Source organism: Dryas octopetala, chromosome 4, assembly GCF_963921425.1.
Source record: "Dryas octopetala chromosome 4, drDryOcto1.1, whole genome shotgun sequence".
Lineage (NCBI taxonomy): Eukaryota > Viridiplantae > Streptophyta > Magnoliopsida > Rosales > Rosaceae > Dryas > Dryas octopetala.
In genome coordinates this window covers 13,127,358-13,180,360 of record NC_141369.1, presented here as the reverse complement: position 1 = coordinate 13,180,360, position 53,003 = coordinate 13,127,358, and the positions used below count along the sequence as shown (strand labels likewise).

General features: G+C 35.5%; 4 protein-coding genes and 1 pseudogene across 11 annotated transcripts; 4 read left to right on the top strand and 1 right to left on the bottom strand.

The window, feature by feature from the left end:
* The first annotated feature begins 823 nt into the window (after positions 1-823).
* LOC147286985 (Leucine-rich repeat family protein) lies at positions 824-12,069 on the top strand. 3 transcript variants are annotated; one of them, XM_086240581.1, is made up of 17 exons: positions 852-972; positions 2,280-2,349; positions 2,658-2,950; positions 3,032-3,160; positions 3,274-3,481; positions 4,113-4,259; positions 4,976-5,050; positions 5,709-5,780; positions 6,110-6,181; positions 6,784-6,855; positions 7,005-7,076; positions 7,359-7,430; positions 8,272-8,343; positions 9,497-9,640; positions 9,848-9,919; positions 10,665-10,811; positions 11,516-12,069. In XM_086240581.1, exons 3-17 carry the CDS (start codon positions 2,756-2,758, stop codon positions 11,698-11,700), a joined length of 1,734 nt encoding a protein of 577 aa, XP_086096707.1. In that variant the 5' UTR covers positions 852-972; positions 2,280-2,349; positions 2,658-2,755; the 3' UTR covers positions 11,701-12,069. The 3 variants fall into 3 exon arrangements, with proteins under 3 accessions (XP_086096706.1, XP_086096708.1, XP_086096707.1); XM_086240580.1 differs by lacking the exon at positions 2,280-2,349 and having other exon boundaries at positions 824-972; XM_086240582.1 differs by lacking the exons at positions 2,280-2,349; positions 10,665-10,811 and having other exon boundaries at positions 824-972.
* A 2,533-nt stretch (positions 12,070-14,602) lies between these two features.
* On the top strand, positions 14,603-17,479 carry LOC147286984 (putative disease resistance protein RGA1). Its single transcript, XM_086240558.1, has one exon. It carries the CDS (start codon positions 14,618-14,620, stop codon positions 17,477-17,479), a length of 2,862 nt encoding a protein of 953 aa, XP_086096684.1. The 5' UTR covers positions 14,603-14,617.
* An 8,890-nt stretch (positions 17,480-26,369) lies between these two features.
* On the top strand, positions 26,370-29,406 carry LOC147286983 (thymidylate kinase-like). 5 transcript variants are annotated; one of them, XM_086240485.1, is made up of 6 exons: positions 26,370-26,923; positions 27,366-27,617; positions 27,815-27,926; positions 28,009-28,071; positions 28,509-28,613; positions 29,089-29,406. In XM_086240485.1, the coding sequence occupies exons 1-6, from the start codon at positions 26,886-26,888 to the stop codon at positions 29,203-29,205; spliced, it is 687 nt and encodes a 228-aa protein (XP_086096611.1). In that variant the 5' UTR covers positions 26,370-26,885; the 3' UTR covers positions 29,206-29,406. The 5 variants fall into 5 exon arrangements, with proteins under 5 accessions (XP_086096611.1, XP_086096610.1, XP_086096609.1 ...); XM_086240484.1 differs by having other exon boundaries at positions 27,330-27,617; XM_086240483.1 differs by having other exon boundaries at positions 27,258-27,617; positions 27,815-27,879; positions 27,995-28,071.
* A 42-nt stretch (positions 29,407-29,448) lies between these two features.
* On the top strand, positions 29,449-30,522 carry LOC147286982 (putative disease resistance protein RGA3; annotated as a pseudogene).
* Positions 30,523-34,857: 4,335 nt separating this feature from the next.
* LOC147286981 (protein TOPLESS) lies at positions 34,858-43,841 on the bottom strand. Of its 2 annotated transcripts, none has more exons than XM_086240478.1 (27): positions 43,667-43,841; positions 43,079-43,216; positions 42,797-42,976; positions 42,550-42,663; positions 42,307-42,465; positions 41,622-41,799; positions 41,405-41,531; positions 41,198-41,307; positions 40,924-41,089; positions 40,673-40,782; positions 40,493-40,562; positions 40,309-40,382; positions 40,109-40,204; positions 39,932-40,027; positions 39,695-39,822; positions 39,353-39,587; positions 39,111-39,272; positions 38,926-39,030; positions 38,586-38,732; positions 37,492-37,602; positions 37,210-37,389; positions 36,999-37,127; positions 36,816-36,911; positions 36,176-36,361; positions 35,914-36,080; positions 35,229-35,503; positions 34,858-35,076 (listed from the first exon to the last, which is right to left on the bottom strand). In XM_086240478.1, exons 2-26 carry the CDS (start codon positions 43,156-43,158, stop codon positions 35,293-35,295), a joined length of 3,417 nt encoding a protein of 1,138 aa, XP_086096604.1. In that variant the 5' UTR covers positions 43,159-43,216; positions 43,667-43,841; the 3' UTR covers positions 34,858-35,076; positions 35,229-35,292. The 2 variants fall into 2 exon arrangements, with proteins under 2 accessions (XP_086096604.1, XP_086096605.1); XM_086240479.1 differs by having other exon boundaries at positions 35,229-35,500.
* Positions 43,842-53,003: the final 9,162 nt, after the last annotated feature.

Here is a 53,003-nt window from a genome sequence, read left to right as displayed (position 1 = left end):
CATGCCCTGTTGCCATCCCATCATAATCCGAATTCCATAATGAAATTCTGAAAACACCTAAAATGTTCCTTTTCTTCCGGTTCCGGCTGAATTGCAATGGTCATTTTCTGCAATATGTTATAATTTTTAGGAAAACTTAGAGTCCAGTTTATTTTATGAGTATTTCTTAGACTAAGACCGGTAGTGATTTAGAGTTTTTAATTAAGTCTTTTTATTTTTCTTCTTTGACAGCTTTATGTTAGGTTTTAACTCTAAGATTTTGGGCGAAGCCCAAAATCTCAGAGTTAAAACCTAATATGCAGCCTCTATAAAGCCCTCTCTACACCTTAAAAGGGGAAATACCCTTCAAATCATAAAAAGATTTTATTATGAATTAAAAAAATTTTCTTATAAATTAAAATGACTTTATTATGAATTAAAATGATTTTTTTATAAATTATTATAAATTAAAAAAATTTTCTTATAAATTTTAAAATACTTCCAATTTTCATCTAAAAATTATTTTTATAAAAAATTTAAGTCTAATTATCTCTAATTTTTATAATTACTAATTAACTGCAACTTAAACAATTAGTAACCAAAAGAACGTAAAGAACACATAGCGTGCACATTCTTCCAAAAGGTTCTATGATGATACCGAGTGGGTCCCTGATCACTCCAATGGATAATGCTCAACTGTTGGGCCCCACTCCTTCCCTCGTATAGTTATATCCCGCGCTTCACCAACGACACCTAACTCTGTGCGCCATTTCCGCTGACGAAACCCCCACGTGTCAATCATCCGTTGGTTCGGGTTTTGGTTCCGCCACAAGCCACCTCGCACTTTCTTCTAGTCTCCCTCACTCTCCTATCAGCTCTCTGACTCTCTCTCTCTCTCTACAAATCACTGACGACAGACTTTTGAGTTTTGATCCTCTCTCTCTCTCTCTGCCTTTCTGGAAAATCAAAGTACAAAGCTTTGATCATGTTAAGGTATATAATTCGAGAAACACCTTTTTATTTATTTATATTTCATATTTTGGTTTTGGTTATGGATTGTTTGTTTCTCTGGAAAATATCTATCTGCTTGGAATAATTTCCCTGGAAAAGCGATGAGTTCTCTGCTTTAAGCCTTTTTTTGTTCGATATATCAACACACAAAGCGAGTTTGTCGAGGAAAATTTTGTTTCAAAACGTGATTTTTTTTCTGTTTGGCAATTTTCGTGGAAATGTTTTCTCGGGAAAGTGGCCGTATATCGGTTATACCCTATCGGTATTACTATAACAAGATTATGGCTTTCTCGTCTATGTTATTCTTTTTCGTTGTTAGTTTTCTTTCATTATCCATGATGAGTTTCTGTTTGGTTGGTCAGAAAATGTAGAAAATGAAATAACTAAAAACTAAAAGTTTTGCAGTTGGTATTGTTGTTGATTTTTCCATGTGTTCATAATTGAAACTAATCTAAAAGAGGTGAAGAAGGAAAGGAAAATCTTTATGCCAATCACAAATGTAATCCAAAATTTTTTTCCTTAATTTGACGGTTAAGAAACATAAACCTGTTACAAATTTTTATTACAGTAATTAATTATTTGTGCCACGTATAACTCACTATCCACTCGTTGTATCTGGTGCACATAGCACGCCCAGTGTAGTAAAACGTGTCGTACAAATAATACTGCTCTGCTTCTATTGTTTGGTTTGTTAGTGTTTGTAAATTGGGTGCTACCTAGTAGCAACCCAGCAATCAGTCTTGCCAATTATGTGCCCGAGTGTGTTTGCGTAGGCATTTATTGCTAAACTGATGCCTATAGTTAATGATTACCTTATTTACTTCTTTATAACTTGAATAATACACATCTTTTGGCGTGAGAAATTCATTCATTGTCTATTTTAGCTACAAGTTTGTATATTTGCGGTTGCTTATTTTAATTGGTCTGTGTTGATTTTATGAATGGTGGAAATATATTTGGCATGGAATTGCTGAAATGGAAATTGGATCCTGAGGATTTCCACTGGCTGTCAATATTCAATTCATATTGTCAATGAGTAGTAGTGAGGAAGAATACATTTGTAAATTTATAATAGAGTTTGGGGAGGATATGGCTTTGGATATATAGAAGTGAGTAGTGGAAAAATTTCATGCTTTAGGAGCCCAAATAGTTTGGAAAAAGGAGTCATGTGACCAATTTTTATTTTTTTTTTTTTATAGATCTGGTTAATGCCATTTGTGGACATTGTATTATGGATCACAAATGTTTTCTTGTAGATAATAATTTTTTAATTTTTTTTTTTCATTTAGTTAAGTTGGTCAGGAAAGATCAGGGATATGGACCAACATACCTGGACTGTGTGAAAGCCCCCAAAAGATTGTAAGTGCACCTAAACTTGGGATTTGTTCTTTTCCCGAGTTTGAACTTCTTGCTTGTTGAGAGTTTGGTGCCTTTTTTAAGAGGTTTGAATCTGGTTCAGAAAACTAGCACAAGCTGGATGGACACCAGTTTGAGTATGCTTACTTTCAGCAAAAACTGTGGTGCTTAAAAGCCTTATTTCACACTCTTATGTCACAAGAATTTTGGCTTCTGTTTTATATGTTCTAAAACTTGTTTGAAGGCATTTTATTTGAAGTTAATCAATCATGTGTACTGAATACTTATTCTTCTGTACTCTACTTTTACAGGGTGAAGTAGGGTGCGTTTTGAAGTTTGGTAATTGAATGGATAGAGTAGTGTTCTGCTGCAGTTCTTAGACATATATTGATTACAACATTGTTTCTCGATGGGGGGAGCTTGTTCTAGGAAGAGAGACCAACAAGATGAAGATGATTTTCATGGAGGCATTTTCAGAAGATATTCCAAAAATGGGAGTTCAAAGTGGTTGGCAACCTCCTTCACTCGACCTGTTATAGATTTTCAACCAGGTTCAGGGAATTGTCCATCCCTCATGGACTTGTGCATCCGTAAAATATGTGAGGTAATCATTTTTCTGAAACTTTATTGGGCTGGGGACAGTTCAGTATGTCTTGGCTTATACCAATTGCTCTTTGATTAACAGGACATTGATAAATATAGCACGTTCTCTATTCTCCCAAGGGATATTAGTCAACAGATCTTCAATGAGTTGGTGTACTCTGGATGCCTAACTGGTGTTTCTTTTGAAGGTTTTCGGGATTGTGCTTTGCAGGTAGCTCATAGTTTTAATTTGGAGACTTGCCTTTCTAGTTTTTGTCAAAAAAATTCTTTTTCAGTGTCATCTGTCCTGTTCCTCATTTGAGGCTTCTGTCATTTGATTGGCAGGATCTTTACTTGGGAGAATACCCTGATGTAAATGATACTTGGATGGATGTCATTTCCTCACAAGGGTCATCTTTACTCTCTCTAGATCTCTCTGGTTCTGATGTTACTGACAATGGGTTAATTTATCTCAAAGATTGCACAAATCTTCAAGCGTTAAATTTAAATTATTGTGACCAGATATCGGACCATGGGCTGGAACGCATCAGTGGTAGTCATTCCTAATCTTTATCTTTCTTTTTTTCTTTAATATGTTTCCTTTCTAGTATTAAATCTATGTACAATATAGTTAGTTTATATAATATGTTTTTGGGGAACTGCAATTCCCACAGCCATTTTGGCTGACATGATGAATATCCATTAATTTTGTTAGTCATGTGTGGCCGGCCAAGATAGCTGTTAACTTAGCATATCCTTTTTAAATACCAGCTAAAATTATTTAATAAGCTCTCTATTAAAGAAGAAAATTGAGAAGAAAGAAATAAAAAAAGGAGGGGACAATTGGAGAGGGATGATTTGTTCTCATCTTATATTCTCTTTTGGGTCCTAAATTATAAAATTTTGTGTAGCATACGCAACTGGAGTTTGTATTATGCATGCAATTATTCTCTGCAAGACTGAATTTTTTTCCCAACCTTCAAAACATTCATTATTGGCCCAACACTGTTTCTATATTCTTCCTTTTTCTTTGTTACCTTTTCTTTGTTTATCCTATCCACTTTATGCTCAATTTTTTGTAATTTTTTCCTGGGCCTAAATATGGAACTACGGAAGAATATTCATGTGAATTGACCATGGCAATCCTTCTGATTCTGCATATGACTTTTGTCAAATTCTTTCAGGTCTGTCTAACTTGACAAATTTGAGTTTTAGAAGAAACAGTGCAATTACTGCTCAAGGAATGAGTGCCTTGGATAGTTTAATGAACTTGATCAAGTTGGACTTGGAGAGATGTCCTGGGATCCATGGTGGACTTGTTCATCTCCAAGGTATGTTTGCCTCTAAATGCACTAATGTTTGTTCATCAACTTCTATTTTCCTCCCTAATACGTTTTAATTCACCAATTGGACTTGTGGAACAGTTTGAACATGTTTTGTTTCGCATTTTCTATGTATACCCGATTCTTGCATTAAAAATATCATCCTTTATTGAAGATGCTGTTCAGAGAGTATAATCATTTTCAATGGGTTCTACTGTGTAAAGTGGACAGTGGTTTTCTGATGTTCTTGAACATGATGAGAAAACATTACTGAAGAAGCTAAATTGCAGTGCATTGTTTATTCTGCAACACAGACGCATCTGGTGCTATTGTCTATACCATTTAGCACCCACATATCGTATACATGGGTTATTATGATTTATGAATTGGGCACTCATTCAGAGTGATAATATCATTAGATTAGACCTGGTTCATACGCATTAGAAAATCATGTGTGACCCGATAATTAAATATTTGGTCCTGTATGAACAGTAATATAGCTGAGTTGGTGGAAAAGATCCTAATCTGAGTTTAACAATATTTATGTGGACCATAGGTCCTCTTTAACTTTTTGTTTAGGGCGTCTGATTATTCACTATAGAATCTTGCATGATGTGTCTCCTTTGATGCAGGTTTGATGTGAACCATGGTAACTTGAACCTTGCATGATGCTTTCACCTTGGCATGCTACCATTCTCACTCATGTCATTTAAATCTTTTTGCAGGTTTAACAAAATTAGAGTCTCTTAATATCAAATGGTGTAATTGCATAGCAGATGCTGACATGAAGCCTCTCTCAGGTAATTTACATATTGGTTTGTATTTTTTTCATAATAATAATAATAATAAATTGTATGCCATAGACTTACAGTTCTAGGGTCTGGCTTTTATCGAAAGCTTTTCTCTTATGTCTTTTGATCTTCCCACTTTGACACAGATCCTTTTGAGATCCATCCCTTTCCTCTCCCTGCCTCTCTCTGTCTGTCTGTCTGTCTGTCTGTCTGTCTCTCTCTCTCTCTCTCTCTCTCTCTCTCTCTCTCTCTCTCTCTCTCTCTCTCTCTCTCAGATATGTTACTTATGTCTAATAAATGCATATTGAATTCAGAATTTGTGTCAATTTTCATCTGTTTTGGGTGATAGATTAACCCACAAGCCGTTCAGTTCAGTTGCACATATTTATTCTCAAATTTGCAAAATGTATAAATAGATGTAATTGGACTACCAATGTGGAGCAACTTCCATTGAAAGTCATTTCATTATAATTACATTTAGCACATCAGGTGCCTCTGCCGAATTTACATGCTGATCTCTCTCTCTCTCTCTCGCTCATGGAAAGTATTTGATATCAATCTTCGAGAATAGTTCATATTTTAAATTATGTATGTGCTTTGATTTTCAATGTAAATTTAATCGCTATTATAGCGCATTGTGCGAATTACTTATTCATTTATATTTCAGGGCTTACAAATTTGAAATGCTTACAAATTTCCTGCAGTAAGGTTACTGATTTTGGCATTACTTACTTGAAAGGTAGTTTCTTATGTTCATTTATCTTCATAATTTACACCATTGCACTGTAAGTATAAATCATGTGTAATAGTTGTGTATGATGGACCTTTTTCTAGTTTGGTACTCTGTGATTGTACATCGTACCAGTTTAAAATGGTTTAGTGTGTTAGCAGTATGGGATTCATGTAGAAATTTGAAGTTCCCTCAATTTTTCAATAACCACTGTCTCTGTTAATAAGAAGAGATTCTAGTCTACATAACTGGATATCATGTAAATGGTTACGTAAAAAGTCATAATTTTGTGGCTGTTCCTTCCATGTAACTATCTATATCTTCTCTATGAGTTGCAGGTCTGTACAATCTTTCTCTTTTGAACTTGGAGGGATGCCCAGTTACTGCTGCATGCTTGGACTCTCTTTCAGGTTTACATACTAAAGTACTTGGACTTTTTCTTAGTCATTATTAATTTGTTTTGATCTTTATCTGCGATGTATCCCTAACTCATTCATGAGGTTGGTAAATTACTATCAATGATTGTCCACATATGTGTTTGTATTATGTATATAATTATGTGCCATTCGTGTTTGTCTCTAGACCGTATCTAAGTATTTCTGTTATGTATGTAATCATTTCTATTATTTCTAGTGATGGTTTACTTTTGGAAATGCTAATGGCACAAAAAAATAGCTTGGATGTGATATGTATCTGAACTTGAATAGGCAAGCTTTATTATTAAACTCCTTGAAAAAAATTTTGATGGGCCATCAAAGGGATTCTTGTTCTGTTCTGTAAAGATATTGTGCATTGAAAATCCCCCATAATATGCATAATAGAGTGGGTTTGGGATTAAAGTTTAATGATAACTGATGACATATGAATTAACATTTCTCAAAGTTCCATATGTTACCTGCCAAAACTTAATAAAGACTTTCGCCTTTTTTTTTTTCCTACCTAAAAACGTACTTGATATTTTGTTCTAGCTCTGGTTTGGCCTGAAATTTTACTTTGGTTGCTTACATGCCAGCTCTTGATGCCCTACTATATCTGAACCTGAGCAGATGTCATCTGACTGATGAAGGATGTGAGAAGTTTTCTCGTAAGTAGTTTTTAAATGATCTAAGGACATGGTTTTTTTACTGTTCAAGTCGTCGAATATAGTTCTTCCTTGATGCTTCTTTGGTTTTATTTTATTATTTGTTAGCAGAGCCCTGAGCTTGAACTTGTAGCACACTTTATGCTCTGCAGGATTTGGGAACTTAAAAGTTTTAAACTTGGGGTTCAACAACATCACTGATGCTTGTCTGGTGCACTTAAAAGGTGGTTTTTATTTATTTATTTTAGTTTTTATATATGTTTGAGTTCAAAACTCTGATCTGCCATTTACATTTTCATCAATAGTAGAAAGGCTTAGGAATAAAGACAGCCCTTCTAAATTTAAAAGCATTCTGTGCTGGTCAGACATACCATACAATTTCCAAAATTCGTTCAGGGAGTTGGAGTTTGGTTTTTTCACATGCTATTGAGTACAATTTAAAGCCGTCATTTCCCTACTATATAATACACAATATTTGCATTGTAATTGGGCCTTGTTTCAAGTAGGTTTGACAAATTTGGAAAGCTTGAACCTGGATTCATGTAGGATTGGTGATGAAGGGCTGGTTAACTTGAAAGGTCAGTGTTTAGCAGATGCATGATAGCTTATTGTTCTTATGTTTATGATCATAAAATTATGTATGGAAGCATGCTTTTGTACATTGCCTTTAATATCAGAACTGTAAGGACTCTGGTATATTTGTCCACATATTAAATAAGAAAGCACTGCAAAGATGAGAGTTTCTGTACGTCTTTGTTGTGTTATTCTGTAATTTGAACTTCCACTTCTGTTTTGTATTGAGTCTGATGGCATATCATAGGGGAATTGGAGTTAAAGCTAAAATTTTGTTAGTGACTTCATCATGTGAAATTTCAAAATTTGATCCCACACATGCAATGCACTTTCCTAACTAGAAATGCTTTGAAAAATTGATATATCTCATGTGGATTGCTTTAATAAAACAGCTTAGCATTTTTAAATTCTTTTTAATGTCTGCTCATTCTACTACCAATATGAACAATATGAACAATTTGGTTTTTATCTGATTAAAGGGCCATCTAGGTGAATGTGTAGTGGAACCAAATTATAAACTTACTTCTAGGACAAGGCAGATCAACTTTTTGATATGTTTGAAATATTGTAATTTTATGAATTTTTTTGCATTATGGTTTCTGTTTATATGTATCTTGGTAGCATGATGCAGACTTATGTAGACATGTGTGAATTTTGGGTTAAAATTCTGCTTATAATTTTATGTATGGCAACAAAGTGATGATTGCTAATGTTGAATAGCTTTGTCAATGCTTTAGCTAAGGTTATGAAGTTAAAGAGTAAAATCTGCAGAGGGTGCCTCCTCTTCTCTCCTATTTTCCCATCCTTGATTTTGATCAATGCTGGTTTTTGTGCATATGCTATTAGGCCTTCAGCATTTGAAATGTTTGGAGTTGTCAGATACTGAAGTTGGAAGCAATGGGCTCCGCCATCTGTCAGGTTATACTTTTACCTTTCATTTATAGCTGGTACCATACAGAATTTGATTTCAGTTCCCCCCACGTGCAGGATGAGGCTTGTACATGAGGGAGGGTGTTAACTTGATATTCATTGTTGGTTTATTCCCTAACAACTTAAGCTTTTGGGGTCTAGTGGTTGTTTAAATATAAAATGTATGGAAAAAAGTGAATAGTGTATATATCTCATGGGTGCACGTTATCATGACGCAACATAATTCATTTTTTCACATCATGATGATATATTTGCCACATAGTTACATTACCCTCACTTTTTTCATACATAATTTGATGTTCACCATGAGTCTTTTTTGGTTGGTCTTGGCGAATGCTTTACAACATTATTGGATACATAAATGAAAGTTTAGCTTGTTTAGGTACTTAAAATTTTGAGAAAATATGATGTGACACTGTGGAAGTATTATTTTGACAATCACAAGGGTATTACCAGTATTTATCAAAAATCTACGCTCATCGCAGAAAAATAGGTACACAAATCATCAAATGAGGAACCTAACCCAAAAAAGCCATTTTACTTTTCACTAAACAAAACTTTGACTAGAAGTAATTTACTAATTTTTATATTCCAACTTTGAAAATTAATTGGGAACTGAGTTTCTTGTGTTTCCCATTTTTGTGTGTTGGGAATAAGTTACTTGAGTAACGTCCTTTCTCTTTTGTTTTGAGTAATTAAATTTAGTTTAAACAAAAATATTATGATGTTGCTAATGTGGGTAGAGCAAACTTTACAGGTAGTTGGTTACCAGTTGACAGATGCAGTAAAAGTGTGCATAGTTAGTGCTTGTGGATTTATCGTTTTATTTCCCCAGATATTGAATTAAGAATTTGATTTTATTGGCACTATAATCAAATGGCCACCTCTGGATTTTTGGTGTTTTCTATTGATTTTTGAAGCCCCTAAGAGTAATAAAATTAAGAGTAATAAAATACAAATTAGGCTCTATTCTATGAAAAAATGGGTGGCCAGCTTCCCTCATGCCACCATGCAGGAAATGCTTAATATTGAAGGATCTACCTCTGTTCTCATTGTTCTTTAATGGAATATTTTGTCAGTATTAGTCTCTGGATTTTATTTTTATTTTTTAACCTAATTGTGGTTTGTTTCCTTCTTGTAGGTTTGATTAATCTAGAAAGTATAAATCTTTCATTCACTGTAGTTACTGACAGTGGTTTAAGAAAACTGTCCGGGCTCTCGTCTCTTAAATCACTTAATTTGGATGCTCGCCAAATTACAGATACTGGACTTGCAGCTCTAACAAGTAAGCAGTCTTAGATGAAAACTGCATTCTGATGCATACTATATTTACTCGATGTTGCCTCTATATGACTAAATTTTCAAAGGTCTTTTCCAAGTTATTAAGGTTCAATAATTGTATTCTCGGTTGTTATTAAGGTGTATGATTTCCCAGTAAGCTAGCTATTTGGTTGTTTATAAATATTGCACGTTTTTTCCTTTGTTGATGCAGGTTTGACTGGATTGACACACCTGGATCTCTTTGGAGCTCAAATCACAGATTCTGGAACAAACTATCTGCGAAGTATGTTATGCAATTACTTAAATTAGGCACATTTGAGCTATTGATAATGACACATACACTGCTTTGGACAATTCTGGACCCGCTGATTATAAAATTAACGTTCTGAAGTGATATCAGCAGTTTTTAAGGCAACTGGAAAGCCACTTGTGATGCAGGGTAGTTTAAGTTTAGATATATTTCGTATTTTAGGATTTTGGTGTTTAAAACAATTCCAATTGTAGTGGAGACTCTTAGGAAACGAGGTATCCTAGTTGGATACTTTAGTTTCTCAATGGGCCTGGTAATTGTTTCTGCCGAAGCAGGAGGCTTACCATTTGAACACTAGAGTTGAGTTTTTATACCATATTGAATTTATGGTATTGTGGTTTTGGAAAAATTTAGAATGCAGAATACCAGAGAATATGATTACAGAACACTAGTAAAATTTATCATTTTAGTGCCAATTTGATAAATTAGCTCGCTATTTGTTTATTGTATATGCTAGTATTTCTTTCTCTAAGTTGCATTGTTATGTCTGATATACATAACTAACTTAGTAAATACTATTGGCAAGTGTTACTAGGTAGTATTTTAGGACATGGAAACAATTTGGTCTATTAATAATTTAATACAAGCGGCTGTTGGTCATGGTGTAGCTGATTATAGGAGACTTTTTTTATTCAATGATATTACACAGTTTTGAGTTTGTTTTTTTATGAAGATTTAAACTAGTTCATTTTTTACCATTGTATTTGCGATCATTCAGGCTTTAAAAACCTGAGGTCCCTAGAAATATGTGGTGGAGGATTGACAGATGCTGGAGTAAAGAATATCAAAGATCTTTCATCCTTGACCCTATTGAATCTATCACAAAACTGCAACCTGACTGATAAAACCTTGGAGTTGATTTCTGGTATGCCCTTAAACTTTGGTTTATAAGAATGATATATACATGTATATAAAGTGCGTGTGCGTGTGCTAGCTATATCTGCTTATATTGGCTATCGGATGAAACTTTGCATCCTCTGTGGGATTGGACCGCTTAAGAGGGGAAAACATGGGAATTCAAGTGAAAAAAACATAAATGCATACTTACTGTAGCCAATGATGGCAGTATCAGTCCAGAGGATAGCATGCAGTCAACATTTTATATCCATTTGGTGATGGTTTTCTCAAGATATACATGGTCCTGTAATGAGTGTTGATTCTTCATAGAAACTAGGAATGGCTCTTTGTTTTGCAGTTGAGGTTGTAACAATAGATTTTCTGAAGTTTCGTGATGACCAGGAGAAAGGGAGAGGAGGGGGGGCGGGGTGGGGGCCTGGAGTGCCTTTCCAAGCATGCCTGTCCTTTGATGAAAAGAATTAAAGCACATAGTTATAGTTGTTCTGCCTAAGTTATAAAGTTGGAAGTTTCAGAAGGCCTATGAAAAAAATTCTCTGAGTGTAACTGTATTGATGAGAGGGAGTTAGAATTATCTTTCGCTACCGATGATTTTGTCCCGACTTTAAAACCTGGCTGGATCCTGATTCTGCAAGGCAACAGGAGGCCTCAAGTTTTAACATAGTCTACTGTAAGTATTGTTTTCAATTTCTCACATCTTTCATGTGAATGCAGGGCTGACAGGATTGGTCTCTTTAAACGTTTCAAATTCTCGTATCACCAATTCTGGGCTTAGGCATTTGAGAACGCTAAAGAATTTGAAATCTCTGACGTTGGAGGCCTGTAAGGTGACACCAGATGACATTAGAAAGCTTCAGTTGACTGACCTTCCAAATCTGGTAAGCTTCCGGCCTGAATAGTCCTGGAGGTAATTGAAGTCTGCAACTTTAAGCTTCTGGCAGCATGGACAGACAACTGTGTATTTAAAACATTATGGAAGTAAGAGATTGAATAAGTTGTGCATATGATTGAAGGTGGCTGTGGGTTTCCAAATGTCTCTAGATATAGTCTTAGAAATTCTCTCTATGCTTTCGTGTGAAGTTTTCTTCCAAAATTAATTTTGGCATGGAAGAAAATGTGGATAAGCTTCCAAGGCATGGTTCTTTCATCTCTTTTAGCAGATCTATGAAAATAGCTATTGTATATACCTGCTTGAAGATACTGCTTTCCGTTTGTTTTGCTTGTACAGAACCTAAACAAATGGGTATTTCAGATTTATTTAATATTCAGTCATGCTTTATTTTCACCAAAAAAATGCATGCCTTAGTGAAGTATTTAGATGTTTTGTGTCGGTAATTTTATTTTATGATCCTTGGACCCGTCACCTGTGTACTGAAAACTTCAATCTTGATGGCCCATTTCAGACTACAACGAGCCATGACAGTACTGAAAATCTTTTCTTCCCTGTTTAGTTCTTGTAAAAACCATTTGATCATAGTAACATTGTTAATGAAGAATTGTGAAAATCGTGAAGTATTGTTATTGTTTTTGTTCCTATTATAATTGTCAGGGGTGAGGGAGCTCCTGAACGAGTTTATCAGCAAAGGCTCAACTGTAATCTACTTTCCACAAGCCTCATCTTTCTGGCACATGAATTTGTAGGAAGGTGCTCATTGGTTGAACATAAAAGTTTCATTTTCACAATTCCTTGGATTGTGATGGACAAGGGCAACAGTATTCAGTCAACACCATGTGTTGGCAAGTTAATTGGGATGCGAGTCCGGCGGCTGGGTGGATTGAGAGGTCAACTCAAGCTCAACCCGATGTATACAATTTGGATTTTGGATTTAAGCTATTATGAATTCGATTTGAGGTCAGGTTGCCTGGATTAAGAGTTTAAAAAACGCTAGGTTTTATGAATGACAACCTTGATAATGAATCAAACCATTGAAAAATCCAATTAAAGTTGGATTAACTAATAGTATTGGTTTGCTACATAGGCCATACCAGTTATTCACTTTATGGTGACTATGAAGCTTGCATGCTCTTAGACAAGCATCTCACCCAGTAAGTGCTGCAAACACTGCATTATACATATCTCATTTATACGTACTGAAATTAGTAGTGTATCTGAATTGTAGGACTCCATGCCCATGCGGCAGTATTTTATTTGTTTAAATTTGAGCAGGTCAGAAGCTCATCTAGTTCTAATAGGTTAGATACTAACATGTGCACAGTCACATCGTGAGCAAATATGGTGAATTTGGCACTATTGACTTTTAAAATCAACTAAGCTAATGATGGAATTATGGAAGCACCCTATGAGGAACAAATTTACAGGTCCAACTTGAAATAGTGATATAAGAATTTATTGGTTTTAACTTTTCCTGATCAACCAATGAAAAGAACGTCATCAGAAACTACCTAGATGAATCTTGGAGGAAATTAAGTTACTAATTGACGAGTTATTATGAACAATAGAGTTCCTAATTGCTCAGAGGTCCTCCTCAACTGATAAAGATCTTCTTTGTTGGATTCATAGTGGTGCCTTTGCACTTGATCGTGAATCATGATAGGCGATAAAGCTTATGAGCAATGAGGATGACTTTGAGAGAGGTTTTAAGTTCGACTTCCCCCCTCAGGTCAAACCAAAGAAGTGACAAAAATGAATAAGTTAAAATGATGTGGAAGATGACATGGATTATCATAATCCAATTGTTGCTCCTTTAATTTGAAACTTAGACTGTATTTGCATAACTATGAAAGTAGCTTGGTTCAATGATATGTGTTAGGGGCGGTTGATTTTTAACTTATATATGTCTAAAACTACACCTTTTTTAAAACTAATTACTCTAACCAGTTAAAACATAGTTTATAAATACAAAATGAAGTAATGTTAGATGTAGTACAAAATTAACACAACAAAGATAAACAGAGGATCCAAGTTCTCATTGATGAAGCAGAAAGTCTATGATTGCCAGTTAGAGACCTACTCGCTGACTCTGACGTGCCGTTCTTTGTATCTTAATTCCATTTTCTCTACTGGTGTTAAAAAGGTCTTTTTCTTTGATTTATGCTTTTCTTTTTTCCATTTACAATAAATAAAAAACAAATAGAAATTCCATGGCTAAGAAAGACAGTTTGGCATGTATTTGTGCTCTAAAAATTCCTTCCTTGATCATGAGTCATGACTAAGGGTGATGCTTAGGTAATTCAAATTATCTTGATACAAGCAAAAAATGATGCTTTTCTTCTTTTCTATGAAAAGAGTGATGCTTGAATTGCCTTAGAAGAAGAAATATCCTTTGGCTTCGCGCGTCATTATAAATCTAGCCTTCTCCATACATTTTTAACTTAAAAAAAAAAACACTGGTTGTGGAGTAATGAAACACCAGTGGTTAGGAAATACCAATCCATTTAAGTTAAATGGTATTTTGAGTAAGGCGGGGGACATATAACAAAAGAAAATGAAGGAATAAAGTGAGACAAGAAAAAAAAAAAAAACAGAAGAAATTCCTTCCTTGGTAATGGTTGTTAAGGTGCCTGAATTGCCGTACAAGCATTATTGATCGTTGTTATTATAAAGCTGGCAGTGTGGAATAACTCTATTTCACGTTATTCATTACTTGTCCAGTTTATAATTCTATTTGCAGTTAAGTAAGCAAAGTCGGTTTGAAACTTTAATATGAAGTTTATCTAACAGTTAAATCATACATTAGCCTTGCCAGTTTAGTCTATATAAACTGAGTTGAAGAAAGGCAATAGCACAGCCATTTTATTCGATCTAGTTTTTCTCATTCTTCGTTTCCCATTCTCAACCAACTTCAAACGCAAACAATGGCTGATGCACTCATTTCCGTACTTCTAGAACAATTTACTTCAATCATCTGTCAACAAGTTGAACATGAGGTGAGACTTGTTGTGGGTGTTGACAAAGAGGTTGAAAAAATCAAGAGCAATCTCAAAGCTATTCAAGCTGTGCTTGAGGATGCAGAGAGAAGGCAAGTGAATGAGGCCACCGTGAGAGATTGGTTGGAGAAGCTGAAAGATGTATCGTTCGAGATGGACGATGTGCTGGATGAGTGGAACACCGAAATTCTGAAACAACAAGTTGTGAAACAAGAAAAAGAAGGTGATCAAAAAGCTCTTGTTACTAAGAAGAAGGTATGTTTCTCCATCCCCTCTCATTCCTTTTGCTTTCGCCAAATCAGTCGAGTAGTTATTCATCATGACATTGCTCATAAGATAAAAGATCTGAATGATAGAATAACTGAGATTGCTAATGAAAGACAAAGGTATAACTTTCAGTACCTAGGAAAAGTCATTGACCAACCTGAACGACTGAAAACTTCGTCTTTTGTTGATATATCTAAGATAATTGGTCGAGAAAACGAAAAGGATTTTTTGCTAAGTAAGTTGTTGAGTAAGAGTACTATCCAAGAAGAGAGTGGACCTCTTGTCATCCCTATTGTAGGGATGGGAGGAATAGGGAAAACAACTCTTGCTCAACTAGCCTATAATGATGAAAATGTGAAGGTCCATTTTGAGAAGAGAATATGGGTTTGTGTCTCAGACCCTTTTGAAGAGATTAAGATTGCCAAAGCCATCCTTGAAAGTCCCAATAGAAATGACACCCCAAATTCAAATGAGTTGCAAACTCTCTTGGAATGTGTACATAAGTCTGTTGAGGGTAAAAAGTTCCTCATCGTCCTAGATGATGTATGGACTGAAGACTATAGAAAGTGGGAACCATTAAAGCAATCGTTACAGTCTGGTGCCCAAGGCAGTAGAATACTAGTGACCACACGAAAAGAGGGAGTTGCTATTATGATGGAAGCAACCACTCATATGATCAAATTGAAGGAGTTGAGTGAACAAATCTGTTTGAAAATATTTAATCACATTGCATTTTTCGATGGAATAAGAGATGGTGTGCTTGAAGCTATTGGTAAGGAAATTGTGAAAAAGTGTAAGGGCTTGCCACTTGCGGCAAAGACCTTAGGTAGCTTGATGCGCTATAAGAAAACAAGGAAAGAATGGTTGGATGTTTTGGATAGTAAGATTTGGGATCTAGAAGAGGTTGAACAACAAGTTTTTCAGGCGTTATTACTAAGTTATTATGATTTGTCTTCCCCGGTCAAACGTTGTCTCTTATATTGTGCTATTTTTCCAAAAGATTATGAGTTTGATAAAGATAATTTGATTGATATGTGGATGTCACAAGATTATCTTAATTCAAACAAAAACAAAGAAAAGGAAATAATAGGTCAACAATATTATGAGAACTTAGTAATGCGGTCTTTCTTTCAAGAATTTGAAGTTGTCGAGAGCAATCGTAGATTCTTCAAAATGCATGATATTGTACATGATTTTGTGCAGTTTCTCACAAAAAATGAATTTTTTATCATGGAGGCTAACGATGTTAATGAGAGGAAGAAAGTAATGGATAATGAAGTTCGTCATATGAGCTTAATGTCAAAATCTGATGATGGTTCATTTCCTGTTTCAATTTACAATTGCAAAAAACTACGTACTCTCGTAGCTCCTTCTTTGGGAATTACTACAGTTAGCTTAAATTTAATTTTACAATTGAAATGTCTTAGGACATTAGATTTTAGCCGTAACTCCATCAAAGAACTTCCCAAAGAGATCGGTGGACTAATACATCTACGATTTCTCAATTTATCTGAGAATGATGATTTGAAAGAATTACCCGATACTGTGGGTAATTTATACAATCTGCAAACTTTGCGACTCACATGGTGTCGGTCCCTTGAAACTCTACCTGAGACGATGGGAAAATTGAGTAACTTAAGACATCTTTATATGGAATATTGTCTTTGTCTAAAGCTACCAAAAGCGATTGGAAGATTAACAGGTTTACGAAGATTAGATGAGTTTTATTTGTACGATGGTAATGATGAAACATTGTTGAAGTTAAGAGATTTGAGAAACTTGGGCAAACTTGAGGGGCGTCTTGGCATACTAAGATTGGGGACAGTGAAAGATGTGAGTGAGGCCAAAAATGCACTATTGGTGAATAAGAAACACCTCACTGGGTTGTATCTCGATTTTCTAAATCCTTATGAAATTCCATTTGAAGGTGAGCAGAGACAAATGGATGAAGAAATACTGGATGCCTTTGAACCACCTACAAATTTGGAAAAGTTAGAAATCTGGAATTACGATGGCACCACCCTTCATCTCAATTGGATCATGTCGTTGAACAATTTGAAAAACCTTTATCTTGAATATTGTGGTTACTGTGAGTTTTTACCTCCTTTGGGGAAATTGCCATCCCTTGAATATTTGGCTATAGGTTATTTTCCAAAATTGAAAAAGGTGGCAGTCGATTTTTTGGGAATTGATCAAACGCAAACATCACCATCGTCATCATCATATTCATTCCCAAAATTGCGACATCTCCGGTTTTGTAATCAGAGGGAGTGGGAAGAGTGGGAAGGAGTGGAAGGGTGGAGGAAAGAGGATTCTCAAACTACAATAATAATAATGCCATGTCTTTCTCACTTAGAATTTTTGTACTGCCCTAAGCTGAAAACACTGCCGGACTTCCTGTGGAAGACACCAGTGCAGGAATTGAAAATCACTGCTTGTCCGGTTCTGAAGAAAGATTACGAGAGAGAAAGAGGCAGAGAGTGGGCCAAGATTTCTCACATCCCAAAAATCAATGTTAGCTGAGGGGCCAGCTGGATGATTAATTTCAGATTTGAAGATGAAGAAAACCAACTTCCAACAACAGACAAGTACAGAGCACTACTGATGTTAATCTCATCCGCCTCTTCTGGAAAATTGGTAATTAATGAACCCCTTCTCAATCTTTAACTTGTTTCAACATGTTTTGTTTTACTACTAACACTTAACAGTGGAACACCTTTCTCATTTGATTTCAGTTTGTCGTGCATGTCATCTCGATCCTCAGTCCTCACAAGGGTCATCTTACTCTCTGGATCTTTCTCATCAATTCTGATGTTAAATGACGGTGAGTTAATTTGATACATTGCAATGTTTATTCTTTCCTTTGCTGCTAATCCTATGTTTGATGCACCACCCAAGCACATTTATCAATTTGTTTCATTGAAGTTAGATGTTAGTACTGTTTCTAGAGTTTGTTTAAAGATATTTTTAATTGTAACTCTCTACAGAAATGTATTTAAGGGAGTTATTCATTTCTGTCTCAATACTATTCTCTCAGTCACCTCTATTTTCTTTCGTATGATAGAACTAATTATGTCTCTATAGTTGCATTCTTATGTCTATAAGATACATTTCTAATAGAAATTGGGAAATACAGTTGGCCAGTAAATACATTTCTAGTAGTTATAGAACTTGGAAACAAATTGTTCTTTTAATAATTTAATATGAGAGGCTGTTGTTGATAGCGTAGCTGGTTAATTATAAGAAGCCTTCTTCATTAAATGACATTCATGAAACAGTTTGGAGTTTGGTTTTACAAAGATTTAAACTATATAGTTCATTTTTTTACTCTTTGCAATGGTATTTACATTCAGGCTTTAAAAACCTGTGGAGCCTGGATGGAGGATTGAAGGATACTGGGATAAAAAATAATTCGATGCCTTTCTCACATACAAATTCGACCTGGCCATAAGCTGAAAACACTGCCAGACTTCATCTGGAAGACACCACTGAAGAAGAAGAAGACGAACATCCGATTTAAAGAAGAAGACGAAAATTCCGATTCATCCAGAAGACGAAAAACCGACTTGCAAGAACAGAGAAGTACTGATGATGATGTACTCTGTCAATCTCATCCACCTCTTCTGGTAACTTTTCAACTTGTTTCAACATGTTTTGTTTTATAGATACCTTCTATGTATGTATTGTACACTTGGTTCTTGAGATTAGGTTTAATTACCAGCCATTATTTAATTAAGGTGCTGTTTAGAGAAAGTGTAATCGTTTTTAAATGGATTCTATACTATGTTTGTAAAGCGGAAAGTGATACTTTTTAGACGTTCTTGGACATGATGAGGACATACTTGATCCTGTTCAAAGAAAGTCTAATCATTTTAAGATGTTATGATTATTCACTGTATATTGTTGCATGATTCATGGCTGATTATCTTAATCATGCGTCTCATATAAATCTTTCTTGCGGGTTGAACAACATTAATATCAAATGATGTATGCAATGCATAACAGTTGTAGACAAGAAGCCTAGTTCAGCTAATTAATTATGTTTTGGTTTCCCTTTGTTCCTGTATCCCTCCTCTGCATTTACAGTTTACATTCCCTATAGAATTTGAGAATCTTGAACAAGATTGCGAAGATGTCTGCCAATGTCATCCACCTATCCTGGTAATTAGCCCCCTTCCCCCTTGTGTATTTGAATATATTATATAATTACAAACATTTGGTACCCCATCATCAGTCCTCTTTGCTTATGTTTTCCTTTGGAATGCTCTCCAATCATCCTACGCTGATTTTGTAATAAAGGAAGCAATGTCCACTGGATGCATCCATCTGTTGTAATCTTCCATCACCACATAATTTTCTACAAGAAGGTAATTTTCCTTCTATATTAATTTCCTTCTCAAAGTTACTTCTTTTGGATTTGTAATTTTTAGTTATGAGTTCATTCCTTTCGGGTTCTCTAATTTTATGGCTTGTGTTCATTAATTAATACTTTGATAGGGAGCAGCAGATGTTTAAAGAGTTGATGTACTCATTAACCAACCCAATAGACTCCGGATGCCTAACCGATGTTGGCTTTTGAAAGTTACCGGGATTGTGCTTTGCAGGTTGGTCATTGTAATTAAGTTGGCAACTCACCTTTCTGATTGAATCTCAGTGTCATCTCTGTTGTTCCTCATTTGATTTCAGTTTGTCATGTTGAGTCCTAGGTTTATGTCATTTGTATGGGACAATATCGGGGCTTAAATGACACTTGTTGCATTGCAATGTTTATTCTTTCCTTTGCTGCTAATCCTTGTCCAATGTGTTGACTGAGCTTAAGCATTTGGCAGCTTAATTTAGCTAATTAATATTGCAATTTTGATAGTTAATTAGTTAGATATTTTTGTGTAAATTGAACACGTGTCTGTGTCTCATAGGACACCAAATGAGAGGTGGTGCTGAGCTCATAGGCTCACGCATTTGGAATGACTCAGCTATATTGAAGCTGACCTTTATGTAACAGAATTTAATGAATGAAGAAAAGATGAGAGCACTGCGTGTGACTCACAGTGAATGATTATTCTTCTTCTTCTTCCATCTTCAATGCTGCTTCCATTCTCTGCCTCAATTTAATTAATTAATTAATCAAACACTCTTCAATTCAACATGGTATCTAGAGCCTAGGTTGGATCAAGGGGTACTGGGGCGTGATTTCTGCGAAGAAAAAAAAACAGAGTGAAACGAGCAAGGATTCGTGTTTGCAATGGCAAGCTCTGGAGGTGGTGAGCTACGAGCTCCTATCTTTGATGGTAATGAATTTGATTATTGGGAAGTCAGAATGATTACTATCTTCAAGTCACAAGGATTGTGGAAGCTAGTAGAAAAAGGGATTACAGTCCCTGAATCAAAGAAAAAGAAAATTTCAAAGAAAGAAGAACATGCTGAAGGTGTAGATGTTGATGAAGAGATGGAAGCATATCTTGAAGAACAGCACATGAAAGATGCAAAGGCATTAGGCATCATTCAAGGAGCAGTCTCCAAAGAAATTTTTCCTCGAATTGTAAATCAAGAAACTGCAAAGGGAGCTTGGAATCTATTGCAGGAGGAGTATCATGGTGATGAACAGGCTAGATCTGTGAAATTGCAAGGTCTACGCAGAGAGTTTGAGTATATGAGAATGAGAGATAATGAATGTCTTGCTGATTATTTTTCCAGGTTCTTTGATTTAACAAACCAGATGGAGAAATACGGTGAAATCCTCTCTCATCAGAGAATGGTCCAAAAGGTACTTATCAGCTTATGCAAGATTTATGATCCAATGTGTGTAGTGTTAGAAAGAACTTGTGATCTGAATTCAGTTTCAGTGCATGAAGTTGTTGGATCCTTGAAGAGTTATGAGCTTCGATTGAATAGACATGAAGAAGATGATGGACATTCAGAGAAGGCATTTTCCAGCATGAGCATCAGTCCAAAAGGTCAAAACACACAGAATAGGCCATATGCTCATGATGGAGGAAGGAAGGGACAGAAGCAATGGAAAGGAAAATCAAGGAAGTGGGATGCCAAGTTTCAAGTTGCTGGAAAACAGGAAAGAGGTGCTGACTCTGGGAAGCAGAAATGCAAGATTTGTGACAAGATTCACTATGGTGACTGTTGGTTCAAAGGAAAGGTCAAGTGTTACAAATGTGACAAATTTGGCCACATGATGAAGGATTGCCATCAACCTAGCAGGAGGGGTGAGGTGGTCAATTATGCCAATCAGGTCCAGGACACTGCCACAATGTTCTATGCATGTCATATGGCATCTGTGCAAAAGGAACATGGGGTCTGGTATCTTGATAGTGGCTGCAGCAACCATATGACAAGCTGTGAGTCACTCCTTATCAACATAGATCGAAGTGTGAGGTGCAAGGTTAAAATGGGGACTGGTGACTTAGTGGAGTCTACTGGCAAAGGCACACTGGTGGTTGAAACAAAGAGAGGAGTCAGACACATACCTGAAGTGATGATTGTTCCTGGTCTGGATGAGAATCTGCTCAGTGTTGGACAGATGATTGAGCATGGATATTGGCTTGTTTTTGGTGATTTCATGGTTTGCATTTTTGGAGACAAGAATTTGCAAGAACCTATCACCACTGTCAAAATGAAAGGAAACAGATGCTTTCCTCTTTCATTTGACAGTGTTACTCCTTTTATGGCAAACTCAGTGACCACTATTGGGTCAACTTGGAAGTGGCACAAAAGGTTTGGACATTTGAACTTTGGAAGTCTGAAAAAGTTACAGGAAAATGAGATGGTATATGGTCTACCAAATTTGACAGATAGTGATCACATGTGTGAAAGCTGTGCGATGGGAAAAGCTCATAGGCAACCCTTTGACAAAGGCAAAGTCAGAAAAGCCTCTGATCTTTTGGAGTTAGTACACACAGATGTGTGTGGTCCCATGACAGAAACAATTGGTGGTAACAAGTACTTTCTCACCTTTATTGATGACAAGTCAAGAATGTGTTGGGTCTATTTTTTGAAGTACAAGTCTGATGCACTCAATGTGTTTAAGAAATTTAAAGCAATGGTTGAATTGCAATGTGGATTTAAACTCAAGAAATTGAGAAGTGATAGAGGGGGGGAGTATACCTCTCATGACTTTGAGAAATTTTGTGAGGAGGTGGGAATTGAGAAACAATTAACTGTTGCTTACTCACCTCAGCAAAATGGTATTGCTGAAAGGAAGAATAGGACCATAATGGAAATGGCCAGGACTATGCTACATGAAAAGAAGCTACCACAGAATTTTTGGGGAGAAGCAGTCAATACTGCTGTCTATCTATTGAACAGGTGTCCTACAAATGCCTTAGACAACAAAACTCCATTTGAGGAGTACAGTGGGAGGAAGCCAGGTGTTAAACATTTAAAAGTCTTTGGTTCTGTATGTTTCACTCATGTTTCTGCACAAAATAGGCAGAAACTTGATGAAACTGGTCAGAGAGGCATTTTTGTGGGGTATGGAACTCGAGAGAAGGGTTATAGAGTTTTTGATCTGAAAAATAACAAGGTTGTTGTCTCTAGAAGTGTGATTTTCGATGAAAACTCACTGTGGGATTGGAACTCTAAGGAAACTGTTTATATAACAGTACCTTTGGAAAGAGAGCAGACAAGCAATGTTGCAGAAGGTGAGTTTGAACCTGCAACACCTGTGCAATCTCCAAGAGTGTCTAATGAGGCTGCAAGTGTTGAGAACTCATGTCCAAGTCCACTCACAGAAGTTTCAAATGGTGAAACAAATATGAAAAGGTCTGATGTTGCAATTTCTACAACTGTAAGTGAAATTGTGATGTCTGATACCTATGATTATACTCCAAAGAAGTGGAAGAATCTTAATAAGGTGTTTGCTCAATGCAAGTTTAGTATAATTGAGCCTGAAAATTTCACTGAAGCTGTCAAAGACCAAGCATGGCAGAAAGCAATGTCAGAAGAGATTGCTATGATTGAGAAAAACCAAACTTGGAAGCTTGTAGATAGACCAAGTGACAAGCCTATTGTGGGAGTAAAGTGGATTTACAAGATCAAACTTAATCTGGATGGTACAATTCAGAAACATAAGGCAAGATTAGTTGCTAAAGGCTATACACAGAAGCCAGGAATCGATTTTAATGAAACTTTTGCTCCTGTGGCAAGGTTAGACACCATTAGGACATTGATTGCTCTAGCAGCTAAGAATGGCTGGAAACTTTTCCAACTTGATGTCAAATCAGCCTTTCTCAATGGAATTCTAGAGGAGGAAGTATATGTAGATCAGCCAGATGGCTATGTTGTCAAGAATCAGGAGCACAAAGTGTATAAACTGCATAAAGCCCTCTATGGTCTGAAACAGGCTCCACGAGCTTGGTATGGAAATATTGATAGTTACTTGTTGGAATGTGGTTTTGAGAAAAGTCCTAGTGAGGCAACTCTGTATGTTAAAAACAAGGAAGGCCAGGGCACACTTATTGTATCAATCTATGTAGATGACATTGTCTACACAGGGAGCAGTGACAGTATGCTTGTGGAATTCAAAAGGGATATGATGAACAGATATGAAATGTCTGATCTTGGTCTGCTACATCATTTTCTTGGAATGGGAGTGATCCAGCTAGAAGGGAGTATTTTTATTCATCAAAGAAAGTATGCTCACAATTTGCTAGAGAAATTTGGTCTAAAAGATTGCAAACCTGTGTCCATCCCATTGTCAACAACTGAAAAGTTAAGGAAAGAAGATGGAAGTGCGCCTGCAGATGAAGGCTTATACAGGAAACTGGTTGGAAGCTTGTTATATCTAACTGCTACAAGGCCTGACATTATGTTTGCAACAAGCTTGCTAGCTAGGTTCATGCATTGTCCCTCTGCTAAACACTTAGGAACAGCTAAAAGGGTGTTAAGATATGTGCAAGGAACCATTGACTATGGCATACAGTATAGGAAAGGAGATTCTGCCATCCTTATAGGCTATTGTGACAGTGATTGGAGTGGAGATGAGGATGATATGAGATCTACATCAGGATATGCATTCTCCTTTGGGAGTGGTGCATTTTCATGGGCATCAGTCAAACAACATAGTGTTGCACTCTCTACTGCAGAGGCAGAGTATATGAGTGCTTCAGTGGCCACATCTCAAGCTATTTGGCTCAGATTTGTTCTACAAGATTTTGGAGAAGAACAAGTTGAAGCAACTACCCTACTGTGTGATAACACATCTGCAATAGCAATGTCCAAGAACCCTGTCTTTCACCAGAGGTCAAAGCACATAAAAAGGAAATTTCATTTCATAAGATATGCTATTCATGATGGAGTGGTTGATTTGGTGTACTGCAAAGGAGAAGACCAACTCGCAAATATTTTCACTAAGGCATTAGCCAAAGATAGGTTCTGTTGCTTAAGGAGCAAGCTTGGTGTCAAGTCTGCCAAATCCTTAGAAGGGAGTGTTGACTGAGCTTAAGCATTTGGCAGCTTAATTTAGCTAATTAATATTGCAATTTTGATAGTTAATTAGTTAGATATTTTTGTGTAAATTGAACACGTGTCTGTGTCTCATAGGACACCAAATGAGAGGTGGTGCTGAGCTCATAGGCTCACGCATTTGGAATGACTCAGCTATATTGAAGCTGACCTTTATGTAACAGAATTTAATGAATGAAGAAAAGATGAGAGCACTGCGTGTGACTCACAGTGAATGATTATTCTTCTTCTTCTTCCATCTTCAATGCTGCTTCCATTCTCTGCCTCAATTTAATTAATTAATTAATCAAACACTCTTCAATTCAACACAATGCACCAACCAAGCACATTGAAATTGATTACCACTTTGTTAGAGAGAGGGGTACACACAAGGATTTTGATGAAGTCTTTCATCTCTTCGGTTTCTGCAGAAATGTATTTACAGAGCGCATGAGACCGATCTCTCTCTAGCAATGGTTTGCCTGTTTTTTAAAAGGTGGTTGGATCTTGATTGATTAGGTAATGCAATTGGAAGCTACAACTTAACCGTACTCGCTATTAGCCTACTACTGTCATTATTGTTTTTTAATTTTTCACACCCTTCTGTGAATGCAGTGGAGACAGGATTGGACTTCTCTTTAGAACTTTCAACTTCTCATATCATCAATCCAGGACTTTGAGCATTTAAAAACACCCAAGAATTTTTTGAAATCTCTGGAATAGGAGTGCTATAAGGTGACAACAAATAACATCAGGAAGCTTCAGTCAAATTAATGACCTTCCTAATTGTGTAGTAAGCTTCCGGCCTGAGTCGTTCTGGAGGTATTAGTAGTCTGTAAGCTTCTGGCAGTAAAGCATGGATGGACAACTTTTTGTATAAAACTGTTGTGGTGGGAAGATATTTGGTTAGTTGTGCATATGGTTGGACATGAATGTGGGTTTCCAAATGTAGAACTAGAAGGCTTAAACTGTGTGTCTAGCCAACAAGAGAGAGCTACTTTCCAATCACTTTTCATTTTCATGGATCATCCCTTGAATTCTTATTGAGAAAAAAAATTTTAATTAATAAATTGAACCATGAATCGTATTTTTTAGTTAAGCATCAGCAATGTTTCCAGTAAAAAGGTGATTTTTGGGTATGCAATTTCAGTTTATAGAATGATTGCACTGTATGCAAACAAGACCCACTCAGTTTTGCATTGATTTTATTTCTTCAAATGGTTATGATGAAAGAAGTACAAACTACAAACTGTTGATGGAACCTTGCCAGTAGAAATGACCTTGAAATCTGTAAAACTCAAGGAATTAAGCTAATGAGGATATCATGTTTCAGAATAAGTTCATTTCAGAAGTCATGCACATTGATACATGTTAATGAGACAAATCAGACTGCATTGGAAAGTATATGTGCTTTAATCAAAGTTACCAGATTACCCCTCCAAGATAACCCAAATACCATTATGAATTAATGTCATTTATTTCCTTATCCTGATTAAGAACATATCTCCAACACACTCTTAAGTGGTAGAAATTAGAGGTGCACAAAAATAACGAAAAACTGAGTTTCGAACTGAATCAACTGACCGGATCGATTTGGTATTTTTTTTTTTTTTAATCAAAATGAACCAAACTGAAGTGAGCGGTTTGATATTGGTTTTCAATATTAGAATTTTTTATTTTAACCAAACTGAATCACCACTTATAATATATATTAATTAATTTATATATGATTTTAATACTTATTATAGAAAAAACAAAACCGTTGTTCTAACCGACTTGTGTAGAGGCGGGTTGGTTGGCAGTTGCTAAGTTATGGAAAAGTTGGTTGGCCGACCCGACCCGAGCAACAGACTCTTAAATCTTAATTAATCAAATGGGCTATTTTTTGAAGTGTCCATAGCCCAATATGAAAACCCATTAGTCATTCATTACCCTCACGGCCTCACCTCACAGTTCACACTCACCTCACTCAGTCTCTCCTCGACAACTCTGTCTCTCTCAGTCTCAGCTGGACACCATCACCAGTCACCACCACTCCCCCACCATAATCTTCTCCCCTGCGCCACCGCGTCGCCTCTCTCTCTCTCTCTCTCTCTCTCCAGTCGCCTCTGTTCTCACTCTCTCTCATCTTCTCTCACTCTCACTGACCCGCGCCTCCACCAGGACCACCACGCCTCTCAGCCGTTCTCTGACTCACCCCTTAGGGGCCGGTGTGATCAGTCCCAACAACAATTTATATTATCTCTTTTTTTTTTTTTTTCAAAGGAAGACAATCAGATCACTCCTTAGGATTTGTTTAGACGATACTATTACTCAGAACAGCATTTTGTTACTTTTTAGTTTAAGAAACAACCAAATTGAATTGTTCCTCAAGATAGAGAATCATGGAACACCTTCAGAACTTGGATTTTGACCCAATTTACCTAATAAATGTTGGTGAATTCGTTTTTTTCGCTTTAGTTTGTAGGCTGGAAGGGACATGACCCATGCATCTTATCTCAGAGTTTGCAAGGCTTCGTAAGAATCCTTAACCCTTGCCTTTATTTAAATTTTTAATTTTCTTAATTTACTTATTTTGTGGAAATATTTCCCTGTTTCGGTTTGGATTGGTGAGGAAGTGGGGAAAAGGAGAAGAAATTAAAACATAAAATTAGTTTGTTTTGGGTCCTTGGAGCTATTTTTCCTAACAATAAAGAACCCTCTCATTATTGAAGAATTTGAAATCCAAAAGTTCTTGCATTTTCTCATAATAAAATGGATTATAAAGCATGATAGGGTTCAGAAATGGTAGAAATTGATTTACAGGAGTGTACGCATTTGCTTGTTCAACTGAGTGCATTTGCTTCTCTAGGAATTTTGGAGCGCGAACTGTTCGAAAGTATTTGAATTTCCAATTGAAGTTTCCCCACAAGGTTTTTTTTAGGTGGGTTCATATGGAAATTAATGCTCACAACTGTAGCCTAAGAGGTGGCAAGGAGGATTCAAGAGGCGCCTTGGTTGTTCTGGAAGGCTTGGATCGTTGTGGGAAGACTACACAGTCTGCTAGACTAGTCGCCTACTTGGAGAGGTTAGGGTATTCAACTGAATTGTGGCGGTTTCCTGACAGAAGTACAAGTGTTGGGCAAATGATTTCTTCTTATCTTTCCAACAAATCACAGTTGGATGATCATACAATCCATCTTCTCTTTAGTGCCAACCGTTGGGAGAAGAGGTTTGTTATGCTACTCTTTGCAACATGTTATATTCTTCTTTGTGAGATTTTCTACATTCAGGACAGAAAAGTTGTTTTTTTTTTTTTTTTTTTTATTATTATTAATACAAGAGTGTGCACACTTTAATTTTTCCTGTGGGAAAAGAATGAGGTGGGCACAAATTCGTTGTACTGAACAATCTGTAATGTCTCTGCAGATCATTGATGGAAAGCAAATTGAAAAGTGGAACCACCCTTGTTGTTGACCGTTATTCTTATTCAGGTGTGGCTTTCTCATCTGCCAAAGGACTAGATATAGAATGGTGTAAGGTAGTGAAAATCTTGAGTTTTTCCCCTAAAGAAGTTTACATTCTCTGACTGATCTCAAAAAAATTGAGGTGTTCTTTTGCAGGCTCCAGAGATAGGGTTATTGGCTCCAGATGTGGTAGTGTACCTTGACATACCACCTGAGGTAGTAGTTATTTTTAATGTTTACAGTGAATATTAGGGAAGAAAAGCATAAAAATATAACCTATATCCTGTAAATGTTAAGGTGAGAAACTGTCCTGTTTGATTGCTTGTTACCCATATGGTCTGACATATTTGCTGAGACACAAAAAAACCCCCTCTTTACACAGTCAGTAGCTTTATTCTCAAATAAAGAAAAGTAGAAAAAATATATGGTTGGCCCTCTATGGCTAACTGCAGATATTTTAAGGCTGTTATGCTTTGCAGATATATTATTATTGATGTAAATTATAGCAATTGCATTTAGCCTGCTATTATAAGGACCTTAATATTCAGATAAATATTTATTCTATTAATTGACTAGCCTGGATGGTTGATGGACCTAGTAATTCCTCCCCAAATTCTTTTAAAATTTTAATTGATTTATTAAATTATAATTGTTAGAAAGCTGCAGAAAGAGGGGGATATGGAGGTGAGAGATATGAGCAGCTTGAGTTTCAGAAGAAAGTTGGCCAAAGCTATCAGGTTTTCCGTGGTGCCAATTGGAAGGTAGTTTGTTGCTTTATTCTTCTTAAATTGCAATAGAGAACCTGAAAATCTACTTCCAATTGGGATGCTCTCTTGAAGGTGTCACCTTGGATGCAATCTTTAACACCAAATTTTAATTAGGCACTGTAGGCCATATATTAGATTATAATTTTCCTATGGTGGTAGTTAAAGAATAAATTGAATGGTAGATGATTTGAGTCGCACAAAGCAAAGGTGGAGTTGTGATGTCAAATTTTCACCTTAATTGAAGTCCGTTTGATTCAGACTTAACCCTAATATATAATTTAGATGCTGTCTGGACTGTCACTATCAGATGATTGTTACACATTTTATGCAAATTGATAATCATTATATTAACCATGAAACAAGCCTGCAAGACCATTAAAACGTTTGTTTTGCACTGTAAAACTTGTAGTATATGGGTGAGTTGAGTTGGATATTATGCAGACATTAAGTTTCTTTTGGCCTGATGCAGATCATAGATGCTTGCTCACCTATGGAAGAAGTCGAGGAACAGTTGCAAAAGATAGTATTGGATTGTGTAAAAACATGCCAAGATGGAAAACCCCTGTCATGTCTCTGGTCTGGTTAGATGCTTATACCTTTGAAATGTTGAATGTCTGCCCCCTCTGTATCTTTGATAGCCCCTTTTTCATAATGAGGCATGCAGAATTGCAGATTGCAAAGATCACTGAGTTTTGAACAAACTTTCCCTGTTGTCTATCGAATATTTCATTTTTCTACTCTTGTATTCCAAAAGTAGTTCCGGTCATTCTTATCCACTAATAGTGAAACTTGAGCTCTGTGGGAAAAGTTTTCTTATTTAGTTTCACAGATGCCGTTGTTTAGTGGTAGTCAGCCCTACGAAAACGTACTATAAAGTTTGCAAAGCGGGTCTAGGTGCAGTGGAGTTTTTTTTTTTTTTTTTTGACAGCTAAATGAACCAAAAGAATAATTGCAGTCTATGTTTTCCGTCAAATGGTACTGAAGGACAGAGGATCCGAATTCGGACCTCAAGTGAAGGGGTAAATGCTCTTAATTATTAGAGCTACAAGTTATCAGAGCTACTGAACAACTTGAACGTCCCAAAACTTCTTCTTTTGTCGATGTATCTAATATAATTGGTCGAGAAACTAAAAAAGATATGTTAATTAGCAAGTTGTCTAGTGAGAGTAGTCAGGAAGGGAAGGGTCATCTTGTCATCCCTATTGAAGGGATGGGAGGGATGGGAGGGATGGGCAAGACAGCTCTTGCCCAATTAGTATATAATGATCGACCATTTTGACAATAGAATATGGGTATGTGTGTCTGACCCGTTTGAAGAGATCAACATTGCCAAAGCCATCATTGAAGATCTCGATAAAAATGATACACGAATTAATTCGAATGAGCTGCAAACTTTACTAAAATGTATATCTGAATCTATTGAGGGTAAAAAGCTTCTCCCAGTCCTAGATGATTTGTAGAACCTAGACAATGCTAAGTGGGAACAGCTTAAAGAAGCTTTACAAAATGGTGTTGTAGGTAGTAGAATAGTAGTGACCACACGAAAAGATGTTCCAATTATGATAGGAGCAACCACTCATGTGATGCGTTTGGCAAGGTTGAGTGAGCAAACTTGTCTATCAATATTCTATCACTTTGCATTATTTGGTAAAGAAAAAAATGAGTCTAAAATGTTTGAAGATATTGGCAATAAAATTGTGGACAAATGTAAAGATTTGCCTCTCGCTGCAAAGACTTTAGGTAATCTCATGCGCAATAAGCAAACAAAGAGAGAATGGCAACATGTTTTAGATAGGAAGATATGGGAATTAAAAGAGGTTGTGTTGTTCAACCATTATTATTAAGTTATTATAATTTGACTTCGCCGATCAAACGTTGTCTTTTATATTGTGCTACATTTTGAAAAGATTATAAGTTTGATAAAGATAAGTTAATTGATTAAGATTATAATCATGATGTCACAAGAATATCTTAGTTTGGAAGGAAGCAAAGAAAAAGAAACGTTATTAGGTCAAAGCTATTTTGATGACTTAGCAATGCAATCTTTCTTCCAAGATTTCCAGAAAGATTTTTTCGAGGTCAATATTATTAGTTGCAAAATGCATGATATTGTGCATGATTTTGTACAATTTGTCACAAAAAAATGAAAGTCTTATTGTTGAAGCTTACAGCGATAGTGAGAGTGCATTACCTTTTTCAATTTACAATTTCAAAAAATTACATACTTTCATAGCCTCCTCCTATTTGGGATTTTGTCCAATTATCTCAAAATTAAATTACCTTAGGACATTAGATTTGAGTCATAATGATACATTTGCGAAAGAACTTCCAAAAGAGGTCGCTGGTGGACTAATACATTTGCGATATCTTGATCTGTCTTATAATGATTATTTGGAAACACTACCAGATACTATTGGTAATTTATACAATCTTCAAACTCACTAAGTGCATGAGGCTTGAAAAACTACCCGAGACCATGAGAAAGTTGACTAACTTAAAGCATCTTTATATTTGGGAAACTTCCAAAAGAGATTGCAACATTAACTAGTCTCCAAATAGTAGATGTGTTTACTGTCTACGATGATGGTAACAACAATAAAACATTAGACTTGGGAGATCTGAGAAACTTAGACCAACGTGAGGGCCGTCTTGCAATACAAGACTTGAGTTGAAATAAAGATGCTAGTGAGGCTAAAAAGGCACAATTGGTGAAAAAGAAACACCTAGCTCCAACGTCTGCATCTATATTCTGATGTTAACTGACAATGAGTTAAGTTAATGCATTGCAATGTTTATTCTTTTTACTGCTGCTAATCTGTCACAAACTCATGGTGAGGTGATGTACTGATTCTATAGTTTTTTTTAAGATATAGTTTTCCTTGACGAGTTGACCCTATTGAATCTCCACAAATTAAACTGCAACTTTACAAATGAAACCTTGGAGTTCACTTTTGGTATGCCCTTAACTTTGATTTATAAGAACAGTATACATATATATATGCTAGCGTTAGCATCCCATTGTCGGTCTTTTTGAAATATACATTGTCATGTTGTCATGAGTTGTATATAGTTAGAGTTGAGAACAATTCATGGCCAAAAAAGAAGAGTTGACAACAATTTTGCTCTTCAACCGTGTACCAATACCACCTCACTTAATGCATGCCATGTGTTATATATATACACAGATATTAACTATGATTAAGTTTTGTAATAAGTACAACTACACATGTTAATGATAGTTAACTATAACATTACACGTGACAAATTAATTTGTATGACACACTCTATCTCTCTCTAGCAATGGTTTTGCCTATGTACCTTTTGAATATTGGTTGGATCTTTATTTATGTAATGCAATGGGAAGCTCCGATCGACCATATTATGCAGTGCTGACAAGATTGGTCTCTAAACACACCGAAGAATTTGAAATCTAAAGCATTGGAGTGCTGCTAGGTGATAGCAAATCTCAGGCTTAGAAATTCTCTCCTGCTTTATGTGAAGCTTTCTTCCAAAATTAATTTTGGCATGGAAGTAAATGTGGATGAGCTTCCTAGGCATGGTTCTTTCAATCTCTTTTAAGACCCAGGGTGTTAAAGTTCTATGAAAATAACTAGTGTTGTTTGTGCCATATCGGGCCTAAGTGGTATTGGGCCGTATTGGACTTTATTTGGGTTGGATCCCACATTGGGATAATTGTAAAAGAAGAGGGCTTCCTATCCATTATAAATAGAAACCCTCACCCATTTAGAAAGGGGACTCTCCCTTAACATTCTATCTAAGAGCTCTCATGTAAATTGTAACACTTATTATTCAAAGTAAAAACCCAAAACAATCCAAGTGGATGTAATCACGACCACATTGGTCGTGGTGAACTATGATATATCATGTGTCTTTTCGTGTGATTGTAATTTTATATGTGTTTATCGTTGGTCCAATTTTTAGCACCAACAATTGTATATAACTTATATATAAACAAATGGGCACTCCAGATCGATTTATTTACTATTCAGTCATTTGCATTTTGCAATGTGTTTTATAAGCACAATCGAAATACCTTAGGACATTAGATTTGAGTCATAACTCCTTCAAGGAAATTCTAAAAGAGATAAATACATTGCGGTATCTTGATCTATCTTATAATAAGTATTTTGAAAACATTACCAGATACTTATGGTAATTTATACAATCTGCAAACCCTACGACTCACTTACTGCAGAAGTCTTGAAAAACTACCTGAGACCATGAGAAAGTTAATTAAGCATAAAGCATCTTTGAATTCAAGAATCTGGTCAAAAGAGATTGGAACCTTAACTAGTCTCCAAACAGTGGATGAGTTTACTGTCCACGATGATGGTAACAACAATAAAACATTAAACTTAAGAGATTTCAGAAACTTGGACCAACTTGAGGGAAGTTTTTCCATAACATATTTGAATAGAATCAAAGATGTGAGTGAGGCTAAAAAGGCACAACTGGTTAATAAGAAACACCTCACACATTTGTCTCTAGATTTTGAACGTGTTCAATATATTCTGATCCTCGACCTGAGCAGAGGAAAATGGATGAAGAAATACTAAATGCCTTACAACCACATACAAAATGGATGAATACATTTCCCAAATTGCAAAAAGGTGGGAGTCCATTTTTCACATCCCAAAAATCATGATTAAGGATATTGAGCGAGCGGTGAGGTGCCAGCTGGCTGGATATCTTGATCATGTCTCATATAAACCTTTTTTAACAACATTAATATCAAATGATGTATGCAATGCATAACAGTTTCACCAAGTAAAAAGCCTAGCTCAGCTAGTTTACATTTTGGTTTGTTGGAAAAGTAGCCTAAATTGACCTACACCTCTCAAAGACTTTTCTTTTTAGCTCTAGGATTGTTGTGTTCCTTCTCAATTCTTTCTTTGTGCTTTGCTTTTTTGTGAGAGTCCAAGTGTTTTGGGTGTATTTGATATGGGTGATGTTATTCACACTCCAAAAAAGTCATCATGCACTCTAATTTTAAAAAAACATAGGAAAAAATTTATATATGTTGAAGTGTAGGATGACCTTTTTGAGTCCCAACAGTGTTTTCCTTTGATATTTGGGTTTTTAAGTGTTCTAAACACTTTTTGTAATCTGCTCTTAATTATTAGTGGAATTTTCTGGCCATTTTTTGCCCGTGGATGTAGCGTACAAGCTGAACCACCTTAATTGTTTTGTGTTTTGTGGGATTATTAATGTTTTAAATTTGTCGAAAGTCTTATTTGTGGCTGCATTTAAAACAGCACTTTCCCTAAGAAAGTGTTATATCACTAATTTTTATCATGGAAGAGAACATGATATCGGATGTTGTTCAAAGGAACGACCAAGAAGACAACTTATTGGTTACTGGTTTGACTTCCTCTCCTGACATACCTGCTTCATGTACTGTATAACTATGATTCCTATAAATCTTGGTCAAGACAACTGCCCAAATACCGCGTTATACATTTACTAAGAAAGAAGTGTGTTAAACACTCAGATGAGCTTGATCACATTGATACTCAGATTGGTTCGGCTCATTTACACCTAATTACACCCATGTAAAAATGCTCAGTGTGATTGTATCAAAGCCAACAAGCTATAGAGAACTACTTACCATTTGTATGTAGGTAGAAGACGATTGGACATCTCATTTCATTATCATCATCCCTTGACTTGTTCTGTTTTTTGTCTTCCAGAAGAAAAAAAAAATTACTTCATTGAAGAGAAACGAGAAAGAGTGCAAGGATAGATATGTATTCTCCGTAGGACCACAAGTTCAGACAGTATCTAAGAAAAAGCGCACAACCCAAAAAGAGATGAGCAAAACTTTTAACTCCAAAGAGTTGTTTTTGTTGAGCAGCACTGTAATCAGTAAAGAACTTATTTTCGAGTATGCAGTTTCAGTCTGTATAACCTTGTGTTGCTAACAAGAGCAGTCAGTTTTGCAGTGATCTTATTTCTACTTCAACCTTGTGTGCATAGCATTTTTTATGAAATTTCTGTCACAATCCTATCCGACATTTCATCATAGGCTCCATCTAATTTTGCAGATAAAGAGAAAAGCAAAGTACGTCGTGAAGTCTTAAGAACGGGCAGTTCCATCATATTATCGATGATCATGGGACTACTGCCCGGCGGTGCACAAATGAAATGAAAATAACAGCTTAACATCCAACTAACTACGGTCGAAGACTGAGAAATGAAAATTAAGACAGCAACGCAATTGAAAATATAAAACATGAATTATATTCATCATTAACTTGGAAGAAAAAACATTAAGGGAGAAACATAAAATTCTTCCTTAATTTCTGACACAAATTAATACATTTCACTGCCAATAATACTCCTACGGCATTTACCTTACTGAGATTCTGAACCAACATGTTAAATCTACATATCTGCACATCATTCCTTGAGTAAATTACATTGCATGAAACACAAACTGCAAAGTTACAAACGGAAAAGGTATTAAGAAATATTGTGATCACTTCAACATTATAATAATGGGCCAACAATATTTAGTCAATACAGATATATTTGGAATAAAAATACCAATCTTAGTGAAAATAGGAACGAGTCAAATGCAAAGCATACCTATATTTGGAATGGGCCAGCAAGCCAAGCATGTAAAAGAACTTGTGCTCTGCCAGCCGCTTGATCATCTCTGTGCTTGATCTGAACCTGCAGTTCCAACTTGAGTAGCTGGTGCACTGCTTGCTGACCCATTTTCAACAGGTGGAGGCACACCCCATTTGCCTTCAGATTCAAGGGGCTCAAAGACATGAACCCCACCATCGGATAGTCCTAATGCAAACTGATTTGGTTCTTGTGGATGTGCCGCAATCACAAGGGGTTGTATGTTAGAACTGCTGCACAGAGAAAGCAAAAGTGCTGGAGTCAACAACAGCTATCAATCAACAGAAGGATTTAGTCTTCCCCAACTAGTAACTTGTATTCATATATAACACTAATCAAAGAAACATGCTATAGAGACTGACTAATTCTTTGTTTTCCAACAAACTACATTAGCAGTTCAAAGATCTCCTTAGTTACATTGATGCATATATGCATGAGTAAATATCTGCACTCAAATATGATGTCCACACAAATCTTCACCCTTTCAAAGGGTTTTCCAAAACCAACTTTAAAAACCATGTTTAAACATGTTCCAAACTGAAAAATAATAATAATGAGCAACTACAATCCAAATTACTTGAAATGCACCATCAAAATAAACGTGAAATTCAGCTGAAGTTGGGCAATGGAGAGAGGGAAATACCTGACATTAGCAGGAAGATAAACAGAAGGATTGATACGACATCGTAGTCTGAGATTTCCAGCACTGAACACACACACGGTTGCATCTAGAAAGCTTGCATATACAAGCTGGCTATCGCATGAGAATGTTGCATGAGAGATTGGGGCGGCAGAATCGCGTGGGACCCACTAAAAAAGCAAAGGAAAAAATGAATTAAAAATACTTGGAAGGAGGGAGGTTATAAATCTTCACGCCAGATATCTGCACCTAGAGACAAATGTACCTGCTTTACACATTCAAGTTTTGTTGTTTCATATATGGCAAGTTGAGTCTCATGCACAACCAAGAAGTGCATCTGGTCCTGATGAAACTGTACACGCGTGTCTGACTGTGAAGATGTTCTCCCAGCTGGAAGCTGCAAGAATCTGGACTTCTGCTTTTCCCATCCATCAGAATTCCATACAAAAAGCTGAAGGGGGAAAAATAATAACCGTAGTAACATTAGTGATTTTACTATTGCTTCACAACAAGGATCTGATTACGGATATATTCTTTTACCATGGTAATTCCAGATTTAACAATTGATTATATTATATTTTATTTTATTTTTAATTTGGAGTCATTGGAATGTTTTAGTGAACAACCTTGAATAGGTAGACATGTGTGTTGAATAGGAATCTATAACTATAAAAAAATAAAATAAAATAAAATAAAAAGGCCATAAATTTGCAAGTAATCTATAATACTTTGCAAACAGTTGATTCTTTCAATGCCTGTCGGATAAATTATCTTACTTTAGTTATACATGCATATTTGTCGCAGGAAAGATATTTGGGACTCTGAATAGATTTCCGTCTACCACAAGACCAAAACTATATAAGAAATATTAATTCCTTGGACAAAATCTGATTAGGTTTTATTACCTGAGCATCTGCTCCTGATGAAACTAGCACATTTAGTACATGAGAAAACGCTAGGCCAGTTATTCTTTTAGAGTGACCTTTAAGCTTGCTCTTAACCTGCATTTAAAAAAAAAATTACAACTAAACAACAACCATCTCAAACCGCAAGTGCTGCAGATAAATTGTCCACATCAGTCATCATACCTCGTCTACACGAACATTATATATCTGAATTGAAGAATCATCCATGCCAATAGCTATAATATTGTTATCTTGAGGATGGAAAGCAAGAAACGTTGCAGCAGGTGGAGGCGGCATGAAAGTTGTCATTGTCTGCACTTGCCAGCAAGAAATTGTGATTAGTCAAATGACAGATAAAATATAAAAAGAGCTGACTATTTTGAAGACTTGTTACCTTAAATGTCATCATATTGAACAGGGAAATCTTTCCACCAGATGCTGACATTACATAAGAATCATTCTTGGACAGAGCAAAGCAAGGAACAGCTTCTTCATTACTTGTGTCAGTAACATCATTGGTCATTAGAATGCCACTTGAGGGTTGCCACAGTTGAGGTGAAACACTGGCAGTTGCCTGCAGGAAACATCAATTGTATTGATAATACGAAACTCACTTTTTAAATTAATGACGAAAGAACTACAAATGATTGATGGAAACTACTTTGCATCTGCGTACCTTGCTAGAAGAGTTACGCTCACTCCTCTGCCATTTCCAGAGTAAATGGATGGCATTTGATGCTAATGCCAAAATTGCATTACCTGAATTTGTATATATTAACCTTGATATCTGTAAAAATCAAAGAAGAGAGAATGTGTCCCATTCAGAAATCACATTGATACAGTCATGCAGCATTAAAAATTAAATGACAATGCAAATATTGAGTTTATCATTCATTGTTCAACTCGATCTAAAATATACAAACATGACAATGAGACAAATCAGAGACTGTTTGGAACTACCTGTATTTAATTTAGGAACCCACATTCATATGGACAACAATGGAAAAGCATTCTTCAGATTATCAACTATAACATCTTTTGAAATGAAGCAACATGATAAAGAGACAATAGAATTATGTTTTATTGCTATGACCATTATAAAAAAAAATAAAGAAATATAAGATAAAAATATGGAAAGGATGGCTCTATATACAGTGGGAGCATATGACCTACAACCAAGAAATCTAATGTCCTGCAATATGGGATCTATACGGCCCATATGGGCACCACTTGGAGTCCATGTGGACCACATGGATATGGCCGGTTAATTGTTTCTGCAATTTTAAAAATCATTTGCAGGGTAAATTGTTCTTCGATGAGACAATTGCAAGGGATATGGGACAACACAAGGTGGGTGTTGCCTATGATTATGGTGGACAGTAGAAGTCAAAACATTTAGTAAAAACAACTTTTCAAGGGAAGATAAAGAGTATTTAAGGTAACTATAATTACAGAGAATAAGAGAGATACTGAAAAATGAGGAAAAGAGTGAGGAGAAAGTATAGCTGCCTTTTATCAAATCTGATTTGCTTTAAAATAGAAAGCATTATTTATAAGATACAAATAAAACACCATACTCCTAGAAATACTAAGGACTAATGCTTTCCACGCACTAATGTACATCTGCACTTTACAGAAATTTGACAATGGGGGACAAAAGAAATATCAATGAAGTGCCATAAGAATGATAAAGCAAGACCAGGGACATTACAAATCTATCAATATGTCATGAAATCTTTCAAGAATATAGCCAGTTGGCAAATACCATACCTTGTTTACTCTCATGTGGTCAGGCAGCCTCAAGGAACGACACTGAGATGGTTCATTGATTTCAGTGAGTTTCCAAATTTTTGATTTGTCGTTGGATTCTTCAGCTATTCTAGGTTTCACATCCCCTATGTTCCGAGCATCCCCATTCTGGTAAGAATAATAGTTTGATTAATTAAATAATCATAAGTGCAGGTCTTTACACTCTGAGTTACATATAAGAAAAGAAGTTCAATGTAAAAACTAAAAATGAGCATCTGAGGGAAATTGCAAATCGAAAATGAATATGGAGCTAAATACTGATGGTCCAATATGTACAAAAGAGCAAGCATATCCAACGAACCATTCCAGAAATAGCAACCGCAGATGCACTTCTTTCAGCCAATCCAGCACTAGTAGCTGCAGCTGCAGCAGCAGCAGCAGCAGCTGAAATTGGGTTTATTGCAGGCTGAAAGAAGAAAAATGTTAGGCAAGCTTAATTTAATAAAGGATATGGTACCAAAAGAACTCATCATCTAAAAAAACCACCTTTGTCACAACTTCAGAGGTCCTTGATGCATCATAAGAAAGATTCTCAAATGTGCGCAACAACCGAAGGCCATCTGCATTTGCCAAAATTTTAATCCCATTCTCATTGGCAGAAACAGCCAAGAGATTGCCATCCTTGTTAAACCGGATACGTGGGCTTGCCTAGGAATTAGGAAGGGTAAGATGAGCAACTAGTATTTAGATTGCTATAATTTCAATTTACTTGAACAGAATGAACCTACTGGAAGGCCTCCATCAGCATCAACAGTCGTCAGAAGCTGAATATTGTCCATGTCCCAGAATTTAATAGAGAAATCATCACCAGCAGCCAAAAACCTGTTTTTAGTAGTATCAAATTGCACAACACCAAAAGAACGCTTGCGGAAGCCTTGATAGGTCCTCTTCACGGCCCCTTCACTTTCATTCCATTCAACAATATATGACTCACCATCTTTACTTGTTCCACACGAAAAGAGCCTGCAAAAATTCACCCACCACCAAAGAAGAAAAGGAAAAATAAATAAATAATCATATAGTTCCCATGCAACAACAAACAAAAGAAACGTTGAGCTATGTGTATTCACCTTGTACCATCAGCACTGTAAGCCATGGTTGTGCACCAGCGACCAGGAGCATCATAATCAACTCGAGATCCCAAATTGTCATACAACCAAGCCTTTATCTTACCATCCAGTGCTGTTGAAAAGATAAACTGAAGCATAGCAGCAAAAGACGAACATCAAAAAACACATACAGACTGGGAACTAGAGACACAAAGACAAGATGTAAGAATGGGAAGGTAAAATAATGTCATACAACACCTGAATGTTTTCCTTGTAGTGGGGGCATACGGAATAAACAGGAGCCTCATGACCTTCAAAAGTATACTGTTTTGCACCATTCGCAGCATCCCACACCTAAAATTACGAAGGAAATCAGCAAGGAACTGAAAACGTTCTTCCAATTAGACAAGCAAACATGCTATATGACTAACCAACCTTGATGGTCTTGTCATCCCCACAGGTTATTACACAAAGCTGCTTATTGGGGTGGGAGAATGCTAAATCATTTACTCCACCAGCATGAGCATCAATCTAAGGCAGTAAATTCAGAGTCATCATCAATACAGAAAACTAAGAGCATAGCAAGAAAGTGGAAAAACTTGGAAACTGGAAACACTATCCACTAGATTATATACCTCTAGGTGCTGCCGTACATCATCACCCCCATGATAAGAATATATTTGAACAATGTGAATCGAGTAAGCAACGCCTGCAATTGGGTAGCAAAGGATACATGAATTAAAGCCCTAATTCACTCCTTATATAATTATAGTCCCCATACCATATTTACCATGGGTACTTCAATATGGTCAAGCTTACCAAATAAAGAACCATCAGGGCTCCAAATTACACGGTTAACAGATACACCAGGTTCCTTAACTAGAGCAGCCTGAATTTCATGAAGACAAATTTACTTTTCAGTCAATCAAATCATACATTTATAAATAGTGGAGAACACAATTTTTTGTCATTTATGAACAAGGATAGAAAGGGACAGACCTGCAGAGGCACTGAACATGCACTAAGATCCCAAACTTTGAAGTTCCTCAAAACCAGTCGCTCCCTAGATCCAACTTCCCACAGCCCTATGTCCCCCACATTGGTACCAACTGAAGTATCACATTCAGAATAGTCAACGGTCATTACCAATATGAACACCAAGCTACTAAGGGATAAACCAATTATCAAGCATAGGCTGTAGAGCCTAAAATCTACAAATGAAAACATGGGTCTATTGTAAAAATACAAACCAAGTAGCAGAGTTTGCTGAACAGGATGAAAATCCATGCTCATGGGAGATGAACCCTGATTCAAATTCCGTGTGACATTCTTTGGCAAGTCATCAGGTGCATTCAATGCCTGACCATGACCGTGACCCGGAAATGTTACTGGCAACATGTTAACTGGGAGATTTACCTACACAAAAGAACAACCGCAAAAAAAAAAAAAAAAAAAAAAAAAGGTAAACCAGGAAGAAGATAAGGATCAACATTCAAAATTTGATAGATACAAATATGTACATACCTCAGAAGAAAGCCCCATAGGCCTTGTTCTTTTAGAAACATGATCAGAATCCCCAGACGGATAGTCTACAGAAGGATTAGTTGGAGGAGTCCTTGGATGTTTCAAGGCAGCTATACAGGGTAATGAAACACCTCAATCAGAAACATGTTATCAGCATCATCATACAAGAAAACTAAGAGCTTCAGTAGTAACAAAAGGACATGTTACCTGTTATTGATGGACCACCAAGACCAATAGCTCCTCCTTCAGAAACAGATGGATGAGTAACAGTGGAAGCATTAGACATCCAACCTGCAAGGGGTATTGGAACCGGTGCTGGTGTAGGTTGAAAAGGCTGAAAATACAAAGCCAAGCACATCAATAAAAACTTTATAACAGAGTTGGTACTTGATTAAAATATAGCCAGTTAAGCTAGATAACCCACCCCATGTGCACCAAGAGGAGGAAATCCTCCAGCTTTTGGTAAGGATCCAAGCAGTGGATTGTTTGCAGGTGAGGGAGCCCGTGCACCGTTCGGTTGTCCGCATGAATGATCCACAAAAAGAGTTTTTATATCTGGATTCGGCCTTGGGTTCTTACAAAGTTGATGCTGCCAATTTAAGCTTTAATTTACAGAAGGAAAATTAGTTCTCTCTGTACAAACCCAGAAAGGTCACAAGTAATAGTTACTAGTGTGAAAATTTCTGACACCAGAAGCTGGAATCAAGCAGTGATAGACCAGTGTCAACGTAGGTTATCAAAAAATAGATTCACATGTGCCAGGCCCCCCTATGCTATGATGCAATGAAGCATATAAAAAATTAAGATTCAGAGTACATGTTTTCGGATTTGCAATTATATTGATTTCTTTTTCTTTTTTTTTCCACAACATGAAACGTCACAACCCAACTTTTTGATTAGCAACAATGATATATAGTTAAACGATTAAATTAAATTAGCTAATGCTATGAACTTAATGAAACTAAACATTCTCAATGCAATGGAAGACAAATGCAGTCATCCCAAATGGTAACAACATTAAAATAAGATAAACACTTGCAGGAACATCTATCCCATTGAAGTGCACAGCTAAGCTTATCCAATTGAAGTGGCATTTTCGGAGAAATCACCTCTGGTTAATGAGAGTTCGTAGCCTCGAATTTTTAAGGTTCGGGAATTGTAATTTATCACGGAATAAGGGATTCGCTTCAATCAGTTTCTTGAGTTCAACCAGCATAATTGCCCTGGCAGACTTTGTATCTCCATACTTGGATAGTTGTTCATTCTCCCTATAATGAAACAGACCATTCTTTAGTACATTTGCTACAACTGCATTCTACTAAAACTTGATTCAAATAACACAATCCTCATACCTAAAATTCTCCAATGTTAAGAGCTGAGTGATTTCCTTGAAAAGTTCTTCATTAAATGTGGCAAAAACCTTCAAATCCTTTACTAGTATATCCACAGCTTTGGACCGATCATGCCTATCAAAAAGTCCAAACAGTCACATTTATATGCAATTTAACCCATGGAATTCCTCAATGCAGATAGAATTTCCCATGCAAATTGTAGTAACCATAAGAAAACTGAACTGAAAGTTAAATGTTATAAGCTTACTTGTCCAATGCCTCAAGATACTTTTGCTTCCTTATCTCAAAAAATATTTTCATGGAATACCGGTTATCGTCCACTTTAGTGAACCCAGAGAGGTACTTCTCAACCTCATCCCAATTGCCATTATGCACCTCATCCTCAAAATATTTCATATTGAAGAAAAACCCAGATTCCTGTTCTAGCCTATTTATATCAAAAGACAATAAATGAGCCAGAATCAGTATATAATCAGCAAGTTCACCAATAAAACCCCATTAATAAAAAAATCAAAAAAAGCAAGCCCACTTGTGAACAGTCTCTTTGAATTTTTCCTCATCTAGAAACTGTAAGATCAGGAACACAAGCTCCCTACTGAGAGAAGACATCTTGACCGCCCCGTCTTTGATTCCAAACCCAGAAATATCACTAAAAATATAACTAGATCTGCAAAAAGAAAACTAATTAAAAAACAAACAAAAAATACACAGAAATATGAAAAGGGTCAACTCAAAATAGCTCAAAACTTCAAAAATAAAAAACAAACAGTAAGCAAATATTCAAAAGGTACATACTCAGAACCAGATCATGAAACTAAAACACCATTTTGCTAATAATTTCAGATATTTTGCTACACATCGACATGTTAGAAGTAAAATTCAGGTTAAAACAAAAGTAAACAATTTTTTTAACTTCTTTGAGGATCAAAGAGGCAAAGAAAACAGCTTTAAGACCCATGAGGGAATCGTAGATGCAAAAGAAAAAGGTATAAATTTGCAGACCCCAAAGAAAATATTAACCCAAAATACTCAAAAGAAAATTTAAAAAAAAAAAAAAAGCTAAAAAAGAAAAAACCTTAAAAGTCAGAGATTCCAAAACAGAGAGAGAAGCTCTCACCTTGAGAACCAAATCAGAACAAACAACCACACACCCAGAAGAACAAGAAGAAGAAGAAGAAGAAGAAGAAGAGAGAGAGAGACAGAGACAGAGCCCAGAGAAAGCTTTCTCTCTCTAGAAACTTATAGTAAACTCTCTTTCTTTCTCTCTCCAGAAAATTTTTGTATTATATATAGAGAGAGAGAAAGGAGACATTAAAACTTGCAGAAATAGGTGATTTTATAGGAGGGAGCGACAGATAAAGAAGATGATAAGTCAATTGGCTTATCAGCATATAGGTTATGGTAGCTTATGATAAGTTGCACTGATAAGTATATTAACTTATGTATAGGCTCAGTTAGAGATCGGTCCCACTTAGCCGGCTACATTTGTCGAGTTCATCGGCGCGGAATCTCTAGCTGACAACTGTCTTTCAGCTAAGATTATCAACTACGGTAGCGTCCCGTGTGCTCTTGCACTATTAACAGTTGGATTGATCTAGTGGGTTTGACCTGGAATTTTATGAAATTACCAACGGCTCAGATTAAACTAGAGCAATACTGAAAAGGAGGTGATATTAACCTGGAAAGCGATCTTTACTACCATCAGATCCCCTAAATAAACGACAAGCTTTCTCGGACGGTCCCCACAGAACTTTGCCCCCACATTTGAGGAAATATTACGAGGTTGCCACTAGGCCAATCTCGGGTACCTATTCATTGTATATCACGTGATACAGTGATACAGGTCATGATTGCGATATGAAATGTTGATTGCGATAAACTTCAGATATTATCGCGTGATATCGGGATTTGGTTGGAAAAATGTTGTGGCGATAATTATTAATTAATAGATTGTTGTCGAAGATAATAATATGATAAGCTGCGGTTTTCTAGTCATAATTAACGTGGGGTTTTGTCCATCTCAGTCTCAGGAGAACGTAAACTGTTGAACATATACAACAAGGAAAATGTCAATATGAACCTAAAAAAAAAATATTGTCAATATAAGCATGCTGTCCCTTTGTTTCTTCTTTCTCGATAAACCATGCTGTCCCTTTCTTTTTTTTTTGGTGTTTTGTTATGGACTGTTTTATTCGCACTCTCTATAGTGTTGTAAAAAACTTTGCATCCTCTTGCAAGTGCTAATAATAGTTTTCTTTTATACAATCCGACTAATATAAAAAACGGACAATATATTCAAAGTAGTAAATTAGATACTAGTATCAAATTACTAATAAACTTGGTAAAAAGGATTTTGAGATACTAATTTGGCCTAAAAGACAATCCATGGACATAAAGCACATCAGTGAGCATAAATTAGGCCGATGAACACTCAGTATTTTTTGAGCCATATTTGCTTGGCAGGTGTATCGGTATTTTGAAGTAGATCTATATTTGCTAAGATGCATCTGCATTTTTTGAGTTTCATCTGCATTTTTTGAGTTATATTTGCACAAATTTTTTTATGCAACAATTTTCGTAGATGCATTTAATTGTCGAGCACTCGACACTTCTATCGAGTGTTCGGCAAATTTTTTGGCCTGGAACTCAAGTAGTTTAGCCGGTTATCCTTTTGACCAACATTTGTAGTGGTCAAACCTTCAAATCTAATGGACCTTATTTAAAGATTGGATTTACTTAAATTTATCTCTCATATTATTATTATGGACCCTAAACCCTTGGTTATAATTTGTAAACACCACTCTCGAAGGCTCAACCTATTTATGAAATAGAAATAAAATAAGCAAGAGGCATAGCCACATGTGAAATTTATATTTTGTGCTGCAAAGTTTTAAATATCTAATGTGAATTTTATATTTCCATGCACTTTCTTATGACTATTATATTTAATGACGTGAAGCATGTATGGCTCTTTTGCATTTCGTGTATACATATATGTGATTAATGAGAGGATCGACTTTTACACGAATATACAAGGAAAGATCAATTGGATCCAACGTACCCTACCATTATGTCATCTATCTTCTAATCAGCTAAATCTTCTAATTAGTTTATGACCAAAAAAAAAAACTTCTAATCAGTCATTTACGTTATGGATTAGAACGAGGAACATCCTCAAATAGTCAAATGCAGCAATATGTTTATCATTATTAGTATAATTGTCCTTTACTAGTTTTCAAAATTTAAAAGCTTAATTTGTATAATAGCTTCATTGTTCATGCAATCAAATTTGTTTTTTTTTTTTTCTATATACGTACAATCTTTTTTTCCATAATATTGATAACAAAAATAAGTCCTCTAGGTTTGGTTAGATCTCATATACAAGATAATGAAAACATATAACTTATTATTATTTGTATTGAGTATTTTTTGTCCAAGATCATTAATCTCTTATAACTTGAAAACTCACAATAAAAGCACATATCAATCACTGGAAGAACTGTGTAGGGACGAGCGGATTGATTGCTCTCATTCAACAAAATTTGTCAATTGATTTGAACTAGCGAGTAAATTTATTAAAATGTTTATTAAAATTTTTACCAAAAAAAATGTTTCTTAAAATAGGTGTAAAGTGATGGATAAAATCATAAAATAGAAATGATCACTCGCTCACCATAGAGCGAGGAATTCCCCGCTCACCACAGAGCGGGGAATTCAATGATCGAGACGGTCCATTTTTTATCTTTAAGGGTCGTCCTTGTAAAAAATCAGCCAAATCGATAATTGTTTGGTCCTTCAAACTTTGTAGACAAATACAATTTGTCAGATAATATTGAAATGATGTTAACAATAATACACTAGCTAAACAATTTCCGATTTGGCTAATTTTTTGCAAGAGTGATATTTGAATAATGCTCTAAAATATGAACGGTTTCGATCATTAAAATTCGTTGATAAATAGTTAGGTGAGCGAAAAATTCATTACTCTATGGTGAGCGAGTGATCATTACTTAATCATAAAATAGCTTAAAGAAGTTAAGATAGATAGTGATATACTGATATTCTCCGAGTATTCTATTTTGGTCAAAGTCTTTCACTGTTTGGGTCTTCAAGGTGTGTGGGGTTTATCAAGTTCTAATTAACCATCGAGTCTTACCCACAGAAAAAGAGAATAAAAAGACTCCTCAAGTCTTACCACGACTTTGGTTTTTGGTGCCAAGTCTCACAACGTAGTAGACTTGTAGGAGTGGTGATGGTCTATCAATAAGATCATCGGAGGATGGCGTGGAGATTTTATAAAGCCATTATCAAATGAAATCAAAGAGGAATGTTTTAATTTTCCTAAGTTTATTTCTTCATATAATGTTAGGATCAGCATTAAACTTATCCACCAGATACTCTGTGACAATCTATGCTAATTTGGATCGACTAATACGGTATCTTTTCCCACTTTAATAGGAGTACATCTATATTTGACTTTTAAGTCTGATTTTTTCTTGATATTTCTGATAGTATCAAGAGTTCTTCCTATTTTGGCACATGTAATTGTATTAATTAAGTGTTACTTCTGCGTTGGCAATTTAAATTTCTTGCTTGGTAGCACAAGATATGAATTTTATAGTGGGTTTCTCTTCGTCAAGAAGTTCATAGTGGCTTAAGATACCACTTGGCAAGTTAGTTGGTCAGAAATTTAAATTGTTAGAGAATAGGCCAACAATAATATATCAAGCTAATAATTTCAGATATTTTGCTCCATTGTTTACAATGGCTGTATAACCAATTCACGTGTTATAATATGAGTAGACGATGAATTTATAATTGTAGGGTATAATATTAATAACGTTCACTCATATTATAGCACATGTATTAATTATACCACGTAATAATATGTCATTTATACATAATAATTTTTTGTAGTATTAAATATGTGTATCCATTTATTTGGAAGAGGGAGTCAAACTTGAAACCTCTTCCAACATTAACAAGAAAATTACTAAAACAATAACTAATTAGTATATATGTGAAAACAAGGACACGAAACTATCTATTTTTCGTGAAGATTTTGGAAATTTTGGCTAAAATTTTGACTTTTAAAGGGGTTTTCCCGTTTTAATAACCTGTTTTCTCTCTCTCTTGCGATTTCTCTTGCCCCTTCCCTGGAGCGTGACCGGAGCATCATCTTCGGCCAAATCTCAGCAGCCCAAGACCATTGACGTGACCCCCAGTTGTCGGCCATCCTCCCCTAAACCACCTCGAAGCTAGCCATCCTCCCCATGCGCGCAGATCTGCTCGAGAACACCAACTATGTCGCAAGCTTGTCTCGATGATTCAGACCACCTCCAGACTCCTAACACCAAAAATTTTGGTGAGTTTTCCTCTCCTTACCATGGGCTTTTATTCCCCTAATGTTTGGTTTTCCAATTTGGAGAATTTATGAAATTGAAATTTTAGGGTTTGAAATTTGTGAATTTGAAATTCTTGTATGGAATTAATTTATGGAATATGGATAAATCATAGAGTATGGACTATGGACCATGAAGTTATATGATGTTTTGGAAAACATGAGATCAATATGTAAATCAACTTGTATATTGTTATAGACAAAGTATACATAGAGTATGAAGTTATTTATGAATTCATTTGAAATTCTTGTTATAGATAAATTATACAAATTAAAGGAAATTCAGTATGTCACCATGAACAATTAAACATCATTTGTTATTAATTATGTATGTGACAGTCTGTCTTTGCAAATTATACCATTTCAATATTAATGTAAATTATGTAATACAAATTATACAATTAGTCCATAAAAGATTAAACAATTATACAGTTATTGTGTATGTCTTTTTGTTATTAGGAAAAATTATTCTTGAGAAGTATCATAGGGTGATTATGCTTCACAGTATACCTACTCTGCACATGAGGATACTGAAGATAGTGAACATGTTGAACCTCAGAGAAGCTCTATGCATGTGGTACTGATTACTTATGTAATTCATGATGCAATATTGTAGTATAAATAAAATTGAGGTGTTTCAGTGTTTGTTCAATAAAATTTATGTAATTACTAATTATTAATTAGTAAACTATTTTTATTTAACAGTATTTGCTTCCAGTTCGCATTATATTTATCTTATATCACATGTATGCTATTATGTAATTTAGTTTCTTCAATGTTTTTTTATCAATATAGTACATAATATGTTAAATAAAATTATGTTAAAGTTTCATTCAAAATTTTCGTATTATAATAGTGATTTTCGTAGTTCCTGTCTAAATTTTATCAAAATCAAAATTGCCTCAAAATTTCTATCAATATTTTCATCATCGAAATTTCAATTGAAATGTTTTCGAAACTCAAAATTTAACTCCTCGTGTGAAACCAAATTAAAATAGAGCAATAAGCCAATTAAGTGGTTTGTTTGGTTTAAAAGCCTAAAAAATGGCACGTAGCCACCTCAAGTGTGCACAGCTTCCTATCATGAGTCTAAGCACATTGGACCAAACTTATTCCATTTTGTTTCCTTTGCTCAAAGTCCCAATTTTGATTGATGGAGACGTTTTGTTAAAAATGTGAAATATATTAAGAAAGGGAAAGGTGTTGATAATGCCAACCATTAATTATTCTTGGAGAGAACTTTCAAGGCAACTCATTTTGAAAGAGACCATTTATCTCCATACGGCTTGTTTATGGTTTCACTTCAAAAGAGAGAAAAAAAAAAAAACAAACAAGTACGAAAATTTGGAAAAAATTAATTATTCTTTTTTTTTTAATAAAAAACAAATTATTCTTGTATAAATTTATTTTCAAACATCTTGTGAAAACTAAGCTGTACGTTTTGTATGGTCACTTTATTAAATAATTATAAACAAATTCTGGAGGTGACATTATTGCAAATAATTCGTGCATGGATCGATTGTATTGTAATATAAATTGTGGAAAAAATTTACTCTTTATAAAAAATTTTCCTTTTTAGGGGGTGGGCTTTGCCAACATTAGATGGCTTAAAGTTGGAGCAATCTACTTGTACAGTTGTACTCTTTCATTGGATAATTATTCAATATATAACAAATTAAGGCACACGTCTAACTGTCTAAGACCAACAAGCTAAGCTAGCAGACAAATGAATAAGTTAAAAAGAAAAAAGACAAATGAACAAAGTCAAAAACCTAGCTACCAAGTCGGTGTCAAAACTAATGTTTTGGGGTAATTTCTTGTTATTATTCTTATCCTCATGGGAGGTTTATATAGGAGAAACTTAAAGCTCCTACACAAAGTTAACTAATCTGTCTTAATTACAAATCTAACTTAATTGCAAATGCATGATTTTAAGCATCTAATTATGCAGCACATTAGGCAATTAATCTCAATTAATGACAAACGTTGACTCTACGCCATTAATGGCATACACTCATTTCAACACCCCCCCTCAAGCTGGACATAGATATCTCAAATGTCTAGCTTGAAGAGTATCTTTTCATCTAGACCCAGCAACATTGATCTTGTCTCGATCAATCAGTCACGATCTACTCTCTTGCTTCTCCTTGTCTTGGAAAAGGCTTCTCCTTCTTCTTGCTTCTCTTTGTCTCAGAAAAGACTTTTCCTTCTTACCTTTTTTTTCATGATAACCTGTCTCACATACAGACTGTCAAAATAATGGAAATTTTGTGGAAAATTCCGAAACCCAAGTATGGAACTTTTATGGAAAAAATTCCTAAACCCAAATATTGAAATTTTGTGGAAAATTCCGAAACCCAAGTATGGAACTTTTATGGAAAAAATTCCGAAACCCAAGTATGGAACTTTTATGGAAAAAATTCCTAAACCCAAATATTGAAATTTTATGGAAAAATTCGGAAACCCAAATATGGAAATTTTATGGAAAAAATTCCTAAACCCAATTGAAATTTTATGGAAAAATTTCGAAACCCAATAACAAGTATGGGAAACCCAAATCATGGAATTTTATGAAAAACTCCAAACCCAATAACTCTTTTCATCTCTCTTTTTTTTTTCCTTTTTTTTTTTTGTTTTTTTTTTCCCTTATCCTTCTTCTTTCCCAACATAACATAATCACCATCATTTTTTTTTCTTCTACCAAGACCAATCTTCATTCCCATAACAGGTTGTATTGGCGAATGAAGTTGAGCCCTCGGCTTGAACTGGTGATGGACTAGAACCAGAGGAATTGGCAGGAACTAAATCTGATATTTTTTTCTTTATTTTTTGAACCCAGAAACCCCAAAACAACCAAGCCCCAATTCCTTAAGAAATTTCAGAAGGAAATTGAGGTTGGCTCTGATACCATGTCAAAACTAATGTTTTGGGGTAATTTTTTGTTATTATTCTTCTCCTCATGGGAGGTTTATATAGGAGAAACTTAAAGCTCTTACACAAAGTCAACTAATCTGTCTTAATTACAAATCTAACTTAATTGCAAATGTATGATTTTAAGCATCTAATTATGCAGCACATTACGCAATTAACCTCAATTAATGACAAACGTTGACTCTACGCCATTAATGGCATACACTCATTTCAACACCCCCCCTCAAGCTGGACATAGATATCTCAAATGTCTAGCTTGAAGAGTATCTTTTCATCTAGACCCAGCAACATTGATCTTGTCTCGATCAATCAGTCACGATCTACTCTCTTGCTTCTCCTTGTCTTGGAAAAGGCTTCTCCTTCTTCTTGCTTCTCTTTGTCTCAGAAAAGACTTTTCCTTCTTACCTTTTTTTTCATGATAACCTGTCTCACATACAGACTGTCAAAATAATGGAAATTTTGTGGAAAATTCCGAAACCCAAGTATGGAACTTTTATGGAAAAAATTCCTAAACCCAAATATTGAAATTTTGTGGAAAATTCCGAAACCCAAGTATGGAACTTTTATGGAAAAAATTCCGAAACCCAAGTATGGAACTTTTATGGAAAAAATTCCTAAACCCAAATATTGAAATTTTATGGAAAAATTCGGAAACCCAAATATGGAAATTTTATGGAAAAAATTCCTAAACCCAATTGAAATTTTATGGAAAAATTTCGAAACCCAATAACAAGTATGGGAAACCCAAATCATGGAATTTTATGAAAAACTCCAAACCCAATAACTCTTTTCATCTCTCTTTTTTTTTTCCTTTTTTTTTTTTGTTTTTTTTTTCCCTTATCCTTCTTCTTTCCCAACATAACATAATCACCATCATTTTTTTTTCTTCTACCAAGACCAATCTTCATTCCCATAACAGGTTGTATTGGCGAATGAAGTTGAGCCCTCGGCTTGAACTGGTGATGGACTAGAACCAGAGGAATTGGCAGGAACTAAATCTGATATTTTTTTCTTTATTTTTTGAACCCAGAAACCCCAAAACAACCAAGCCCCAATTCCTTAAGAAATTTCAGAAGGAAATTGAGGTTGGCTCTGATACCATGTCAAAACTAATGTTTTGGGGTAATTTTTTGTTATTATTCTTCTCCTCATGGGAGGTTTATATAGGAGAAACTTAAAGCTCTTACACAAAGTCAACTAATCTGTCTTAATTACAAATCTAACTTAATTGCAAATGTATGATTTTAAGCATCTAATTATGCAGCACATTACGCAATTAACCTCAATTAATGACAAACGTTGACTCTACGCCATTAATGGCATACACTCATTTCAACACCCCCCCTCAAGCTGGACATAGATATCTCAAATGTCTAGCTTGAAGAGTATCTTTTCATCTAGACCCAGCAACATTGATCTTGTCTCGATCAATCAGTCACGATCTACTCTCTTGCTTCTCCTTGTCTTGGAAAAGGCTTCTCCTTCTTCTTGCTTCTCTTTGTCTCAGAAAAGACTTTTCCTTCTTACCTTTTTTTTCATGATAACCTGTCTCACATACAGACTGTCAAAATAATGGAAATTTTGTGGAAAATTCCGAAACCCAAGTATGGAACTTTTATGGAAAAAATTCCTAAACCCAAATATTGAAATTTTGTGGAAAATTCCGAAACCCAAGTATGGAACTTTTATGGAAAAAATTCCGAAACCCAAGTATGGAACTTTTATGGAAAAAATTCCTAAACCCAAATATTGAAATTTTATGGAAAAATTCGGAAACCCAAATATGGAAATTTTATGGAAAAAATTCCTAAACCCAATTGAAATTTTATGGAAAAATTTCGAAACCCAATAACAAGTATGGGAAACCCAAATCATGGAATTTTATGAAAAACTCCAAACCCAATAACTCTTTTCATCTCTCTTTTTTTTTTCCTTTTTTTTTTTTGTTTTTTTTTTCCCTTATCCTTCTTCTTTCCCAACATAACATAATCACCATCATTTTTTTTTCTTCTACCAAGACCAATCTTCATTCCCATAACAGGTTGTATTGGCGAATGAAGTTGAGCCCTCGGCTTGAACTGGTGATGGACTAGAACCAGAGGAATTGGCAGGAACTAAATCT

Coding starts and splice junctions, on each gene's coding strand:
- LOC147286983 (XM_086240480.1), top strand. CDS start 26,886: ATGACCCATGCATCTTATCTCAGAGTTTGCAAGGCTTC. Junction 27,618..27,814: donor GCCAACCGTTGGGAGAAGAG/GTTTGTTATGCT, acceptor ATGTCTCTGCAG/ATCATTGATGGAAAGCAAAT. Junction 28,614..29,088: donor TCCGTGGTGCCAATTGGAAG/GTAGTTTGTTGC, acceptor GGCCTGATGCAG/ATCATAGATGCTTGCTCACC.
- LOC147286985 (XM_086240580.1), top strand. CDS start 2,756: ATGGGGGGAGCTTGTTCTAGGAAGAGAGACCAACAAGATGAAGATGAT. Junction 6,856..7,004: donor AGGATGTGAGAAGTTTTCTC/GTAAGTAGTTTT, acceptor TATGCTCTGCAG/GATTTGGGAACTTAAAAGTT. Junction 8,344..9,496: donor TGGGCTCCGCCATCTGTCAG/GTTATACTTTTA, acceptor TCCTTCTTGTAG/GTTTGATTAATCTAGAAAGT.
- LOC147286984 (XM_086240558.1), top strand. CDS start 14,618: ATGGCTGATGCACTCATTTCCGTACTTCTAGAACAATTTACTTCAATC.
- LOC147286981 (XM_086240478.1), bottom strand. CDS start 43,158: ATGTCTTCTCTCAGTAGGGAGCTTGTGTTCCTGATCTTACAGTTTCTA. Junction 40,028..40,108: donor GGGATGACAAGACCATCAAG/GTTGGTTAGTCA, acceptor TCGTAATTTTAG/GTGTGGGATGCTGCGAATGG. Junction 35,504..35,913: donor TATCTTCCTGCTAATGTCAG/GTATTTCCCTCT, acceptor TTCTCTGTGCAG/CAGTTCTAACATACAACCCC.